This window comes from Eleginops maclovinus, chromosome 11 (genome assembly GCF_036324505.1).
Source record: "Eleginops maclovinus isolate JMC-PN-2008 ecotype Puerto Natales chromosome 11, JC_Emac_rtc_rv5, whole genome shotgun sequence".
Classification (NCBI taxonomy): domain Eukaryota; kingdom Metazoa; phylum Chordata; class Actinopteri; order Perciformes; family Eleginopidae; genus Eleginops; species Eleginops maclovinus.
The window spans coordinates 18946633-18997907 of NC_086359.1; the positions used below are offsets into that span (position 1 = coordinate 18946633).

Genomic DNA, 51275 nt, shown 5'->3' on the forward strand with positions numbered 1-51275 from the left:
GCATATTTCGTGCATTGAATCATATCGGGAGACGAACACGGGCCCCCCCTAGCGGCCCGGGAAAGCTGTATACAACACAGCTACTGCTTTTACAATGAGCTTACAGCTAAAAAAAAAGAATGGAGAGTATTTGAATAACTTGTACTAGTAGACACAAACGAAGAATAATTAGAAGTGAGAATGAAACTGTGACTCATTTTCACAGTTTTTTTTAACTATACATGTTTATCTATACATTTATCTAAATATGATCAGTTTGGTAAGCGATGAGGCTGATGCATTCAATAGCTAGCTAGTATCAACCTCGAACTCATCAGACTAATATTACCTCAGTCTAAGACAAGTAAATACAAGACAAGCTAGCAAGTTTGCTGGCAAACTAGGCATGAAAAGTGAGATGACGAACGATAAAACATTTTAAAATACGTTTCTTCAGACTTTCATAAACAGAAAACACATCTGATTACCATCGTGGTTACTTGTGCACAAAATAGCTTTCACCCACAGACGCGGGAGCTTGCTTTGGAGGTTGCGAAAGTCACGAAGTGACAGACATTTCCATAAGCGGTAACGCGAAAATTAGCTTTTTTGAACGTCCCATACAGACCAATAATTAAATGTTACATATCTCTGAACATAAAAGTGCCATGGGTTTACAATCCATTCAAATGTCGTTGATCTGGCGATGTCTTACCAATTTAGAGAACGATGAGGCTGTGCTAGTTATAAACCAACACTTCTGCGACATACGAAGACTTTAGCTAGTCAGAGCAAACAGGAGGATACTAATATTACTATTTTGAATAGGTATTTTTTATTTAGACTTTTCTTACATCACTGCCATACAAACGTGATGATTTGTCATCATTGGTGCACAAAAATACGGTCTCATCCTGTGAGAAGAGATGTGTCTGCTCTGATTGCTAGCCACGACGGCATCTGAAACACTGTAATCTTCAGGCGATCAGTCACAGTCAGTAGCGAGGTTTAGCTAAGAAATACTTCAGAAAAGTCAATGACAACACACCCAATTTCCGGGTTTCAAAATAAAAGTAAGTTGTTCATGTATCCACTGGCGCAGTATTATTTCATGTAGTGTCTTTCAAAATTGCGGCCGGCCGCGGCCGCTCTAGTAGAAATCTAACATGCTGTCGGCGGCCGCTTTGGGGTATAGAGGTAGGGGGCCCGTTCTCATATGAGGGGGGCCGGGGCCCCCCCGCCTCGCGGGGGCTGCGGGGGTATACTTTACGCCAGTGACTCTGCACCAGTACGATGCAGCCCCGCAGAATTGCAGTGTCTGCAGCAGAGACTCAATGACCTTGCTTCAAGGTCGCAATGACACTGCCGTCAGTTTTTCCTGTCGTGCGCACACCACGTAATAAAAAACTGTCCCGAGCTTGCTGCACACACAACCTGCATGTGACCACATAACGCACACACACTGATGTCCTGCACATCTGATGCACACACACCGCGAGGGAACTGCAAGTGTGGTTTATTGGTTTAAACAGACTAGACTAACGTTTATTGGTCTGTAATTAGATGGATAATGCTGGGCTCTGTAGGGAAATACTCACTTAGGCCATCCAAAGTATACCGTGGGCTGATACTGTCTTCCTTTTTTCCCGAATCATTGTTTTGATGCCACTTCTTTTAATTAGTGGGCAAGGTTGTCAACTCTTCCGTGACAACTTCCCTCCTCACGAGCCAGCTGTTACCAGGCATGTTAGAGATCGCAGGGGGGGGGGGGGGGCGCTATTTCGAGAGGCAGCAGGCTACCAAGTTAGAAAATATACGTTTATTTAATTGTTGTTATTGGCTACAATAAACAGCTATATCATACACAAGAGATATGTTAGTCTTGTTTGATAATGCCATTTTTATTTGTGACAATGCATGATGCAAGTTGTCTAGTAAAAAAACAAACATTTTTTTTTAATTCAAAATACTATTCCTTGATTATTTCCCCTTTTCATCCCATTGCAGTGATCCCCTGATCTCCTGTTACTTGGCTCCTGTCCAAATAGTGTAGTACTGGAGGGAGCCGGGTCAGTGTCACAAGACCGACCGACAGCATGACCACATTTTCCATAGAGGTCTGCTGCAAGCGACTTGTATACCCCTCTTTTGATCCTCTCTCCCATAAAGCTTGTGGAATTGCCTTATTAAAATAAAAGTGTTTTTACAAAGGCCATTCTGATATTGAATTGAAAGGTATTTCATGAAAACACTACTAAAAGTAAATAATGCTGATACAATGTATGCACAGTTGTATTTAAGCCCCTCTCATGTTTTTATTTATTTATATTGAGCTGTGGAACATATTTGGTCTGGTGGTATGACGCAACCGATTCAGCTGATCTGACACATCCTTCAGGCAGTCGGTTCTTCATAAATAGGCTTTACCTGAGTATATAAGGAACAACGTTGACTGGGTCAGATATATAGTTTTTTACGAGTTGCAGGCCCTTATTATTATGCTGATGACGTTGTTGGAAGGTGCGCACGGTGGGACGTAACGGAGACACAGCAGACGCAAATTGGGCATAGGGAGGAGGAAAGACACGGGATATAGGTGACGTCACGGAGCTACGTCAAGCTACCGAGAAGAAGCTAGGTAGCAACCGGAAGTAACTTTGTTTGCTAAAAGAAACTCGATTTGTGATTTTCTGTTGAACCAGTAGCTATACATTTCCGTTGGGTCACTGTTTGCATATATTTAGTAAGTGACGACTCTTTAATATTCCATGTTGCATTTGCTTTAAGAGGTTAGCTGGCTGGCTAAAATAAAAAATGTGATGCAAGTCGAGTTTTATTGTGAAATCTGTTCTATAACCGGATGATCGGTTTTCCTTCTTGAAGTGTTGATGCTGATGTCCAACTACAACCTCAGCGTTAGCAGGGGAAGACGCGAATTTATAACGCCAGTGTACAGACGTGAGCAGGCGGATAAGACAGTGTGTCGCCGGTTGTTATTATCGCCTCATTATCCGATAACGTAGGGATGCGATGTGAGACACCCTGCGAGGCTTGGACAGCGCCGTTTCACCGGTTAAACCGACCGTGGACTTGCCTGCCGCAAAGACTTGCCTGACTTCAGATTTAAAAAAGCAACAACCCTGCGATGTTTTTACATTTCCCAGTAAGTATCGACAGTGTTACTAGCCCTAGACTGCAGAGATAGAGCGTATAGTGTGTTAATGTTGTTGTTAATCTTCCTGCGGAGATGTCAATTTAACGCGAGAATGATGTGCACGCACGGTTCGCCTGGCAGAGCTAAATTCGCGTTAATGGGGGTAGGGGGTACGATTCGCCGAATACACATTTAGTATACTGAATTGTGTAATCTTCCCCCTCATAAAGTATCCTCTGACTAATTCCAACGAAAATCCATGCTATAACAAGGATGTCTAAAACTGTACCCCCCCAAAATGTCTTATTAAATCTGATGCATTGTCACTTCAAAATATATATATTTTTAAATGGCAATGTTTGTAAATGAAGAATGCAGGGTTATGGTTGGTAAGATGCAGTCTTATACTTGTCTTCGTAGGTCCTCAAAATGCATGCAAGTCCTGCATGGGCTGATAACACTCTGCACTTCGTCCACTGTACACACTTTATTATTTGGGTAATTCAACCCCCCCCGAGTTATTATCCTTCCTGTATTAACACACTGAACCATGAAAGACACCGAGCCTGCTGGACCAGGATTGAGGTCACTGATCTTAAGGCATAATCCACTATGGCAATTAACCTTTCACCGGTCCGAGATCAGTAGACAAGGTCACCCCTGGGTGCTGTTCTCGGTGCCTCCACAGCGCGCCGCATTCAAAAGCCTCAAACTGAGTTTCATGTACATTCAGTGGGATGCGCTATCAGTGACAGAGACTGGATGCACCTTAACAATATGATAAGAAAGCTGGACAGTTGTATACAGAGATAACATTTACAAGGAATTACTTAGCCAACCAATTAATATTCCAAACATCTTTAATTCAAATGGATTGTCTTTTTTTTCAATCAGATTTAAGTTCTGATTAGTTCCAAAGAATATGAATAACGCAGCACATCTTTGTTTGTTTTCAGAGATTCAAGTTTCTTAAACATAACAGAGGAGCCTCTTATCTGCAATTTGGCATTTAGGTCTTTATCCTTTAAGATATCCAAAGAAAAAAATACACTTTCTAGCGTAACTCCTGTTTCATGCAAGTTTATATTTTAGATTAAAACTAGTCTCTTTAATTATCTACAGAGAGTTATCACCAAACTCCAGCTTATGACTTTGTATGAGAGTGAAAGACAAGGTGTTGGCTTTACTCTGTCTGTCCTTCAAGCATTCCTGTGACTGTGACCTTTGGAGTGTGTCACGCAGCAGAAGGGGGAGGGAACTCATGCAGTGTGCAGAAATCTGGATAGATACAGTGGAATATGTATTTTAAGAAGAGAAAGCATTACAAGGATCAAACACAAGACCTTCCCTAGATGAAACTAAAGTATTTCCGATATATATATATATATATATATATATATATATATGAGTACGTGAAGATTGGAACTGTTAAGATAATTGTATTAATCTGAAGCATACATCTAGTTCTCAGACGTTATGATGAGGCTGGACAATATGTACTGTACTGAATGACTGACCGTTAAAATGACAGATGCAGGACGGACCTTGAAAAGTGACTTGGTTGTAAATTCTGTGACAGCACTATAAAAAACCTTTGCTTACTTTGCAGGTGTCCTGATAACTGCAGACCTCAACCCAAAGCAGCATCACTTCATTGCTCTTCATCTGGGAGTCACACATTTATAGTCTTCAAACTCCAGCTAAGCCAACAGGTAATTTTTTCACATCACATTAAGTGAAATATTGTGATATTTGTATTTGTAAAGGTAATTTTCATGATGGACTTTTAGCTGGCAATGTCAATGACATTTTTGGAAAAACATGCAGCCAAAAGAAAGATGTGGAAGGGGAAATGCAGCCAAAAAGGAGAACTATTATGAAGGTTTTGGCTTCTCATTTCATATTCAAAATATTACGATGAGCTATAACAAAGTGCTTATCATTCGGCTGCAATGAACTCATGGGCATGTTGAAAGGAGGTCTTTGATTGCTCTGCAAATCTAAAAATGATAAATGATGGAAAAGTTGTTTATAAATGGGAGAAAGGATCACTCCCGGCTTGAGAAGTAGACTATAAATCAGAATGAGAACATCCAAAATCTTGTGTAAAGAGAGAGGAGCAGTTACAATATCAGTTATGATTCCATAACTTTTACATTTTGGTTTCTGGGATGCTCTTTGCTGTCTGTGAAAAATAAAGGTTATTTTTGTAGCGTTAATAATAATGTTTGCCTAACATTATGTAGGTTAAGGAGCTGGACACTTCCTAAATTCCAAAACAGAGGAAACCAAATTAATATATGAGGAATCTCTTTTGTATTTTGACAGTTAATGTGAGTCAAAACTTTGGATTTATTACTAATACACTGGTAGTACATTATGACAAATTATTATTTTAATACACCAACATTGGGTTTTTTTTGGCAGTCAAACACAGCTTGAAACCACAGCTTGTTGGATAACAGTGTAAAACTGTTTCCAGAGTGCTCCTTGACCTACGGTCTTTTAGCTTCAGTCCTATATCCCACCAGTATCATGTACCAGCTGTTACAGAAAGCCGATTGTAGCCCGGCCCATCTCAACACACTCCGTCAACACAAGCTAGCAGGAGCTGGCAGTCTGGAGAAACACATTTCTGTTGAACCTGTGCCATGATATCACACCGTGGAGAGACTAAAGCTCTGTAGTAGTCTCCGTTATCAGGTAAGATGCAGCCTAGTCCGGGTTAGAGTGATAAAAATACACCTCGTCTCAAACACGAGAGAGCTGGTCAGTCAGGATTAACGCTAGCTGCTGTTAGCCTAGTTAGCTCGAGGTAGCTAACCTGCAGTTATCATAACGCTGTTTTGAAGCTAATGCTAACGCTACTTAAAACATGCTGGTACGTCAGTTTACAGTACACAGACGTTTCTATGGAGAGTCAACACCTTAAAGGCTAACTTCAGTTGAGAGTATCTACTGTTCAACCTGCTTTATCATATTTATTATTTCGTTATTATGCCTCGCTTATAACGTTTTCTGTACTGGAAACGATGTTCCTCATTTGCCAAGGAGATTGTGTAGGTGGCCAGTGGTGCACATGGTATGGCTGTACTGTGCTTTAACTGTAAGCAGAACTAAATAACATTATCTGGGTTCAAATAGTCCTTGTGTTATTGGCCATTTACTGAGCTTGTAAACGCAGCCCAAGTAAGCTAAACTGTAAACAGGCAAGGTTCGCTGTGACCCCTTTGCTGCTTGCCAAACAAGCCAAAGGGGGCAAACTCCATCCAGCAACTTCAGGGTTGAATTATCAGCTGCAGTAATAAATATGATAAAGACACACTTGGTTTACAATGAGTGATATTAGAACGTTTCTTTTCCTGGCTCAGTGTCTTGAAACCCACTGTGTAAAAATGATTTCTTTATAGCTACACTTGCCTGTATTACAAATTGTATTTTGTATAATGTGATTTAGTTTGAACAGATTGATAGCAAATAGAATTCCTCCTCCCATATCTTTTTTCTCAGACGATATTGAACCCAGTTAATACATCTGTTTTATAACGGCTTTGATCACCTCCAAATCTCATTTTCATGTACATGCTCTGACTGAAGAATACAGGCAATGCACTTGACGTATATGTTTGAAGACAGCATCTTATTAGGAGTATGCAATGAGACGCAGAAAGTAGTTTTTGTTCTAAAAGTTATATCCAAAAAATGCTCTGATGTGAAGCATATGTGGATGTTAAGTTGTCACTAGATGCCTGTTCATTATAAATACATATGTAATAGGCTAACACTTTCCTTTAGAGTAGCATATATACCATAAGTCCGGATGGCTGAGATCTTTTTGATTATATACCATAATCTCAGACTTTTGACTGATATTTTTTGAGTCAGCGTAGTAGTTAATATGTTAAGAGCTTGCCTGTAAATAATCTTATATTTGGTCTTTACAGGTGCCCAGGTATTAACCCACACTATTGTGTACATAGAATAAAACTGGATCGTGTTGTTTTTGTGGGCAGGGTTAGGGATTGGAGCATAAGCAATGCATTTTAAATATTGCAACACTTTGTAAATATACGGGCTGCAACTGGTGTATCAGCCACGACTGATAAAGGAGTGAAAAAGGAGGGAATAGCGGTGTACTGCCAGGGTGTACACATGAGAAAATCACAAGTTACTTTCAGGTCTTAACTGGATTGAGGCTATTTAGGCTGCAGGGATCATCTTCACACAGTGGAACGAGAGGATGAGCAGTTGTGCCAGGAGACCCTTGGCACACACTGCAATTAATGCCCCTGTGTTTATCCCCTTTTATCCTTCTACCCTGATCATTTAAGTGCTGCTGACAACGTCAAATTGACAACAATTGAATCTACATGAAAGCTGCGAAAATAATTGATGAATCAGTTTGATGTAAACTTTAATTTGTTTAATTATTTTTCAAAGAGAAAATAAATCAAAATTCTTGGATTATAGCCTTCTAAATGTGAGTATGTTGTTTATTTGTCTCAGTTGTAGACAAAGAAAGTCATTTGAGGATGTATATTTGGGCTTTGGTAAAACACTGATCCCCATTTAATATTACATGTCAAAAAAGCAGACCATTTTTAGCCTTATTGTTTTATTTATAATAGTTACAATGTATGATTGACATTAAGTTACTGGAAATCCAATCGCACCTTAAAAGCATGAACCAAACGCTTCTTGGCAATCTCACCACTGACAAAGTGTTGGCTTTGCATTTTGTTGAGGAAGGCCATAACCGTACTTTACTTAATGAAATTAAATATTTTCATTTAATTGTCATAATGTTCTTCTTATTTCTCCCAAAGTATACTTTTGGGCAGCATTTGAGTCAATGCAATTCACTCATAAAGCGTTCTTTACCAATATTTTGACATTTATGGCAATCTTGACCTCTAAACCTCAGCTGAAACGGTCTGAGATGTGGAAATGCCATGTTTTACTGATAGATTACAGATAAACATATGATGGGAAAGTTTATTCTCGCCACTGCAGTGGTGAAATTGTGCCATCAATTTTCTCCTTTGAGGAATTATGGCTGCAATGTATATATTTGTATTTATAATTTTGGTATCATAGGCCATCGTGCTTTTATTTGGATTTGTTAACATACTACATGTTTACAATTCTTGATATAAATGCACACTCATACAATCACAAGTATTTATCATGCATTTCTGTAATTACATTGAGAACTATAGACAGTCGTTGGCAGGCGAGCAGGATGCCGCAGTACTCATACTGCCTTACTTGAATTTATGCGTCTGAATAGGGGAAGAGCGGTCACTGTTTATGAGCAGAGCGACCTTCATCCAGTCACCTTGGCTATTTTAATGTCCACAAATGTCCCAGACAAAGACTTCACGCTGTGGGGAGGAATCGGCGGCTGCATAGCTTCCCTTTAGACGAGAACAGTTCTGCTTTGGTGAATTTAAGGTGTTTTTGAAGCCTAACTGAAGATAAAAAAAAACAGCACAGTCAACACAGGACCTAAGTGTTAAAGAACAAGAGAGGGAACAAGCAACTCTTTTGTCTTGGTAGCATGCTGATAATGCAAAATCAAAATGCTTTCACAGTTCATGCTTCCAGCTAAGAAAACCGCCTATGATATTAATGTGACAAAAGCGCAGGGTACTTAGTCATTAGTCACTTGGGGCAGATAGGAGTAGGTTAGTTGGGCTTCAACTGAGGAAAGACGTTGGTCGGAATGCACAGGAACATTTGTTTTGGTGCGGGTATTAATGCCACATTAACACAGCAATCCCAGTTCAAATATTAGCTTATCAATGCTGCTCTGTGTTTCTTTATTTCTCAATCTGTCTTTACTCTCATTTTATTCTTATGGATAAACCAAATGCATTGGTGAATACAGTAATGATCAGTAATGGCTAGAGGTTCCTGCCTTAGGCAATGGTAGGGTCCTGTAGCACTCTTACTCGCTTTTAGTTTGAAGATGCCAAAAAGGAAAACAAATCTGACATTAACAAATGATCAGATGAGATAAATGTTAAAGCTGTTAGTTAAACGGTTGTATTCCCTTATTTACTTTATTTATTTGTTTTTTTTCCCTTTTAGGCATCATGTCTTCCAGGGAGCGTCGCTCAGATGTCTACATAAAGGCAGAACCAAGCAGTCCGGAGGGAGGCGGGGGAGGCCGGACCAGCCCTGGCGGGGCCTCCTCGGACTCCTCTCAAAGTGGAGGCGGAGGAACCAGAGGAGACGGCGTTAAACGTTACTCGCCGCCACTCTACACACCGGCCCTGCGCTGCCACTTCAAAGATGAGGGGGGGGATGGGGCAGAGGAGGGCTCCACTGGAAATGGAGCAGGGCGATGCAAGTACGCCCTGAGCACGCTACCCAAGAGGCTGTGTTTAGTATGCGGGGATGTGGCTTCAGGTTACCACTACGGCGTGGCGTCATGTGAGGCCTGCAAGGCATTCTTCAAGAGAACCATCCAAGGTGTGTGTCGTGGTGAGGTTTTAGAGTAGGCAGTTTTCTATTATTCTATTTAAGGCTTTCCTTTAACTTTTATGGTATATCAAGTTGCATTGTTGGTTGCTGTTTGTAAACACACCATTCAATATAAGCCCAATTTTCACATTGTTCCATGCATGTTACATTTGTTAGCACAAAAAACACATCCTCACAACCCTTCAGGAAGGTGCCAAATTTTGACTGAATACAACCAAAGAGCATACTTCCTCCTGCTGTGGGCTCTGTGTGTGTACTTGGCAAACACACAAACAGGAGTACACAGCAGAATAGACATTAACACTGAACCTCATTAAAATGCTGAATAAGGACCCACATCACAAACTAAAGATGTTAATCTTTAACATGTATAACGTTGCTACAGCTACCCCTCTGGCTAATGCATGGTCTGTTAAACCAAAAAAGGTGGCAATTGCCAACTTCAGTACCTTCTATGTTTAAAATATCAATAAGATTTAAGAAATTCAAGCAGTAAGTTTCCATTTACATAAAATTGTCATTTATATTTCTTATTTCTTCTTCTGTTCTTCTGTTTAGGTAACATTGAATACAGCTGTCCAGCCTCGAACGAGTGTGAGATCACAAAGAGGCGCAGAAAGGCTTGTCAGGCATGTCGCTTCACCAAGTGCCTCAAAGTAGGCATGTTGAAAGAGGGTGAGGATTCATACTTTGATATCACAGCTGAAGGCTTATACTGCGGATCTTTTAAATATGGTAAATGTTTAATCAATGTTTTCTTTATGCAGGAGTTCGTCTTGACAGAGTCAGAGGAGGAAGGCAGAAGTACAAAAGACGTCCGGAAGTGGAGAATGCAACATACCAGAGTGCCCCTCTACCACTGACGAAGGAGAGTGAAAAAGGTGGGATTTATATTCCTGTCTTGTAATTTGTTTTGAATCCTCTGTGTCAGCGACAGCCCTGGCAGGATACATTATGTGGTCCGTCTCTCCGTTTCTCCGTCGCATCTGTCGCCATCTTGTGGACTAGATAACTCGGGAAGTTCATTTAATGTACACTTGGACTAGAGTATAACTGATTACAGTTTTGTGGGCAAAGGTCAAGGTCACATTGAGCACACAAATGCTCTATTGAAAAATAATGATATAGTGATGATATTTTAGACATACAGGGATGTTAACAGTTGGGACTGGTTGGCAAAGGCATAAAACCACCAGGGAATAATTATAGTGTTTTGGTTTTTTTTACAGCAAAAGTTGTCTCTTTAACTGTTATATGTAACTACGAACAGCAGCAATGCCCAGGTAATTAAAGACACAGTAAACACAGACAGTTAAAACAAATCCAAGCTTGCTGATCTAACATGAGGTGCCCAGAGCACATGGGAAACACATAAAAAAAACATTATTTAATTATTAAACACTGCCCTCTGCTGCCAAGAAAATTGATCAGTGCGATTCTTGCTTTTCATCTGAGCTCATTTGCATACATTTAGAGGAACTGTCTTGGAGATGATTTACATAAATCTGGCTGAGGAGTTTAAAGCGAACTCTGGTCTGTTGTCCTCATAGAAATAAGGAAATGTGTCTATGTCATTGGATTCATGATACTTTTTTTAATCCCCGGGTTAAATGACACTTGGTGACTGTTGCTTTATTGTAGGTGAAATAAAATACATTAAAAAACATATATTTATACAAACATAAGAAGTGGGATGGTGCAATACAAAGATAAAATAACATAAAGAAATAAACATAATGATTTAAAGTAGGTCAAGTGATAAGAATCCCTAAAGCCTTGCAGTATGAATGCATTTACACAGTGTAGCATGTCACATAGGTTTTGTTTATGACAGAGTTGCTATTTTGCTTTTGTGTGTCTCTGTACATGTCTTACCTGTACATCATTTAAATGCATTGTTTTGTGTCATTTTTGTGATGTAGGTTCCTCCAACATCATTGTGTCCCACCTTCTAGTGGCAGAGCCCGAGAAGTTATTCGCCATGCCCGACCCTCTACAGCCCGACACAGCCCAGCGCACGCTCACCACCCTGTGTGACCTCGCTGACCGGGAGCTGGTCGTCATCATTGGCTGGGCCAAACACATTCCTGGTATGAGATGCTGAGAGTATAACACGGGAGGAGAGGCATGGCAGCAGTGGTAGAGCGATCCAATCTTATCTCGGGAAAAAAACATGCTGTGTCATGTTTCATCCACACAATGACTTAGGAGGCCTAACAAATACACTTTTGTACATTTGGATTAATGGTTTACAGAACTGGAATATAATTGGCCGGTGTGAACATGATACTGTTGGCTGGAAAGCCTAATTAATAGGTAAAACAATATATCAGCTGACAGTTGAGTCACCAGTAGGCCTCTCACTACACCTAGTTTTGTTGGACGGCTTATCCTCCCTGGAATATTTTATTGTCATTTTATTCATCTGATTCATTGATAAAATAAAAATGTTCAGACATAGGAATTCAAAATGTGAAAAAAGTATTTCTATTATTCTAAATAAAATGAAAGGTAAATCAAAATGATCCACCCAGCCAAAGCAATAAATGAGTTGGACTCCTACTCTGTGTCACAATGGTAGGGTATACCCTGCTTTTTATATGTCAGCCTCAATATTGGTGACATCTCATGTAAACAAACAAACAGCAGCCAATATCCAGGTCAGGAAACAGATCGAGGTCATGTCTATTTATCATACGATACGTCAATAACCTCATTATCATGACAGGCCTAAGCATCAGCTGCCTACAGTACGTAACCCATTAACCTCCACTATAAAGACGAGGGACCAGTGCTTGCAAAAAATGTGAACCTATTGCAAGTTAGCCTACAGTTTATCTTATTTCCCCTCTCTCTAACTGTCCGTCTCTTCCTCTGCAGGCTTCCTGTCGCTGTCCCTAGCAGACCAGATGTCCGTGCTGCAGTCGGTGTGGCTAGAGGTGCTGGTGCTCGGGGTGGCATACCGCTCGATTGGCTGTGAGGACGAGGTGGTGTTCGCTGAGGATTTTGTCCTGGATGAAGAGATGTCCCGCGTCGCTGGACTGACGGAGCTAAATGCAGCAATTAGTCAACTCGCTCGCCGCTTCAGGGCACTAAACCTGGACCGGGAGGAATTCGTCATGCTGAAAGCCATCGCACTCACTAACTCAGGTACATTTTGAACAGTAATGCAGATGAATAGATTGTATCAGTACTGATCAGTATTTTGGCAAAGCGACAGAAAATGTTGCTTTCAATAGAGCTATTATAAAACTGTGCAGTAATCAGTGATAGACCTGATATCACTTGTCATGATTAGACCAAACTGACTCTGCAAAAAGTGTTCTATAGTGGTATTATTTATCACATCGGAGACTTCATAATGTATCCTTTCTGCCTAAGAGTCTCGCTTAATGTAATATTAGCTTTACTAAGGAGGGGGGGGTGCTTACCAACTCTGCTAACAATTTTCCTCCACACAACTAAGTGCAATATTGATTTGAAAAGCAACACTCACTTTCCTGTTGGAGAGGAACATTATTAGGTAGTTCTCTGGTTTAGACTGATGTAATCAGATTTCGTATGAGAACAGATCGTACTGGAAAAAAACCGATTCGGCCTCGATTACAAAGTTTGAGTTATCCTCGGGACAAGTGGGGAAGGCATTTTCTCCAGGATTCATCACTGTTGAAATAAAGGGGATAATATAGGCCTGATATGACTGGTCATTCCTGAGTTTTTAATATTTAGTTTACCCTCTTTCATATAATCTTAACATAACATAATGCAGTTAAACATCACCACAAACCAGACACCAAAATGACCCAAAAGTTTAACAACACCTCTGACCGGTTTTTAAAAAAAAGGAATTACACATCTACAGTTTTAGGTAAATGTAAATGTAAGTGTCTGCTTTCCTATCTTAAGCATGGTGTCACAATGATGTATATGTATGTGCTTCCATTTGTGACAAAGATCGCACCAGCATAGTATTTCTCTAGTGTTACAGATCTTTAATGTGCGAACACATGGCTCCCCTCCCAGTGAGTGACCCCCTTACAGTGGGTTACATTGAGATTTATACATTAGTTCAGACAAAGATGTTAAGACGCGTATGTGTCATCAAAACGCTTCCTGTGCTTTGAAAGCAGGAAATCCCACACCTATTCTCTGCAGGGGGTATACACAAAAGGGGCACCTGACAATTTGGTGTTGTCACACAGCCCCCCCACTCTGCAGTAACTGCAGTGTTGACATGCCTTTCATCTTTAAACTCTTTTCTTTCTTAAAGATCACAAGACAATTGCCATTACTATTCTATGGAAAAATAAGTTTATTTTGCAGTTGTAAATAGGGATTTAAATTGCATTTATAAGAATATAATTATCGCACTGCTATGCATATGGAAAATGTTTTGAAATCGCAATAATGTATGGCCACACAAGTATCTTGAGGCCTGTTATTATATCCTCTCCTAAAGATGAGGGCAAAACAGAAAAACAATGTTGCTAATGGTCTTCTAGTTTCTGGCAGGCAAACATATTATTGTAAAAACATCCAGTGTTGATCAGAGTGCGTTAGCTGCTGCAAGGTCACCACCGTGGACCTGTATGTAGTCATAGAGATTCACTAAAGAGTACTGTCAACAGCAGATCATGTAGCATGCGCTGCTTCCAGCTCCACTGTTTGATTTGTAAATAAAGGCTGCCGTACGTTTGTATTTGCTGTAAGTAACTGGGCAACACAATCTCTTTTTGAGAAAATGTAAACCCCTCACACATTGCCTTACAATGTACTCCCTGCTGTTCTGTCAGATTCTGTTTACATCGAGGACATGGAGGCTGTGCAGAAGCTGCGGGACCTCCTCCACCAGGCCATGCTGGAGCTGGAGTGTCAGCGGCGCCCGGACGACCCCCAGCGTGCAGGACGCCTCCTTTTAACTTTGCCTCTCCTCCGACAGACTGCTGGTCGCGCCCTTACCACTTTCTACAGCATCAAGACCCGTGGTGGTGTCCCCATGCACAAACTATTCCTGGAGATGCTGGAAGCCATGATGGACTCTCCCTAGAGTGCAAAGCAACAGTGAATAGGATGCAGGAAACGACCCAACAGAGATCTAGCCCTTAACAGTGGACAAGTGGTTCGTGAGGAAGATTTTAGTAGAGAATTTTTAATGAGGAAAATGGTCCTTTCTTTCCCTTTTCCCATAGCCTACATGAAGAAAGGAAAAGAATGAGAAAAATAAAACAGCTCATGTCCCTAAATGGGAATTTAGAATGAGATGTAACTGCCACACTTCAGTAAAAGGATCCGACATCCAAGTGAGAAAACATTTCATGTGAATGCCAGAGTACAAAAAACGATTTTCATGCTACGATCCATCACAGCATCGATCTGCGTTTGCATAACTACTGAGGAACAGCAGTAAGGTACCCGAGAACAGACTGCAAACATGTTGCTTTTGAACTCTTTAAAATAAAGCAACTTGTCACATGCAACGAAAGCCATAATAACATATCTGGCGAAAGACTTTGAGGGTCCAGTAAGGGGGCAGATTGACATGCACATGGAGTGCTTGTATTTAATATAGTTTAGTGTGCCGTTGTAGGCAAATTCATAGGAATTACTTGCAATATGTTAAAAGCAATATAATGACTCGATTGTTGTCTGTCACATTTAAAATGTGGATAAAAGGGTAGTTGTGTGTGTATACCAGTAGTCCTCCACTTTCCAGACCCCAAGTGCTGATTTTTTTGAAACAAACAAAAAGGCACGTTGGGGGTTAAATGCTGGATTTGGGAACCACTGATGTACAGAGTAGGTGCAGCTTTCTTTATAAAAGGTTGTGCAATTGATTTGAAGTGGATGAAGTGCAAAGATTGTGCGCTCACAGAATGAACTAAGTGGAAGGTAATATATTCGGTGTTGTTTGTAAATCCTATCGGCACACAAAAAACTGGCTTCCATACAAGCAAGCTTGTGCGGTCTAAACCAATGAGCTGAGATCAGGGAAGGACACAACTCTTTGACATTAAAGCGTGGCAACAACAGTGCTAAGAAAAGAAATGTATATGCCTCATCTGCTTTTTTTAAATATACAATCCTCCTCTAGATCTAACCACCATTTCTGACGTCAGTGCTGTTCAGAAATATTCTGACCTAATTGATTTATGGGCTATGCCGTCTAACACTAACCTTGATGACTAATTGGTGTATGAGAGGTTGCTGCATTTTCTGCAGTCGTGAGGAACATTGCTTAAAATATCTCTATTGTTTCAATGAGAGATCCCTCCTTTGTGTATGGACAGCTGTCGAACTTTCACTTGCAAGTGCCCACAACGGGCTCAGGACAACAAGAAACACAACATATGCAACATCTTCCTTTAGGGTGTTGAACCCTTGTCGGACAACATCCTGAAAGTCCTACTCATTGATCAGCAAGTTTGTATACTTACAATAGAAGTGATCACTATAGTAAGCTTCACATGCAATGCAAAGCTACAGTATCTGATGTCAAAATCAGATATTATATTTAGTGGCCATATGGGCCGTTAATCTTTCAGCCATGTACAGTTCCATTTAAAGAAACAAACATGCAATTTATAGTGGAAGATAATAAAGCCAGCAAATGTGATACAAACCTCCCCACCATTTCAAAAATATGTGTGCAGCTTACAGTGTTCTAAAATTTGTAAACTTGCTTTTTTCATACATTTTCCTTTCTAGGATTTAAGGGTATTTTTATTTACATTGTGACACTGTTCTGGGTTTGGTATTGAAATTACTCATTCTATTCAGAATGTTATAAATTGTTTTTGTTTAACGTAAGCAGTTGTTTTCTGAAGCTGATTGTCATTTTAGGGATCAATTTACATGGCTCTATAGATTTAGCGGTGGGCTACAGAGGGCTACCTCAGGAGGCAGTGTAAAGCCAGATGGCCAAATAACTGTGGAGGCAAACGCAACTATTGATCTTTGGAGTTGTCAACTAAAATTTGAACATTGGGTTTATTGAATGTCTTTGAGTTGCAAACAACGCCTGATATTGGTAATTTCTTTGTTTTTATAACTTTAAGGTTTAAATGGCTCATTCATCTTGCTTTATAAGAGGCCCCATGGTACAAGATTCTGGTACGGTTTCTGAAGAATAATCGTGCAGCTCAAAATCCCTGGAGTTCATAAATGGCAGTAAACACTTTTAACACACAGGTGTTAGAAAGGGACACGCTGAGTTACCGGTTTGTTTTGGTGTTCACCAGTTAACGCTGACATGTTCATCTAGCAAATAATAAAAGCCTGGGTCAAATTACAGCTATTAAAAACTCAATCATACACATAATAATAGATTATTTATTGGCATACTAATATTTTTGGGGGGGTTAGAGTGAAGGCAGGGTCATATGCAGTGTCACTGTTAACATTTTAAAGTCCTTTGTAGTTTTATTAAATATGTGCGCATAAATATAAATGAGCAATACAATAAATTACCAAACCTCACACATTTCCTTGTATAGCCACAGTGTACATTTAACATTGCCAGTTATAATGAAGCATAGCTACTAAACGTTATATTATTTAGAAGTTCAAATCAATGTTTGTATTTTGAAAGACTATTTAAATGATTAAATTCTATTTTTTACTCAATTTACTGTCGTTTGTTGACACTGCTTTATTTTTGTGTGTGATATTGGCTGTGAATTTCTGTGTAGTTTTTTTTTTTTTTCATTTAGATAAAACAGTTTGATGTCCTTGTCTAAACATGTCCACATAAAAATCACTGTGAAAAAAGTGAGATCTTCCACTGTCTGACGCAACGGGGAGTGGATTATTGTAGGTGCTTTGTGTTGTGTAATAAATGGACACACCACCACCACACATCATCGGCCTCACCTCTCCCTGTGTGTATTTATGTATGGCTGTTTGTGTGTGTATTGGATGGAGGATAGTGTGATGACTGTTAAAACTGTCAACTTCATAATTAAAACATTTTTGACCATGCAGTGCACATATCACATTTGGCAATCTTAATTGATGTAGAGGAGCGTACTTCACATGCAGCTCCTGAGCATGTTGCCATTATAAACTATTTTTCTCCATGTGTTTGTGTATTCATTTTTACACAACTACTTGCAAGGCATCGGAAGCTTAAACCTACATTAGCCTGTCAAGTGTGTCTGTGTAGGAATGCCAACTAGTGTGTTTGAGCTAAGGTTCAATAAACAGGACTTAAAATACATATATGTATCTAAAACCTTTACTCCACATCACTGTGGATTTCTGGTGCTTCATATTTAATAAATGATGATGGATGGATAGATGATTTATTTATCTAAATTGAGATGCCACACACATGCTGCTTTCAGATAAGATAAACATATATCAAACTACATTGACTAAAGTACTGTGCATAAGAACACCTTTGAAATATGTGTACTTATACTCAGGTATTTCCTTCTGATAATATTTTATATACTTGTACTCTACTAATATTCATTAGGAAATCGTGTAGGTTTTATTCCACTACATTTATGTGACACTTATTTTCTAAACATATGCTTTAATTATATGATTTAGTAGGCCTACCACACTGCTTATTCATCTATAGTAGTAGTATTTAAAACTGGCTCCACAACACAGTGTGTTAGTGATAAAAACAGAATATAGCATTATTTTTCTTTAAAAGTTCCTGCATGGATACTTTCGGGGCATTTGGCTGATAATACTGCTGGACTTTTTAGACTTTTACTTAAACCTTGATATTTATACCATGAAATGTTTGATTTAAACTTCAGTCTCCGAGTACTTCGTCCACACTAATGCACATGTATCAATCAGTAACATTAGACATGGCTTTTAGCTAGCAGATGGCCCGTGTAAATACAGGTTTAACAGGCACAAATCTGGAAGCTAGGTTAAATCCCAGCAGCCAAAGTCAATGTTGGACACTGCTGTAGGTTACCGGTGTGGTAAGGTTGAGTGACAGGCAGCTTGAGGTGTGTCGGTCGGACAGCAGGAACTCAACACAGGAACTCAACACAGGAACACCCTAAGCAGGACACTACTAAAGGCTAGCTGGTTAGATAGCGAGCCATAATGCTTCCCTTCACACGCATTATCACCAAGAGCACCCGTGTCCTTCAGCGCGTCAAGCTTTTACACACTTCTCCAGTTGTCAAAATGCCGATTCAGGTAAGACTTGCATGGGGTTAGCTGTGTGTGCTACATGGCTAGTGCAAGGACGTTAGCATGTCGTTGAAATTCAATCAGAATTAAGTAAATTACACTAAAGTGCTTCGTCCTTCTCTGTGTAGCTCGCTGTGCTAACGGTCCCTCAGAACCCCGTCGCCATGACAGTCACTAGCTAGGATTTAAGCACTTTGTCTGTTTATCACGGCTGTCACTCTCCTCTCTGTACTTCATCAGCACTTCATCAGCTGCTTTCTCGACACCTGCTGGTTATGTGAATGAAGCATAACGCAAACTGTCAGTTATTAACGTAATGCTAGCTGTCGGGCTGGCCCGTGCCTTTTACAGAGACGCTCGGTAACTGATATCACTTTTGTAAAACCAGTGGAGTTAAAATTAAATTTGCGTCGCCCCGTTTTACCTCTGCAAACGAATGTGTAAGAATATTCCAAGTTAAAAGTTCGCTTGCAGCTTGGTTATCCGAGCTTGCCTGAACCTTACAGCTGCACATTGTGCATATATTGTTTTATTACAAATATATTTAGGGCCATAACTGAAGTGTAATTTATATTTAGTAGCGTGTTGGAACTGCTATTGAGGATGTTAATGTGTAAATTAGGAATCAGTCTCTGTTAATGTCTTAACTGTTGTAAAGGCATTCGGCCATTTTAATGCAACACATGCGTCTTTATGTGGTCATTGGTCGCCCTCTAGCGGCACAAGCCAATATGTTTGTCAATTACAACCTAAATGTCTATCTTAATATTCATAATTTGCTAAATACCTTCTAATTTTACATAGTAGCTTTATTGGTCTTTACATAGTACTGTTCAATGGTTTACATTTCAGAGTTATCAGCATTTAAGAAGTCCAAAGCATTAAAAAAAAAAGCTATGCTCACTACATGTGCTGGTCATTAGCTGGTAAGTAATAGTGGTGATGGTCATTTGAAAATGTGGGCCTACCTTCTTTCATTGTTAACTTCTCAATTCCCATCAGGTTGGTGAATCTCTCCCTGCAGTGGAGGTCCAGGAGGGGGAGCCCGGGAATAAGGTGTCAATGGATCAGCTCTTTAAGGGGAAGAAGGGAGTCCTTTTTGCTGTACCTGGAGCTTTTACCCCTGGTTGTTCCAAGGTGGAGTCCACACTTTCATCCATTTTGACTATGTGTTGTGCACAATACCCTTTCGCATCAGGTAGCTGATATTGTCTTTGTTTTATGCTTTCAGACTCATCTCCCAGGTTTTGTGGAGCAGGCTGCGGACCTAAAGGGTAAAGGTATGCAGGAAGTTGCTTGCATCTCTGTCAATGACGCATTTGTCATGGCTGCCTGGGGAAAGGAGCACGGAACAGATGGCAAGGTATGGATGACAATTTTTGTGCAATCAGCATTTTTATATGACATTAAGTAAGATCGTGAGATACAACATTTCCTCCTAATAAACTGCACACAATCTTGTTAACAAAAAAAAGTTATTAGTAGATGTTAATGGAAATATAAGATAGCACTCTTTAATATACCCCTTTTTTTCTTTCTTAATTTAGTGTAATTTCTACAAAGACTGCCAGGAAGAAAACAATTTTTAAAAACTCAAACAATGAAATATATTTTCCTTCCTCAATGCTAAGTACAATCTTAAGAATGGCATTGTCATGATCAATGGTTCCCTCTTCTAAGCCACGTTAAAGAAATCATGATGATTATTTCCTTGTTTAAGTTTGTTTTATTTAACCCTGTGTGCCTCTAAATGTAGCCTCCTGTAAACTCACTGAAACCAATTAAAGAGTTACCTTTCCTTGCACACTTTTTCTGGGATTTTCTAAGTTATTTAATGTAGATTATCAAATCCTTTTTTAAAATTATATATTCAACTACGTTAGGCCAGTTCTTCCAAATAATATAAAGCCTTTTTTCCTAGAAGCTTTCCTTAAGAAAAGAGATGTTGATGGCACAGCAGATTTCATGATTCATTTTTTTGTACCTTTTTGACATTAAGAATGCTGAGCTCACTGATACTCCTCTCTGTAGATTCGAATGCTGGCTGATCCTACTGGCGCTTTTACAAAGGTAAGCCTATTTCTGCTATTATTCATTTCTATTCAATGTGACCTGTACTCATCTCTCTTTCTTCCTGTCCTATAGGCGGTTGACCTGCTGCTTGACAGTGATCAGATTGTGCAGGCACTTGGGAACAAGCGATCCAAGAGGTAATAATCCTCTTGCTTGTATCAGATTTGCAATGACAGATTGATCACATTTGTTTTTAATATTTTTTTGTTTATCAATTACAGACAATGTAAATTCAGGCTGTGTTGTATATCAATCAGTATACTATAATCTTTTTTTACTATAGACATTTCTAAAAATGGAACAAAGTAATATCTGTGGTATTTAGATTATTTGGTAACAATACCACTATGCAAGGAGTTGATTTTTATAGGTGATTAAAAAGCAGTTTGTTGGATTATAAACAAGTGTGCTCCTTGCATCTCATTATACTGCTCTCTATAGGGTTAACTATAGGAAGTGAACATAGGAGTGATTTTGAACATAGCAATATACCTTGAACCTCTTATGATCAAAACATCTGTTCATGGACTGCATATGAAAAATAGCCTCTTGGCTAACTCTGGTACATTTGCAAAATTCTCCAATAATATGCACTGTCCCTGTTCAATAAAACCTCATTGTTTTGCAATATCATTGAACATATCCAGGTGGACTCTCTCATGATGCAGAGACTAAGTTTGGATTTTATCCTGTGTTTCAGATATGCTATGGTGGTGGAAGATGGAGTTGTCAAGAAGATCAATGTGGAGCCAGACGGCACTGGGCTGACCTGCAGCTTGGCTTCTAATGTTCTGTCTGAACTGTAGGCGTATTTAAATAGTATTAAACCCAACTGCAAGCTCTTAAATACTGTAAAAGTTGCACTAACCAAACCAAGTTCTACCCTGCTCACGCCTCTTCCTTTCCCCCCAAAACGGATGCAAAAGTAACTTTGATGCTAATTTCAAGTAAAGAGCTGGAAGGTATTTAACACGCACAACTATCAAATGAATGAATCAATCCAAAGGAACTAGTTTTATCCTCTGTCTGATGTTAAACTGTAAGAAAATAAAATTAATCCTTAAAGCAATAATCACTGTTTTCTTTATTTTAAGTTATAAGACAATACGACCATATGTCTTAATGTTTTCATGTTATGATTCACAGTACAAATAAGACATTTTGATTTGAAGTAAACAGGCATAAGATGTAAAGAAAAAAAAAAGAGTAATTATACAGTCAATGTGTTGTAAGTACACCATTCTGCCTTGTAGTGAAGTTGTAAAGTAACAGTTCAAGGCCTTGAATGTTTAATCCATAGCTCAAACAGCTGATCTGTTTATGCTGTTAGTCAACGATCAGGAGAAAAAAACGCTGACGTACAGTGACGTAAGGACGCAAGACGCAGGCGCATTGCATTGTGGTCGCCGGTGAATGCACAGAAAAAGAAAGCATCACAGCTCTCCACAGAACTACACTCGTATCAGACTGGACAGGAGGTTAAGCTGTAAGTCGAAACTCATCCATAATGTGGTTTTTATTATCTAAAAATGCTGTATACAAAAAAAGTAGCGCTAGGAGATAACGACCATTACTTAACTGTGCAGAGTTCTTGGCTAGCTACCTTTTGAAACTACTATAGCGTAATATGAAGGCGCCTAAATTCTGTGAAACTCCGTAGCTTCACAGCGCTAACGTCGTATCACGTTACCCCATGGCGAGGGATTTATTCAGAGCCACGTACTGTTTGAACACCACTTTGAATTAGGCAGTGGCCACTCGTAGTGCAATAAACGAAACCACAGTTTAGCTACTGAACTCGTTGTGCTAAAGCTATTAGCACCAAGATGTGTTACCCGCGCAATTCAACGGTGGGAGGGTACAGTATAGTAGCTAGCCAGTCGCTCAAAGCGTAAACAGCTTTATACACAGTTTGGTAAACCCCTGCATGAATATCCAATGCAGTGTGTGAAGCTGTTTAAATATAAGCAGGCTAACATTGTGATAAATAGGAACATATAGCAGAGAAAGCCTTTTGTGGTGGTTAAGGTTAACCAGGCAAAACAACAGGGCCTTTGATACCAATAACATATGTTGGTGTTAATCATGTGCTGTTTACATGTTACATTTAAATCGAACAACTCTGAAGTGATTACATTGTAATGTAGCATGTATCACAATGACCTTCACACAATACTTTGAAATTGAATCAGAACCTGTTTCAGTTTCATTACGCCCTATTCAAATACTTGTGTGAATGGATTCATACAAGGAATGCTTATTGGGTGTTGGCCGTGACTTACAGCCCATTCTCGTGTTAGTTTCGGAACGCTGCCCAGAAAGGACTAGACAGAAAATATAAAGTTTTAGTTTTTAGTTTTAGAACACACCTCACAGACACTCACTGGAAAACATATCAATGTCGTAGGAGACTTATTTGAAACCAAAACGTACCTAAACCCTGTCAGAAGTGTAACTGCACTGTCAGTTATTTCAGAAATACATGCACAAAGATAATGGAAGAAACAACATGGTTTATGGAATTGGGTTACTGGAGGAGGTTCACTGTCCCTGTTGCATGAATTTACTACATTTTAAATGATTGTATCCTCTCTTTGTTGTGGCTCAGTAGTTGGTGATCTTTGAACGTCTACCCAAAAGCCATGTCGTCAACATCCCAGAAACATAAAGACTTTGTGGCCGAGCCCATGGGCGAGAAGCCTGTGATGGCTCTTGCAGGCATTGGAGAAGTCCTTGGCAAAAGACTGGAGGACAAAGGTTTTGACAAGGTTAATGAGACTTTATTCATTTGCACTCTTTACTCAATATAAACCTGTTTGGTATTTATCATTACTATAATGGGTGCTTAACATCACTGCGATTGTGGTATTTGCATCTTGAACTCAATAAAATAAAATAAAACATTAGCAATGCAGAGGATTATTAAATGTTGCCATTTGAAGTTAAGCAACTATTTTCATTTCAGTTTTCATAAATGCCCTTCTCTATCAAAGTATCATGAATATTCTAGTTTGTGTAATGTGACGATTTAAGGGACAGGGTTAGTGTAAAAGCAGTTGCTGAATTGTTAAATAATAATAATAAGACACTTTAATTATATAGCATCTTTTTTAAAACATACTTAGAAAGAACTGTTAAATGTTTTACTATGAACCAGTATAAAGTCACAGCTGCGTTTTACCAAGTAATGCACTTGTGGTAAGGTCGAACTAAAAACATGATTAACAGGCACAATTATGGCTTCCTCTTACAGATAACTCTGCAAATAATTAAGTTACACTAATTAATACACTACATTCTATTATACGGGGTCAAAATGCATTTTATATCATTTTATATGTCCTGTTTTCCAGTAGGTTAGCACAAATCTGTCTAGCTAAATTTAGACATCTTGCTTAAGAGCTAATATTATTTTACTGTAAGTTGAAGGAGTGCTTACATTACGTTACATTTATACTTGGATCTTCATCAGGACCCATCATTATAGGTCATGCACACCATTATTTTCGTGACTATGACATCAGCAAACAGTGACAATGGGGTCACTTCGCTAAATCCAGCTTTATTAGTTATAAGCAATATAAACAAGTGGTTGACTCAATCGTGTTTGGGTTTATAAAACTGACAGGCCATGTGCAATTTAGTGCCTGTGCTTCCAGGAAGACAATAGAAGGCACGGCACACACTGTCTTTGTCTTCTGAAAAGTCAGTGATTATTTTGAGTGAGAGAAAAAGTCCGTGATGGGATTAGTGTCAGAGAAAACCAAAGAGCTGCAATCTTGGATCATCACTCAAAATAAGAAGTCGGTGTGTAAACATCACAGGGAATAATGTCCTAAGTGGCTCCGTAAACAATGAGTGGTATAATCTGGGGTTTCAGTATGGTGTTTGGTTTAAAATGTTTTAAAGTGCCCATCCCTACAAGCCCCTTTCCACCTTTTCTCTTCATGCTGCCTTTTCCAGATGTTATTTTACTCATATTTTAACACATGTCTGTCTTTCCCTCCACAGGCGTACGTGGTCCTCGGGCAGTTTCTGGTGCTGAAGAAAGACGAAGAGCTTTTCCGGGACTGGCTGAAAGACACTTGCTCTGCAAATGTCAAACAACAAGGTGACTGCTATGGGTGTCTCAAAGAATGGTGTGATGCCTTCTTGTAAAGTGTTCACTCATCGTTTTCTACTTCTGAAGCCCAAGCTGTACATTACCTCTTCAGTGACAACTGACACTGTGCACCCTAATGAAGTTTTTGAAGTCATTTTTATATTTTAAAGTATATTTCTTGACCCCAAACAAAATTCCTACATGCCATTTTCTCATGGTCTTGGACAAGTGGGTCTAGATTAAACTTCCTTTAAAATTATATTCATGTTGTGACGTCAGTATGCCTTTTTAATGGTGAACATGTCTTAGTAGTTGCATGCACGTTAGCAACGCTGTATTTCAGACACCTGAATATAACTCGGCTCCAGTTATTGGGAAAAAAAGTGCTCATTTAATTTGTCTAGGATCATTAGAAAACTGCATTTTTATTTTGTTAGGGTCAACGTTTTGATGTTAGGTTGTCAACCGTTGTTCATGTACTGGGAATTGACATCTTTTAATTTTAAATACTTTGTTCTAGGTTTAAACCTTCAGACACATTTTGACGTGTTTCAGTTCAGCACATAATTTGTCTCTTGTGATGTTTTACCAGTACAATCCAGAATAATATTTGTATTTGCCTTGTATCTTTTAGCCATCTTGCCCTATTTACCATTTTATAAAGCCATTAGAAAGTCCATGTAAGCGCTATTGTTTCTTAAAAGTGCACCATATCACCGTTTCGCATGATTTCCCTGTAGGACAACGTTGTTAAAGATTTCTTGTGGAACTAGTTTGTCTGTTTGAAATGCCTGGCTGAAGATGTAACTGATTTTATGTGACACACAGAAACTAAACCTCAAAATGAATGTGACACTGGTCTCAGCAGAGAAGCTTATTTTTTATTAGAAACACTTTTAATGTTTGATCTTAGGAAGCACCATGGCCACATCTGGTTTTAGGATGGGGTGGGGGGAGTGTATAAATAATAACGTTCATGAAACACTGCCGTAAACGTGTCCGCCTTTTGCTGATTGGAATGATTCAGCCCTGCTTAAATGGCTACCAGGTTGAGAGGTTTTGGGTGAACACTGTTAGAATATTATCACAAATCCAATCTAATACCTGTTCAGTAAAAAAATCCCTGTTGGTCCATTAACAGTGAAGCTGCTCAATTATTGGATACGCTGTACTGGTACACTGGCATGTATTTACAGCTTCAGTAGAACCTTGTGTGACTCATGTAATCTCTTGGTTCTCTTTGTCTTAAACTAACCATTAAACACTAGTAGATCACATGGTGCGAGTTTGCAGTGAGCTCCACTTTATCTCAGACTGTTTTTCTAAACATGATGCCTTAATGCATGCTAATCCAAACATTTTATCAGCATATAAAACCTACAGTAGAGCATGTCCAGGATGTGCTATTGAATCTTCATGCACCACCAGCTGTTTGAAGGTGTACCCATTTGTGAAACACTCGCTAATGTGTTGTCATTCGACTGTGAACACCCTAAAGTTTATATATTGCAAATCCTATTGAAAAAATAAAATGGAAGTACCAGATTTGGAAACGCATGTTTTTTCTCTTGCATTGAAGATTCAATTTCTATCAAATAAAATCACAAGTGCAAAAACATCTTTGATAACAGGAGGTTTTATTTTAATTCTTCATGTTCTATGGTTTCTCTTTTTGCAAAGCACCAAATTTGAAAGATATTGAAAATACATTGGTTTTTCATGGCTCCTTTAACGTTTGATCGTGTTGAAGATGCCGTGGAGCTCATGAGATGAGGGGAACTCCAAAGTACAGCAGTTTTCATTTTCTTGCATTTATTAAACAGACTTATGTCATTGCCTGTATTGTAGATGGAGAAATAACCACAGAGAAAGCGACACATTTGAATTAATAAAAGGAATTCCCAAGTCATTCACATTTGTCCTTGCTTCACATGAATGAGAGGAGTCGTTGGGTTGAAGGACCCCATCACACCTGATTGGTTAAAATGCACACTGTTTCTTTGAAAGTATTTTTGAAGGCTGCATTTCTTTTTGTTTTTTACCTTGAAGAAATATAAAACTGTTCCTGTGACACTGATAATAATCAAATAGCTGATTTTGCTTTAATGGCTTAGATTATATATATTACATTTCCATAACCGTGGGATGTTTTTCTTCAGGTCTATGTGCTATTGAGCTATAAAATATTTTTCTGACAGTGATCAGACTCTCAGGATTGTGGCTTGAGTTTCACTGTAGCACCTGTGCATACACATACACGTTTCCACACACAACGGCAACAGTATAGAAATAATTAAAATGCTAACACCTTAATAAACCTTGAATGAAATTGCTCCACTCATAAACAGCGGTTGGACTTGATACATACAAGTAACTGCCAAAACAGAGGAATACAAAACGTGTTGGAAAAGATAATTGAGTGCTGCAGGGGTTGTCTTTTTGTAGTCCATCCTGTAAATTAGCAATTAGTATATTTTCAATTGGATTATTCCAGTAAATAAGCTCTGTGGAAAACAAGCATTTGTCATACTCCATGTTTAATTAGCAAGATCATCTTCTCAAATTAACACAATTTCGTGACTTGAGAAGCTTCAACTTTATTGGAACAAAATGCACCATGGGTGTGTGACTTCAACTCCACCCCCTCTGAGGAGATGGGTTTCCTCGTGCTCGCCTTGATGACATTTTATATCCCAACCCTTTTTACAGACATTTGTACTTGTATAACGCCCCAAAATTCACAAGCAGGATGACGAAACTATAAAGTATCTTACATTTGTGCTTACCACAGAACTCATTTCATTCATCATTCCCCAGGATTAATTCAGGTTGAATGTGTAGCACTAAAGGAAAATCTAGAAAGAACACTGAAGGAGCGTTAGTCTAAAGAAGAGTGTTATTACCTCCATCTACATGTAGCAACCAGATAGGAAATTTCACACTAACTTACCTAACATAGGCTTTTCTTCGGTCGAAAATGTATGAACATTACCATGGGCAGAGGTGACAGCCTTGAACTGTCAGAGCAGCATCTAAGAGAGCAACATCCAAAGGGTGGGACTTTGCCTCCTAGTTAAGTGTCAAAAAGTTGCAGAATCCATAATGGCTATCCTTTTTTGGCAGTTACCTATCATAAAAATAAGCATGAAATGTGTTATGAAATAAATAATAGCTGTTTCCTAAGTTTTCTTTTCTTTTGATTGTGATATTCCTGGGTTTTGTTATTTTTGTTCTTTCCCTCTTACTTTGAGACTTTAGCAGAGAAAGAATTTAGTTCAAGGGTTGACTGTGTACTGTACACCGGCAGCTTTTATGCAAGGTTACTATAGTACATTGATGTCTCATTCAGATCAGAAGTACATGTTCACACAGTACATACATACTGTACAGTGGTACTTTTAATCACAGCAATCCCTGATTTGTCTCAAAGCAGAGCGCAGAAGAATTTCTTCTCCCTGAACGGGTTCTCTGAGGTTGGCACGGGACTGATAAGGGGGTCGTCGCAGGAGTGTGCGTCGCAGTACGCCATAAGGTCGGCTGCGGCCTTTGATACCTGAGAGGAGGAGGGGCAGAATCAGGGACAGCACGACATCATGTTAGGCTGTTTTCATTCAAAGATGTTTTTCTCTGGAAGTTCTCCACTCGAAGACTTTTGCAATATTTTGTACATATTGGAAATCTGTAAAAATGTGTGTTTCATATCTGCAAAATGTACCTTGAGTATAAAAAATTGGCTCAGTCCGTGTACAATTTTATAAACAACACTTCTATTATTATTATCGATTTAAAAAACATTTGATTATTTGACCCAACTGAAGCAGAGCCAATTTTATTTTTATTGTTATTCTATTAATCCACGGCTGGATTAATTGACTGTATAGCAGTTGTATTGTTCTTAGGATCTTTGTTTTTTAAAAATATTTTTTATAGCTGCCATATACAGCTGTCATACATGTAGTGCAGTAAAAAGTAGCATATTGTTGTCTAAAATATAGAGGAGAAGAAGCATTTAATTGAATGTGTGTGGATTTTGTAAATTGGTATACTATGAGTAATACCAAGAGTATGAGCAGACTAAATATTGATAATTTTAGGAAGACTAGATGTCTGCAGTTACAAAGGTATCACAGGACAGCCATAACATAGGGGTAATAGATCACGAGGACCAAGATAAAGAATGAAACAATACTGAATCAATAACAGCAGAGTCTGAGCAGAAAGTGGGAATAAAAATATGATTGATTTAACACAGTCTATTACTTCTAGTTTTGCTTTATAAAGTTCCACATCTAATGTCTTAAAGGTTGACGTTGAACTTCTAAATGGGTTTTGGTTCTTTCAGTTTTTGAGTAAAGAGAAGGAAGCCTTTTAAAGCATTCTAACTTGTTCTCACATCTTTTTCAGGGCATAAGGAAATTCCATGGAAAGCATTGATTTAGAGTGCATTGACAGTCCTCTGTGATTCTCTTTCAACTGCAGAACAAATGTAAATATCCAGATTATTTAGTGCTGTTCTTTAAAGTAGATTCAATGCTTTATAAAGGGCAAATCAAACGTTGTCTTTGTTTAATGTAAGGACAGGTTTAGTTTGTGAAGCAGCGTTAATCATTCAATACAAATAATGTATTGTTATCATGTCTTTGTGCGGGCATGTGCTTGACATGATGTAGCAACTTGTTTGATTTCCGTATTGGGCGAGAACATAGTTGAATTTACATTTTATTTAGCTTCTCAGAAAGCCAAATTGAAATTGGAAATGTATCGAATCCACTGTTTGGATTTAACTCAGACATTGCTTTCTACTTTTTTCATTTTTAGGTGTGATTTATTTCTGAATGTGAAGCTTCCAGCTTGTCTTACCTTTATCCTGCAGAAACTAGCCTCTATCTTCAATTGCTCCACCAGCTTCCTGGCCTGACCGACACTCATGGTACTGTTCACTGGGGTGTCTCCTTTCATCCTGTCCACCAACACAGCAACATTTAAGCTCCAGGGATTTCAATTGGATAGAAATACATTCTGAAAATCTATTTAAAAAAAACATTTGTCATTATATTGGTTGCCTTATACTATACTCCAGAAAAGGTTTATTCCAAACATTTTGAAAATGCATTTCATTGCTTTGACTAAGTGTGCCCTCTTTCTAAAAATAAAATGTATTCATTATATGTAAAGGCTGTGAAAAGTTACGATGGAAAGTGTGTATTTCCTACTCACACACCTTGTGTTACTGGCTGCAAAGTTAGCTTTTCTATACACATTTAGATGGCTGATCAGAATCACTAGGTTTGACCTAAAAGTTCCAGAAAAGATATACAATTCTTTTAGCCCTTTTTGTGACATGAAAGCTATGCTCAACAATTATAGCATATGTTGCTTATTAACATATTTTGGAAGCTTTGGTTGCATAGCCATGAAACTAGTCAGTCTCCAATATGAATAAGTATGAATATCAGCCAACATTGTATCATATAATTGGCACCCCTCTTACAATATAGTAATTGTAAATAGGAACAAAAGCATAGTCCTATATATGAAATCAAATGGTAAATAATCATAAACTGGGCCAAATGATCAGATTTATACACCATGGCCCACACTACAAGCAAGAATACCCACAGAAAAATCAAATGTAGAAAGGAATAAACACTGCAGCCATACATATATTCATGAAATGTTAAATAAATATACATATGATTTGAGCAAAAATGTGTCAGATGGAAAAGGAAAGATGGATTGTCAACTAGGGGGGAAGCAGGAGCATCAAAGGAGTGAATCTATTCCAACAATTCTGGACCTTTCTCCATTGTCTTTTCCCTTTTATCTCCAACCACCCCCTTTTCTCCTTACCCGTTTTATAGTCCTTTTCAGGTGCAATCTTCCCCCCTCTTCTCTCTCTCCTTTTCTGCCTCTCTGTAAGCTTTCGTTTGGTGGTATCAGTGTAGCCGGACCCCACCCCTCTCAGACAGCAGCCTGGATGCTACTCTGCTCTGTACAGTCCAGTGCACTGCAATTCTGCCACAATGAGCACTAGATACGTGGAGGATGGATAGCATCACCCCCTCGGCAGGAAGTGGTACTTGCCATATGAAGGGAGGGGAGAAGCCCTTGGTGATGGGTTTCTTATGAGGGCAGATTGTACCATATCTGTGCTGTAGGAAATTTGGGAAATGCTAAGGTTTTGATCTTCGACAGGGAACCCAATGGTTATAATGTTGTGCTTGCATTTAGGTTCCAGTGCTTAAAGATGAAAAGCAGCCTTGGATTTGAACGTCAGAAGCATGAATCATGACGTGACCCTGTGCCATTTGTGATGCCCACCCTCTCTGTTGCTATGGGGACTGCAGCAGTCTGATTTATTATTGGTTTGCACAGTTTTACAGTTTAAAATGGAAAATGTCTGCTATTATTTAAATGGGAATCTTTTTTATGTGCTACAGATAAAAATAAGGCATGCTCTTTATACATTTAAGTGAGTAAAGTAAACATGAAATGGGGCAGAGTGGACGTATTGTCACATCTTATGACGCTCTAAGCTCAAGGACGCTGTGGAGCAAAGATTAGCCCAACGCCACAAAAGAGCTTTTTCCCAGCTTGTTACACTATTTGGATGGAGAATAACCATCCTTTTTATTCGTGTAACTGTTAACTAATGATTTTTTTTTTACAAACGTAAATCGAAGTAAATGTGATACAATGCGGAAGATAGGCTGGTGGCAACTGGCAACACGCAAAAACTACCTGAGGCCATCTATGCTAGGCTAATGTTTCCTCAGCTTTAATGGCGCTACGATTGTGAACCACACTTGTTTCTATCGGCGTTGGTCTCTCTTTTGATTGTATTGTCTTTGGTAACGAAGCGGCAGGTTCTCGTTCTTGCTTATTTGTCCATCGTGCTTGCCGTCGTGTAGTCCTCTCTGTTAATCAGAGCGCTGTTTGAAATGAAATATTTGAGTGTGAAGTTGTGGCTTTGTATTTGGTGGTAAGTATTATAAAGAACATTTATTACACACTTAGCAACATTTTATTTTCAATCTATATCCACAATATTGTATTGGAATAACTAAAATTGTTGTTTTATGAGTCGCATACACAAATATAAACAAGGACATAGCCTATATTCTTTCTTTCTTTCTACAGCTGACCTCACCACAGTTTACCAGTTATTATTGTTGGTGCTATTCAGTAATATTGTTTAGTAAAGTTTGCGTGTAATTCCTGAGAATTTCACTAAAAGATGACAATACATGTACTTTATATAATAATGTATTTTCGACGTGCAAATAAACAGATTGTCTTTTAGTAAGTTGTAAGAAATTCATGACAATATAAGATGTTGATGATTTGGTAAACAAGAGCTGCAAAGACACTGTTCTCTATACTAATAGTTTGAGTTAAATGAAATGCTTGTTATTGTGTTGAAATTGCTCTATAAGGCACTGCAGAGGAATGTCATGATGGCAGAGTGGAGAGCAGTATACATATTTGGCTTTTGAAGCCACAGGCGGCTGCAGTTTAAGGGCTCCATCTGCTGGATGATGCTGGCAGGTTTGATTGCATCACTGATCTGTGAAGGCTGCAAAGTGAACAATACCCTGCTCCTGATGAACCACCCAGGACACATCTTAATTCTAATAATAACAAACAGGGCACTAGGCAATAGAGATAGAACTTACAGAAAAAGGATATTTATATATATTTGAGGATAAAACCCAAAGTAAGTGCTCAAGTGAACCTCAAGTGACATTTTGGGAAACTACCAAGTGCCAAATGCTTTTATTCCATTAACTATGTCCAGATGAAAATGAATACCATTTAGCAAAAAAGGATACTTTGAAAAACAGACTTTTTACAGACCTGTTATAGGTTGAGGTTGGGGCAAGCACTTACAATATTTTAATCATTGTTCAAAACCAAGGAGCTCTAAATGTCTCTCACTGAAAGAGACAATTAGCATGTATTGTTTCACTAAATTGTTAATTTTACGAGAGCAAATTCTGCTCCGATCAAAGGCAACACATCTAGAGCCCATTCACATTTCAATTCAGAAGGTGCTTGTCAATTTAAACTGTTTTTAATCCTTGTGAACCTTTTTTGGTCCTGGCACAAACTCTGAAAAACAGTGACAGCAGGTACAAATCAGTACATGACTGGAAGGGCTGTATTGACTGAATCGCTCCCCAGATGGTCCATGAGACGCTCCTGTTTCATCTCTGCAGGTCTCCTCTGGTGTAATTAATGTGGGTGCAGGACCACATTGCCATCCAGCAAATAGATCATTTTGTAATAGGCTGCCATATGACAAAATGTCACAGTTAAAAGTGTAAATGGGTCTATGCCAACGACTTGGGAAGACTTTTTTATTATAAAGCTACTCCAGAAATGTATGCTAAATGCATAAATCCAGCAATGCTTCGAGATAAAAACATAATTTTAATTCAATTATTAGCTCCCTTTCATCCATTGTGCCACAAGTATTCCAATTAATTACCGCGTTATACATTTCTTTATTTTTAATTAATAATCCTTAATTAAGTTTAACCTAATTACTGGAGCCTTCAAGTCTGGAGACCTCAAAGCTGAGAATCAGCACTTCATTTCCCACTCACTTGATTCAAAAATGGAGTTTAAATCTGTTATGCAAAAACAAATGTATACTGTAGGGCAAATTTGACATAGTGGAAGACAGAATGAGGCCTTAAAGCTCCCATCTTATCTATTATAACACCTGTGTGATATAGTAGCCACTGCTGCTGCTCATCAGCCAGCAGCAGTGACTGATGAGCTAGTGGAGCCATTGTATAAAGTGCCTGCCTTGATTATCCAGTGGTCTAGTGATCACAGACACATTTATTTGCAATATACTGTATATGTAGTAAATAAATCATTTACATCGGAGTGCCAAATGTATAGAAGGTGTGATCAGATTTGATAGCAGTTAGGATTTGTGTGTGTGCCAACAAATGACTATGGAAATGTTCAGGTAGATCTCCACTGAGGAAATTGTGATATTACCTGGATCAAAGTTTCTAATATGTTCAGCCTCAAAAATTTGTGTCATTATTAAATTGTTGGTGACAGATTCATGTATATGTAAACCTGTGTCCTATATACTACTCGATGAGTTTGAATAATATGCTTTGGAGGAAATGTCATCATATTTAAATTGGCAAAAGCTAGGGTGCTTGCTAGGCTGACAATGCAAATCTGACAAAAGAGGCAGTGTTCAGCTGAGGCTATAAAATGCTGCAGGAGTCCTAAAACCTGGAAATGAGTTGGCATCTTACAACTTTCCCTTCCTTAGTCTCAAAGTCAACAGATTTTGAGATTTGAGATTTCTCTTTTTGTTTGTCAGTAAATTCCCCACTCTGGAATCGTGCAACTTCCGCGCAATGGCGCTGGAAGGGATCATCAAAGTTATAACAGTTAATCCTCAAGGGGACAAACATATAAAAAATTTCATAACAATTTATCCAATAGTATTTGAGACATCACAGCAGACTAGATGTTAACCTCCTAGAAGCTCTAGAGGAAAAGTAACGGGATCACCAACTTTTGTGGGGTTCATCCTTTGAGGACCATGAATAACTGCACCAAATTCATGTCAATACATCCAACAAGAGTTCCGATATTTCAATCTGGACCGAAGTGGTGGATCAATAGGCAGAGAATAGAGTGTCATTGCGGCCTCTCGTGTGATGCTCCTAACATGGTTAAAAATGTAAACCTAAAATAACGGATTGCACACAGATTTTCAGATTAGCGATGAGAAGTCGATAAGAAATACAACCATGCTCCACACATTAAATAACATCAGTACAGTGATGTTTGTTCATTTTTATTTCCAGCAGTCATTGCCAGGCGGTGAGTTTGTTTTAACCTCTCTCACTGTTCGATCCCCCCCGGGGTGCTCAATCACACAGCTGTGAATCACAAACCAGCTCTTATGCAATGGTGGGTGAAGCAGAATGGGGTGGGTTGATCCTCTGAATCGTCAATTGAAACTGGCCATTTCTATTGATGGCAATGCAACGGCTCAATACTTTCCAAATAGACACTCCTGACTTCATTCAGAGAGTGCTGGCAATCTGTGGGTAGAGTGAGCTGGAGCCTATCGCAGTGCTTGCTTTATATTGGACGATTGAGTTCACCAAAGCTTTCACTCACTCACAGAGAAAAAAGATCATAACGACTCATTGTTTTCTCAGGTTTTTCTTTTTAATGAAAAGAGCCAGTTCCAGTGTGTTTTCTAGAAATGAACATAGAGAACAACTTCACAATCCAGCCATCAGGTTTTGTACTGCACACTTTAGGATGCTATTATGGTAACAGTATCATATTCAGCTATAACCAACAAAAGAGAAGACAGGACAGCAGGTAAATCACTTGATGGGGAAAGCATCAGTCAAGTCACCAACATAGAAACCTTATAAAGCAGCTGTGAGTCAAACATGTATACATGGAAGAGAAAGAACATGTTTGTCAGTCAGGCAGACAGCAGCACCTCAAACCTCTTTATGAAGCTATGTGTCTATGTATTGCTCAACTATTCTGCCTGAATGGGAGTTTGATGTCATGCCAACAAAGTGTAGTCACATGTAAACCAGTAATCAATTTCCACACACCCCTTTTCTTGACATCCTTCTAAATGCAGATGTTGCTGCACGCTAAATTCATATACTTCATTCTTCTCTCGCCTGTGTATTTGAGATTATAATCTTGACACTGGCTGCTACAAATGATCTGAAGCTTCTTTAAGTAAAGATCCACTTGACGTTTTGCATATTTTTTGTGCTACAAGATGAGCTATAGATGCATGTTTTTGGGGCTTTTTCTATCTCAGATCGACACCAGATTTTCAAAGTTTTGAGTATCTAAAGCCACAAGCAAATAGTTTGTTAACAATTCAATTGTAAATAACGTTTTTCACAGGCTTTGACCTGAAGCACTCAAAAGCAAACATACAAAAGACCCCTAATTCATCTTTCTATATGTATGTTTTTAATCTTTGTTTGGTACAACTGACTTTGAATAGGCATTATTGTAGTTCAGTATTTAATTTGTCAACCAATTCTATTTTTTAAGTATACTTGACATCACATCATGAGATCAACTACATGTATTTTTGAGCTACTTAATTTACTCAGGACATTTTTTTTTTGCCAAAATGGCCTAGAGAATGTGCAGATCTGTACAGAAACACAAGTCTGTAATGAAGTTTTTGTATGTTTTAAGAATGTGTGTATGTTGGAAAAAAGACTAGGAATGTAGCCTACAGCTATACTAGCTAGCTTTAGCAAAACGGTGCTGTTAGCTTAATGCTAATTTCAGCAACATAACATGTTAGTTAGCAGTGGTAATGCTAGCATGTTTATGTTAAATCTTAATCTACCAGTACAGGTGATCAATTACTTATTATGTGTATGTAACATCCAATTGTAGTAAAAGCATGCTAACATTGGCAAATTAGCACTAAACACAGACTAAGACTTATTTGAATGGTTAGCTTTGAAAGTATGGTATCATTTAAACCATTTTGAGTTGCAGATTGCACTAGAGGAATTACATTTACTTCAATCTTCTCTGGGGGGATGAATGTATCAACCAAATTCCACGGCATCTATCTAATAGTTGTTGAGATGTTTAATTAAAAATAAAGTCAACCTCATAGTGGTGCTTAGAGATAGTCAGGGGATTATCAATGTCATGTCCGAAAATTACGCTCGCATTCCTCTTAACACTGTTTGGTTTAGATAATTCAGACTGAATGTGATTTAACAATCTACCAACCAAAATTTAAATTCCAATGCCGCAAGCAGGGCTAAACATATTTAGAATTCATTTAAATTCTGTGTTCAATCCTGCGTTTTAAACTATTTTAGTGCTTGTCTTCAGCCAAATTCTAAAATAAAACATAAAGCAAATGTTTATAGTCTGCACAGATCAATGCCACATTTAACATAGCAACATGTGATACAAAAGTGTATCTCATTTCAGTTGCAGGATTCATGTTTTAACTCAACAGTTGTCTAATCCTCATTTTTTCATAGGACATCATCTAGAGTGTGTCAAATATATACATACATAGCCTAATTAAATATTCCTATGGATGGTTGTTTTCTCTTATATGATAATTACAGCCAATACCTTGACAACAAGTTCTGCCCAAATGGTTGCAGGAAAAGCAAAATCACAGTTTTATTGACAGGAAGCAAGGAGGCTTTTTACCGCTACATTTTACTCTGTCTTTTCTTTCTATCATGCTTGTAAAGGAAGACGATCAAGAAGAGCTACAGTTTTAAACACACTGCAGTGAGGCAGCACAATACTCAAGCCTGGAAAGAATAGGAAGAAATAAATGAGAGCCAGGGCCTCTGTATCGGAGCCCACTTTGTAACACCTTTAGCGATATTCACCACTAACATGATTTACAAAATAAAAGTCTTTGTGATATAGCAGCATTGTATTAGTCACAGTGCACCTTGAAGAATTATGAAGAATATAGTTGGTACAGGAAGGTAAAAACATTGTCTAAATACAAGGACCAGTTACTACAATATGAAAATATTACATTTGTTAAGAGAAACAATCCATCATGAAAAGGAAGAGCATCACAGGTTGGTTAGATAACAGGAGTTTCTGGGTCTCTGGAGGAAGGCGGGCGGTGGGGGGTGAAACAACACAGCATTACTATGATAGTCATACCTGAAGAGTTCTTACACCTGTTAGGAAGGAAGGAGGTGATCTCCTTTTTTTTCTCTTGAATCATCTCATCAGCATCAGTCCTATGAGTTAATATCCTTGAATTCAATATTTGGTACAGGAATTTACACAATGTTTAAAAATGAGCAGTAAAGTACAAACAGGAATACTTAAGCAATGCACGGATATACAATGTCCTCAAAACCTTATCATACACACTTTGACAACTTTCCTCTTTTTAGAGAGCAAAACACAAACCGATTTTTTTTTCTTCACACACAAACACTCAAGAAGACACTGGCCCTTCAGTTTAAAGAGAAAAGTTTTCTTGGATGTGTCTCTCGAGAACAACTGTCTGAGGTCAGCACTGACTCAACTGCACAGCAAGTCCATTCAGTGTAGAATGAACAGCTACGACAGCCATTTTGCATAAAAAGTCTGTATAAAAAACAAGGAGCAATAGCAACAGGCCCTCTTCAAAGGTTATTACACACACTGTGAGCTTATAGCTGGAGAGACCGGGGCAATAAACGTTGAAGTCTCTCCAGCTAAAATAAAGGCGAGAGGTAAAAACAGGAATACGGTATGTTGACCCACGGAAACGGAGGTCTGATAACAGTGAAATACTGCAAATGCACAGTTGGAAGATGGCATTCTGTCCAAACAGCCTTTCATACAAAACAAAGATTCACGTTAAAAAAAAATCTGTAAAAGCACAATTACAGTAAATGTATTTACCTAACATGATGAGGTTTTGACTGTAGAAAAATATATGGCCTATATCGAAGTCACTTAAACAGAAAATAAATCCAAACAAGCACAATTCAGGGTCATTTTACAAAGTCTTATTTCTAATGACAACACAGGAGGACCAGATTACACAAGGCTAAACTGAAGGCATTTTGGTTGTCAAAACTAGGGACAGGGTATTTTTTTTTTTTATGTGGAAAAGGTGTAAAAGTTTAGATTTTGTCACGTATACACATACTTATTTTGATTTGTTTGGGTTTTAATGAACACACGAGTGGGACCTTCTCTCTTTAATCTAATGTGTTAATCAATAATATATTTTCTCTGTCTAAACTAAAGAGAAAACAAAGAAATAAAATATTAAGAACAACAAAGAGCTGTCCCCTCTTCCAACACCTGAACTTTTTTTCACAACAATTGATGCTAGCAAAAAACTCTTTTTCAAATTGTTAAGTCCTAATTGACTTTAAATATTTACAGCATCTTTGAAGAATGTCTTAATATGGCATCAGTTTAGAAAATGTGCAAAATAATTGTCATCCTTAGCTACCAGATTAGTCAACACCAGTTATCCGCTGTTCACTTGTTCTTTACATGGAGTCAATACATGGATTTAGGATAGAATTCCTAACAGGAAGCTAGGAAAGCTGCAGTTTTTATCTTACTTTTTTACAGCCCTGCATCTCAAGTCTCAATCTGCCAAAGATTTCTAACTACTTTCACATCAACTACGTTCAGTGATGTCTTGTTTTAACCATAATATTGACTGTGCAGATTGGATACACAGGACTTATAAATGTAATTCAATCTGTATTGAACAGGACTCAGACCTCGACCATTACAATACAGTTCACAGCAAGTCCACCTCCTCTAATCACCACCCTTCATAATAAAAGTCATGCATCATAACGGGCACAGCTAAGGACAGAAAGGCTAAAGAAGTAACAGACATCAACCAATCAGCTACCAGACATCACCATCTCTGAAGAACAGTGATGTCATTATACTCCTTCACAAAGGTTTTAAATCACTACTTAGGAGATTTGGCATTTAAACAGTTCATGACTTGGGTTTAGTGAAGCCATAATACTATACACTTTTAAAATTGATACATGGTTGAAAATCGATTTTGGTACTGTAGGAAAAAAAAACAGATATATTGAAGTTTCAAAATAAAAGCTTATAATTTTCGCCAAAACTAATAGTCAAAATGTTCCTGACCACACAGGTTTAGCAGGGTGTTACACGTTGCATTTCAACTTTGACCTCCAATTTAAAATACCATGTGCTTTGTTTATCAAGAGCAATATCTGTCCGTGCACCATGACAGGAATGTTGCATGCCAAACCATAATGATTATAATTTATTTTATTTTATTATTATATAATAAACAAAATATTGCAATTCTCTAATGAACTAAACTCAAAATAAATACTGCACAGTTGGACAAGGTCTGTTAATTTAAACACTTTAACTATAGCTGGACAAACAGAACCAATCCACACCTCCGTTCAGATATACTGCAATAATACTGCATACAGAAATCACTGGAAGTACTGTTGCATTGTGGTTTCAGGTTTGCAGTACATGTGTTTATCACCAGCTTATTTAAGTCTAATAACCTGTATTAAACACACATTAACAGTGTGTTTTATGGTCACTCTGACCCTGTGACAGCATCATTTCAATCTTGGGTTTTCTTTGCTAATAAACAGGCTCCACTGGAATAAAACCATTTTTACACACTTTTTATCCATTTTGCTACAAGTTGCTTGGGTTAATGCTGCTCTTGTTTCGGCTCAGTCCATTCCCCTCTATTGCACAGTTTCCAAATATAATAAACATACTTATATGAACCAAAAACAGTGACTCAGGTCTGTGTGATGAATTCTTCTTATATCTTTGTGACATTTCAGTAGGTCATAAAGAAACAAACGCATCAAAAGTAAAGTGCATTGTTATGACCTGTGTTCTGCACATGAAGTAGGGTCTTGTTTGCATACCTGCTTTGCATGCATTTCAGATGAATGCCAACAAAATAATTGCATTTCTGTGTGTGGCTTTAAATGTAAACAATAGGAACAAAAAGGAGGAGAACAAATGAGATATCTGAGAGCGATGTCAGGTCTATACAAAATATTGGCACATCATCTTATAAGCAGTGTGCTGGATGATGATCATGTCTGAGAATTACCACTTACATGTGGCATCCAGTGTTTTGAATCATTTTTCCCAGTGTTAAAAGTGCACTAATTGCCACCATTTCCCAATTGTAATATTTCTCGGCAAGTCTCTCTTCTACAATGTGCTGCACCTTTTTTTTTGATGCTCATCCATGCCACTTGAACCTCTTCTTTACCTGAAGGTACCCAACACGCTCCTGATCCCTGACCTCTGACCCCTGACCTGCCTCACACCTGAGTCTCCACACCGCTGAGTTTAGGCATCAGGATACGAGGAGTCACCCCGGAGTTGAGGTCCCTTTCAAACTCCAACAGTTGACCCATGAAGTTGAGATTCGGGGACACGACAGGACGACGGCTCCGCACGTACTTGTAGGCATCTGTCATTGTCATGAGGGTGTGCTTCATAAGGTAAGCGATGGCGATGGTTGCAGAACGGGACACGCCTGCCTGGCAGTGTACCAACACTCCCTGTCCACTCTGATATGCCTCCTCTGCGGATGAGACGACAAAAGCAATGAGCTCAATTTTAAAACCGGCTTAACATTGCAAGCTAACCATCTGTGAGCATCTGGGAATATAGAAGGTGACATTTCTGTCATTAAAACTTCTGAAGAAGCCTATAACAGGTTGAAAAACATCCTAAAGAAATGTTTTTAAGAGGTTAAGCCAAAATATGTGTTACTATGCATGTTTCTATATTCAAACCTCCCTGACCACCTTTTGAATCTAGTTGATTTTTATTTTAAAATTAAAATGGTGATGTAGCATTTTGACCATTTTTAAAAGGATTGTTTTTTTGTAAATATATATGCATTGTTAATAACTGGGTGTCTTTAGCAACACAGAATTGATGTAGCAAGTTACTGCTAATGCAAGCCATTTCCTACTGCTGAAGAATCTCAACATGTAATTTTATTCGCTACCACTCTTTTTTTTAATACTAAACTAAAGTTTTTGCCATTCAATAAAGTAACTTTTCTGAAGGTGAGTCTCTTCAATTGCAGTATGAGAGGATAGAAACTGTGGATATGAAAGGATGATCACATGGATTATTTTTGCTTCCTTAAAATTGTCACTGAAAAAGACAAGACAAATGCAATCGGATGCGGAACTCACCAATGAATTCGAAAACCTCCTCAAAGTATTGTCGAAGGTTTTGCTTGCTGTTATCAGTGGCAGGCAGCCTCTTGTAGCGCAGTCCAGACTTGACGTGGTAGAGGGGCAGGTGTGTAGTTACGTTGACCACGTAGCCGATGTTGAGGCGGAGCAGCAGGTCCAGGTCCTGGGCGTCTCTCTCGTTCCCCAGAAACAGGAAGGGTAAGATGGGACTGATCACGGCATTCTCCGCATCGGGACTCATCACGGTCTCATCGGACAGAGAGGCAGGCAAGGAAGACGAGAGCGGTAGAGAAAGGTGCACTGAAGGAAGATGAGAAAAAGCTTGTAAAACATGGTCTGCTGAGACAAGCCATGACAAGAATAAACGGTAAAAAACTGACAACACTTAAAGTTACCAAATCAATAATTGAAAGGTGTGTCATATTTGTCTAGTAGTATTTCTTGGCTATTAAAGAGGTCTGGCCATTATCACTTGCTCCCTTTTTTTAATTTAAATTCATTAACAAGATTTCAAAGAAACTAGATGTTCCCAGATGTGGATGTAAAGGGCAATACTCTTACTTAAAGTAACTAACAGTATTTTTTAAATGAAAATTGTTAAATGGCAGGCACTGTGACCCAGCTTAATGTCAGTGATTGAGTTACTTTTACAATTATGAATTTTTAGCATTTGCTCTTGAATGAGATATTCTTACTTTTGTTGTTCTCCTCGTCCTGCTCCCTGTTCAGAGAGTTGAGGGCCAGGTGAAGTGAATGAGCCGTGGGCAGCGAATTTCCTCCATCCCTGTCTCTCTGCCAGGGCTTGGGTTTGATGAGTGTGCTAGGGGCGGATGGTGGGGGCGAAAAGGACACTGGTGACGGTGGCGAAGTGGAGCGTGGAGAGGGGGAACGTGGATATGCTGCATCTCCGTCTTGCTCAGCTCCTACATCTTCGGCTTTATTCAAGAGCCTCTTAAGGGAGTTCCTGCCTTCGTCATAACTAGATCCTGACCTGCGGCCCATAAAATCAAAAGCAGCCATTTTCCCCTGCTGAAGACGTCGTCGGCCAGCGCGGTCTGTAAGATGAGAATGTGCGTATTCCTGGAGGTTTTGACAGTCCAGTATGGCGAGACCTTTTCCGTTGCTACCGTCCTGGGCCTGGGTTGAGCAGGTCTTACCGAGTTCTGCTCCCATCCCAGCACAGTGATTTTTCTGGGCTTTAGAATGGGTCATCTTCTTGGCCAGTTCTTCAGGCCAGATAGTACGCACGCTATAGTCATCGTCGTCGGCTTGGAACGTACCTGCCGGATGAGCTGCTCTTCCCGGGGGTTTGCCTCTGCGAGGGTTAAATGTCACCACTATAGGGTCGCTGCTGCAGTAGCTGCAGGTGGAGCTGCCTGTCTGAGAGGCTTTGGGGTTGCAGCCTGTGACACAGCTCTGTATCGCCCGCAGAGGGGCTGAAGAGGACAGAGGGGTACAGGGCAGGCATCCCCCTACCAGTTTTTTCCGAAGGATAGCAGGACTCTCAAAGTTTCCGGCCTCTCCAGAGCAGGAGGCACAGCGGAGAGGTTTGAACAGGCTTGCCCGGCAGTCAGACACAGTGCTGTTGGAAGAGGAGGTGTTGGAGGTGGAGGTGGTGGAGAGACACCCCCCTAGATTTCTCAGACCCATTTCTTTGCTTCCTCTCTTCACTGCTCCAGCATTATGAACACAGGAGAATGAGGTGGACGTGCTTCCACCCCCTCGTTGGCAGCTAGCAGTGTGTCCCTTACAACCTCTGCATTTTACCAACCTCCAGCAGCCGCAACTGAATGGGCGGGTGCAGTCGATTGTGCAGGTATGGTCAGGGCTTGGGAAGCCTCCGACGTGGGAGGAGCAGGGGGAGAGGGGTAGACCATGAAGAAGGTGAGAGCGGAGGTCCTTGGTGCAGGAAGGGTGCGGCTGGTTGAGTTGCTGATAGGAGACTGGGACATGGGTGGGTTGGGAGGGAGGGGATGGTGGGTAGTTGGAGTTTAAAACGGCGGCATGGGGCACAGGGACGGAGTTTTGGTGGTAGGGCAGACTGTGGCTGTTATGGCTTTGATGGACAGATCCCAGTTTGGAACTCTTCTTGTGACCTAGAGAAGGAAACTCCTGGTCGCCTCTGTTAGGGAAGCTTGTGTTCTCCTTCTCACTCCTGAACCTTCGCTGCTGCGCCTGAGCTGGGACGAATTGTAGAACGCCTCCAGGGGAAGTTGACAGCTGACTCTGGCGACTCTGTTGTGACTTGTGTTCGGCACCTCCTGGCCTCCCTGCTGTTCCAGTTCTTCTCTCACATTGTCCTTGATCTAACTGTGACAAGGCACATTTTCCTCTGCTTCCCTTTGCACCTCCGCTGCGCCCTAAAGAGTTGCTGTTTCCTCCTCCCCGTCCTCCTTTGTCCACCGTCACTCTGATATCAATAGTATGTGTGTGGGAGGGCAGTCGTGGGCCGAGAGTTACTGTCCCATTGCTATGGCAGTGACTAGGGATGTGGCTGACACCTGCTGGGATGACCGGTTGATCGACTTTGAATTTGGGCACACGAGCGGATCTGCGCTTGCATTCCCGAGTCAGAGATTTGCAGGCGGGTGGATAGAAATGAGAATGCGAAGGGTGGAAGTGAGGAGCGTGTCCATTGGTGGAGGCTGATATTTGAGAGGAGTGCTGTGGGATGGTTTGTGGGGAAGCCTCACACAGGGCTAGGTTTTTCGGGCGCTGGATGACCACTATGCGCTCATCAAGAGGAAGAGGAGGCATCTGGGTTTATACAAAGCTGTTCGATGAAGACGGGGAGAGAGACAGAAAGAGATAAGTCAGGAAACGATTGTAATTTACAACAATATATATATACATAAGATAATAAACACTTGAAATGTGGGGCACACTTTACATTCCATAGGTTGAGATAAAACCGCACATATATAAATATGTACAATGCATAACTGTGAGCATAGTTGGGTTTTTTATTAATATAGTACATCACAGTAATGTGTAATTGTATTAAAAAATAATAGCAGTGAATTATCTGTAAAATGTAAAGTAAAACCCCAAATCCACAACAACACATTTTTATGTTTTGCAAATTTTCATTTAATCATCTCTTGGATGTGTTTTGCAAAAAACAGAACTACAAAAACAACTAAACACAACAAATACAACCAACAGCAACAATATTGCATTTCAATATTATTACCTTTCACATTTCCCTCAAATGAAAGGAGAATTTACACTGGATTACACTGTAAATCATTACGTTTGCCAATCCATTTCAACATGCACATCAAAATCTGTAAACTGCTTATACCAGGGCCCTTTTCCAGGCTTCAATGCTCATCTATATTTGTAGGACTTTGACTGTCAAATTTCGATAGTTTCCCAGTAATATCATTACTAGTAGGGTATACAACTCAAAATCCAAACGCGCAAGAGTGTGTACCTGTTTGCTGTTTGCAGCACATAATCCCAGCTAATCCTGATGGCACTGAGGCTTATTAAAGCTCTGCCACAAAAGCTGCAAATGAGCTGCAACAACTTTCATCACTGAGATGTCTTTCTTAAAAAGACACATAAAATAATAAGCCAAGTTAAGTCATAGCTGATGGGAAAAGAAAATGAATATACTTTAAAACATGAACTGAACAGTGTGTGGTTGCTGATCTTGATGTTTTAAAAAAAAAAAAACAAGCCCAAAAATGAAATGTTACTGTGATACAGTTAAGCTCTTCAAACTGACATAAGGTGTCTTACATCACTGAATTTGCACTTAGAAACAACACTTTGCCTCTCTAAAGTAGCATTTGGCTCAGTGGGATTTTTCACTGTGAAGACTGTTTAATGCCGGAGAGCCAAGTGATCACCTGAGCTAAAAGACTTGCCGCTCCCAGCCATCTGTTTATCCTGCCTCTGGAAAAAACTAAATTAACCAAATCCTTTGGGCCAATTAAAAAAGAGCATTTTGGTCCAGGCCTTGGTATAAACAGAAGATCGCAACGCACAAAACAATACAACTCAGTTAGAGAGAAAGCTTTCGCACCACGACACATGCAGTTAATAAATATGCACTTTGTGATACAATACTTGGTATCATTTAATTGCCTTTATGATTAATGTATTTAATAACAAGTTACTACTAAGACTTTAGACTTAGATTAATTTGGTACATTCATTATAAAGCTGCTCTCAAACATTCAGAGGAACAATTGCTATCGTTAAGGCAAAAACCCCTCCCCCTGGTTCACACAATGGTAAAAACAATCAATCTGAGATGTTTAGTGCACCCAACAGTCGTTTGGTTGATGAAGTGCTTTAATTTTATTTTCACCGACCTAGTGCCATGGCTGCGGGGTGACTATACAAATCAAATGAGAGGATGCTAGCATGCTAATCCCAGTCAAGAAACAGAAATGTCATGCTTTTGTTGATGTCAAAACTTGAGATCAAATATTCCATTGTCTCCAGCTCCATTACATTGGATGGAGACAGACAGTTTATAGATGTCTCGGGCCACAGTACATTTGCATGGCAAGATACTATTAGAAGAACTACATTTTATTTTGTGATTTAAAAAAGGTTACAATCTACAAAATATCACAAAATATTGTTTAGATTTTGACACCGAACAACAAACTAATTTATAATGGCATTATATTTCACTAGCTGTTTAAACAGGGTGGATTTACACTTTTAAAGAACCCCTCTAGTCATATTTATCGAGAATCTCTCAGGGAGTTGAAGACCAAAAAACTGGGAGGAACAGATACTGAGGACAACACTGGCTGACAGATACAAAGTGGGTAGAGAGGAAATAAAGGTGGACAGATTATAAAGTGACACTGTACACCACTGACTACAGGGGGTAACGGTACATGTCAAAATAATCTGGGGATGCCTTCAGTCCCAGCACAACACACAGATACCGACCCATGGAGAACCACGCTCCAGTGTCCCCATGCTTATATCCTCGTACAGAGTATGGTGATGGTATCCTCATCTCTTTTTTTTTCCTTTTTCAGCCTTGCCTGTTGTGGAGGGGGTGGGGGTTACATTGACCCAGTTTTATCATGTTGGAAGTCACTATCACTCCGATCACTTTTCTCTCACACACTGTAAACTGCAGGCTGGCTAGTGGCCTTTTCACTCACTCAGTCACTCACTCACTCATAGCTTCAGCAGACATTAAAGGCCACACTGAAAGATGGGAATCACAAAAACACAAAAGAGGAGCCTTTTTGAAATTTCACTCCCACATGTTGACATAATTCACTTACAATGCATAAGTTAAAGTGAGGCTGAAAGCATTACACCATCTGACGAGCGAGGGCGACAGTAAATGTTTCTGGAAGCATACAGTCAGTACAAGATGATTTTAATGAGAAAACAAAATACAAGCATTACAATGATTATCTCAATCCCAGAAATCTTTTGCATTTTTATGCTTAATTGTCTGGTGCCTGTATCTTCTGGTGCTAGGACTGTGCATCTGTACTTTTTACTCTGCTTTATTTGTATGTTTTTACAGGCAGAATTATTAGTTCATATTTAGATAAGGACATCAGGAAAAAAAAGAGTAAAAACTTCTATTTCTAAGTTTTATTGAGAACACCTCAAAGAAAAAATTTCATTTGGGTATTAAACAATGAGTACAAGATTGTGTGGATCCTCTCTACATTCATTGTCAAGGGAGCCACTCCAGACATTATACTTTATGACGTTTGAGACTTCTCTTGTGTCCGCCTCTGAGAGAGAGTAGCTCATGTTCACAGATATTGATTAAACTTTCCTCTGCTATAGAAATCACATACTGGAAGATTTCATTTAGGCTGTGTTCCCTTTTAAGTACTTCTTCTAGAGGTTAACAGTTAATTTAAGGTCAGGCAAATACTATTGAGATTTCGGATATCATGGCAGAATGTTGCCAACAGAATCCACCTGAGAGAATAAAACTGCAAAATGTTGTGAGCACTGTTGATTAGGAGGTAAAAATTGTGTTTAATTAACTGTGTTCATGTGAAATCCCTCCAGTTGGTTGGTCTTTCTAATGGAATCTGATAAAAGGCTCTAAGCTACCTGCTCTGCCAGGAAGCTTATGCCGGGTGCTGTCCTACGTGTTTGTTGTGATTATCTTTCTAAACTGAGCTGCCTCAATCTGCTTTGGCGTTATTGCCAAACACTACAAAGTGTATAATTTTTCATTATTGCCCCCTTGTTATTAGCTCAAATTACCAGTTGCCAGCACTGAGGTAGCGCCATCCTTCAGCGAAGAGAAAACAAACTCTGCTCAGTTCGATCTGCAAAATTGATGTGTCATGGCTTCGTAGAATCACAGCTGCGCACCATGACTGCAGCAGTATTATACATCAGACAACTCAGTATGTGGGATTGCATAATAGATCTACCAGGCAAATATATGACTTCAGAGGTTTACAGTAAAGTGTGAATATGTTATGAGATCATTTCAGAGAAACTGAGGCATAACACCCACTCAGGGTATGGAAGTTTTGACAGTATTATTTTAGGATGAGTAAACACGTGGCAGGATGGATCAAGGACTGCAAATGTATGCGCATGATTAGGTGTCCATTAATATTAAAAGAGAAGGTATGAGAAGCTTTAGCTGCTTCGGAATTCAGCACATGAAAGTGTGAATGCAAACCCGCAAGGATGAAAAGAAATATATTTAAAAAGAGAAGACAACTCAGTTCCTGTTAGCAAGAGTGGAACGAGCCTACTGGGGAGATCATGACGCCTTCCCTTGGCGTACTGCTACCCCACCAGCAGAATAAAAGATAACAGCTTAACAGACACAGGCACAGAGAGGAGAACTGAGCACATGCTAATGTTTTTCCATCTGATTTAATTCATTCCAAAACACCTGAGCCAAAGCTGCAATAAGATAACTAGCACCTCTGAACTGTGAAATATATCATAAAAGAAAATCCAATCAGGGTAGGACTCATTTTATTTGGCAACTACAATAAAAAATCGTTTCATTTTGCTGATGACATGTAACAGCCTGGCATACAGGGCACTGCATGACTTATGACTATCTCATCAGGTACAGTGTAGAGTCACAGCGCTCAGTCTCCAGCTGCAGAGACGGTGCATAGAGTGCTTTTGGGGACAAGCTGTTGAAGAGGCTGATGTTTTTTCTGGGAACAGATGGTTGTCTGGCTGTGCAAGATCGATGGCGATCTTCCTGTTCCCTCTCCCCGCCCCATGTCCCCGCCCTGGCTTTATGCAGCTCCTTCATCACAACGGCACCTGACAGCCAAACACCCACGCTGCTGCAGAGTGGACCGCACCAGAGTTACAAGAAAAAAAGGAATGATGTGAGGAGGTGCAACTCAATTACTGCCTTGCAATATGCTTTGGTTAGACAATCTCTTCTTCTGCAGTATGATTCTTTTTCCGCCACATTAAAAAGGCGTCTCGAGATAGTGGATGGCAGGGAAATTAGTCATCAGTTGTATGTTACCAGAGGCTGATGAGCAAGCCGTTTTTACATCTCACATTTTCTCTTGTGTTTGCCGCAAAATGACAGGGAGGCACTTCCCTTCTCCCTTTACATATTTGTCCACACGCATAACCAGCTGACAGATGGACAGCCAGAGCTATAGGCACTTAAAGGAGAAAGGCACCAGGATGTTCCTAACAGCACAAGGTTCAGGTTCAGGTTCAGGTTCAGGTTCTTTATTTTTACCCGTAGGTGGATTTAGTTTGCAGATAAACAGACAAGGGATCCATACTGACACTAAAAACAAACACAGACAACAGACACATCTCTAATAAAAAGGACTAATAAAAGTACAATAGAAGTACACCATGCTCCGTCAAATCTCAAAACATTTAAAAAGAAGAACAATAGTACAAACATGGGCATTCAAATTCATAAATAAATAGTCATCTGTGTGACACTCAGCACATTGAAGTTCAAACAATTGGTTTCACAGATCATGAAACTACACATCCACATGCAGCTGCTGGTCTGACTTAAAATCAATGAACAGGTTCCTGCAGACAGGACCGCCGTCGGAGTGTAAAAAATGTACATTGATGGATTTTCTGCTGTCAGATATTTGACATGAGTTGCGGGCTCACATCTAACACAGGAATAACAAAGGCACTGAAGAATAAAACAGAAAAACATGAAGCACGATTTGCTCTTTTTCATATTTGGATGATACAAGATAGAGGTGCTGGTAGGCTGATCAATTGGTTTTACTTTGCCAGGTAAGCTGTTTTGCCCTGCTGACTGAGAATAACCTGTGTGAGCTGTGATGAGTCGACTTTCTACTCAATAATTTAACCTGACCATTTGATTGATGAGGATCTTAAAGGGAAAATAAATGCAAGCTATCCCTTTGTGTTTTCATATGGTGGTAGTTTTTTTTATCTTCAGGAGTGTGCACTATTAGACTAACAGATGCAATGCTCGGACATAAAGCCAAAGATGACCAATTATTTTAAATGTTATGGAGTAAAAAAGCTATAAGAAAATGTTGGTATCGTTTATCATATTAAGTACTTTCTCTGTCTGCACATATATCAAATATCAGGATAATTCTCAGATCAGCAGAGAAGCAGAACACCAGAATCAGGATTTAAACAATCGGGCATGATTTGGAATAAAGCCAAACATCCGACAACCGACTCTGAAGTATTGCCTAACACTGAAAATCCATTTGTCTGACCACAGAAGCTTTGTAGGTAGTGTTCAATTACTACCAAATTCACAAGACTACTTCTAAGGAATACAGATACTCTTCACACTATTGCAATGTGCACTGACACTGGGGTCCCAGCAGCATGTAGAGTCTCATTTTATACACCAGCCGGGGTGGAAATGTACATTTTTACTGCAGCAGAAGGGGTTGTAGATGCCCATCACAAATATTATATGAATAACAGTATCTATTAAAGCACCCTTTAGAGATGGAAACCTGCTAACCTGGGTGAAAAACCACATTTAAATGAGGTATTCCTCCCCAAACTTCTTAAACTCGGGCCATTACTCGAGCTTAAAACTGTTAAGATCTGATCCAAATTACTTAAGAAATGTTTTAAACAGACTGGAGAAATTTGATGATGGTGTCATGTAAGAGACATGTATTTAAAATTACACAATCAAGTGGAGTGGGACATAAGGTTAAATCTAAGTTTGAACCAAGCCAAGAACTTCAGGTTCTGTAAAAGTGAAGCCAACAATTCTGTCCAATATCCAGCAGGAAGCGACTCCACTGGTTGCAAAAAGAAGTCAAATTTGTATGGAAGTCTATGAAAAAATGACCCTACTTCTCACCTGATTTATTACCTTAGTAAAATTTTCCTAATTAGTTATGATCTCCAATTGCTAGTTTCAAGTCCTCGTCAATACAGCATGATGTTCTTTGTGTAACCTATGGTCTTATTTAGGGTCAAATTGGCGATAGAAAAAGCAACGAGTGCTTTAGGGCTTTAGAGGCACCATGGTGACTATGTCCACCTTTATACCGTCCATGATTGCAACAAAGAATGTGGAGTTAAGTCAGAATGACTGTATCAGTCTTAAGTCATACATCTA

At 39.2% G+C, this 51275-nt stretch overlaps 4 protein-coding genes across 7 annotated transcripts; 3 read left to right on the forward strand and 1 right to left on the reverse strand.

Annotated features, from left to right (window-relative positions):
- Positions 1 to 2882: 2882 nt before the first annotated feature.
- On the forward strand, positions 2883 to 17599 carry esrra (estrogen-related receptor alpha). Of its 3 annotated transcripts, none has more exons than XM_063895099.1 (8): positions 2883 to 3142; positions 4743 to 4845; positions 9227 to 9622; positions 10181 to 10297; positions 10390 to 10503; positions 11545 to 11712; positions 12503 to 12772; positions 14416 to 17599. In XM_063895099.1, exons 3-8 carry the CDS (start codon positions 9232 to 9234, stop codon positions 14667 to 14669), a joined length of 1314 nt encoding a protein of 437 aa, XP_063751169.1. In that variant the 5' UTR covers positions 2883 to 3142; positions 4743 to 4845; positions 9227 to 9231; the 3' UTR covers positions 14670 to 17599. The 3 variants fall into 3 exon arrangements, with proteins under 3 accessions (XP_063751169.1, XP_063751171.1, XP_063751170.1); XM_063895101.1 differs by having other exon boundaries at positions 9227 to 9610; XM_063895100.1 differs by lacking the exons at positions 2883 to 3142; positions 4743 to 4845 and adding an exon at positions 5666 to 5836.
- A 923-nt stretch (positions 17600 to 18522) lies between these two features.
- prdx5 (peroxiredoxin 5) lies at positions 18523 to 21929 on the forward strand. Its single transcript, XM_063895102.1, has 6 exons — positions 18523 to 18790; positions 19787 to 19921; positions 20016 to 20147; positions 20816 to 20854; positions 20930 to 20994; positions 21558 to 21929. Exons 1-6 carry the CDS (start codon positions 18695 to 18697, stop codon positions 21661 to 21663), a joined length of 573 nt encoding a protein of 190 aa, XP_063751172.1. The 5' UTR covers positions 18523 to 18694; the 3' UTR covers positions 21664 to 21929.
- Positions 21930 to 22192: 263 nt separating this feature from the next.
- On the forward strand, positions 22193 to 26868 carry banf1 (BAF nuclear assembly factor 1). Of its 2 annotated transcripts, none has more exons than XM_063895103.1 (3): positions 22193 to 22343; positions 23466 to 23625; positions 24869 to 26868. In XM_063895103.1, exons 2-3 carry the CDS (start codon positions 23500 to 23502, stop codon positions 25013 to 25015), a joined length of 273 nt encoding a protein of 90 aa, XP_063751173.1. In that variant the 5' UTR covers positions 22193 to 22343; positions 23466 to 23499; the 3' UTR covers positions 25016 to 26868. The 2 variants fall into 2 exon arrangements, with proteins under 2 accessions (XP_063751173.1, XP_063751174.1); XM_063895104.1 differs by having other exon boundaries at positions 22212 to 22343; positions 23469 to 23625.
- On the reverse strand, positions 26580 to 44473 carry si:dkey-175m17.7 (uncharacterized). Its single transcript, XM_063895350.1, has 6 exons — positions 42412 to 44473; positions 41714 to 42016; positions 40829 to 41088; positions 31044 to 31111; positions 29820 to 29919; positions 26580 to 28512 (listed from the first exon to the last, which is right to left on the reverse strand). Exons 1-6 carry the CDS (start codon positions 44471 to 44473, stop codon positions 28384 to 28386), a joined length of 2922 nt encoding a protein of 973 aa, XP_063751420.1. The 3' UTR covers positions 26580 to 28383.
- Positions 44474 to 51275: the final 6802 nt, after the last annotated feature.

Bases quoted from the DNA above. Each gene is read 5' to 3' on its own strand.
- banf1 (XM_063895103.1), top strand. From the start codon at position 23,500: ATGTCGTCAACATCCCAGAAACATAAAGACTTTGTGGCCGAGCCCATG. The intron at 23,626-24,868 runs GTTAATGAGACT...TTCCCTCCACAG, and splicing joins AGGACAAAGGTTTTGACAAG to GCGTACGTGGTCCTCGGGCA.
- esrra (XM_063895099.1), top strand. From the start codon at position 9,232: ATGTCTTCCAGGGAGCGTCGCTCAGATGTCTACATAAAGGCAGAACCA. The intron at 10,298-10,389 runs GTGAGGATTCAT...TTCTTTATGCAG, and splicing joins AGTAGGCATGTTGAAAGAGG to GAGTTCGTCTTGACAGAGTC. The intron at 10,504-11,544 runs GTGGGATTTATA...TTTGTGATGTAG, and splicing joins GACGAAGGAGAGTGAAAAAG to GTTCCTCCAACATCATTGTG.
- si:dkey-175m17.7 (XM_063895350.1), bottom strand. From the start codon at position 44,473: ATGCCTCCTCTTCCTCTTGATGAGCGCATAGTGGTCATCCAGCGCCCG. The intron at 41,089-41,713 runs GTGAGTTCCGCA...TCTCATCCGCAG, and splicing joins GGAGGTTTTCGAATTCATTG to AGGAGGCATATCAGAGTGGA. The intron at 28,513-29,819 runs GTAAGACAAGCT...TCCTCCTCTCAG, and splicing joins CTAGTTTCTGCAGGATAAAG to GTATCAAAGGCCGCAGCCGA.
- prdx5 (XM_063895102.1), top strand. From the start codon at position 18,695: ATGCTTCCCTTCACACGCATTATCACCAAGAGCACCCGTGTCCTTCAG. The intron at 20,148-20,815 runs GTATGGATGACA...TCCTCTCTGTAG, and splicing joins AGCACGGAACAGATGGCAAG to ATTCGAATGCTGGCTGATCC. The intron at 20,995-21,557 runs GTAATAATCCTC...CCTGTGTTTCAG, and splicing joins GGGAACAAGCGATCCAAGAG to ATATGCTATGGTGGTGGAAG.